The 72,089-nt window shown below is 46.4% G+C and overlaps 2 protein-coding genes and 1 pseudogene across 4 annotated transcripts; 2 read left to right on the forward strand and 1 right to left on the reverse strand.

The window, feature by feature from the left end:
• Positions 1-19,738: 19,738 nt before the first annotated feature.
• On the forward strand, positions 19,739-22,644 carry LOC100382116 (putative cytochrome P450 superfamily protein). Its single transcript, NM_001174877.1, has 2 exons — positions 19,739-20,641; positions 21,849-22,644. The coding sequence occupies exons 1-2, from the start codon at positions 19,751-19,753 to the stop codon at positions 22,464-22,466; spliced, it is 1,509 nt and encodes a 502-aa protein (NP_001168348.1). The 5' UTR covers positions 19,739-19,750; the 3' UTR covers positions 22,467-22,644.
• Positions 22,645-23,473: 829 nt separating this feature from the next.
• Positions 23,474-27,502, reverse strand: LOC100192082 (Aspartokinase pseudogene; annotated as a pseudogene). Of its 2 annotated transcripts, none has more exons than NR_159697.1 (9): positions 27,245-27,380; positions 26,519-27,073; positions 26,383-26,423; positions 25,917-26,111; positions 25,422-25,501; positions 25,208-25,313; positions 24,623-24,719; positions 24,473-24,501; positions 23,474-23,924 (listed from the first exon to the last, which is right to left on the reverse strand). The product of NR_159697.1 is annotated as an Aspartokinase pseudogene, transcript variant 2 (transcript). The 2 variants fall into 2 exon arrangements; NR_159696.1 differs by having other exon boundaries at positions 23,478-23,924; positions 25,208-25,322; positions 25,917-26,423; ... (1 more) ...; positions 26,671-27,073; positions 27,245-27,502.
• A 14,905-nt stretch (positions 27,503-42,407) lies between these two features.
• LOC103626091 (AAA-ATPase At2g46620) lies at positions 42,408-44,487 on the forward strand. Its single transcript, XM_008646470.4, has one exon. The coding sequence runs from the start codon at positions 42,721-42,723 to the stop codon at positions 44,260-44,262; it is 1,542 nt and encodes a 513-aa protein (XP_008644692.1). The 5' UTR covers positions 42,408-42,720; the 3' UTR covers positions 44,263-44,487.
• Positions 44,488-72,089: the final 27,602 nt, after the last annotated feature.

Below are 72,089 nucleotides of genomic sequence, written 5' to 3' on the forward strand. Positions count from 1 at the left end.
AGGACTACGGATTTTGGAGTCACAAAATGCGTAGTCACTTGTTCTCTCTCCATCCTAGCATATGGGAGATTGTAGAAAGTGGAATGCACTTTGATAGTACGGATAGTCCCATGTTTATTAATGAACAAATTCATAAAAATGCACAAGCTACTACTGTGTTGCTAGCCTCTTTGTGCAGGGACGAGTACCATAAGGTGAGCGGCTTGGACAATGCCAAGCAGATCTGGGACACCCTCAAGATCTCTCATGAGGGGAATGATGTCACCTTGCTCACCAAGATGGAGTTGGTGGAGGGCGAGCTTGGACGGTTCGCAATGATAAGGGGCGAGGAGCCAACTCAAACATACAACCGGCTCAAGACCCTTATCAACAAAATAAGGAGCTACGGAAGCACGCGATGGACGGATCACGACGTCGTCCGCCTAATGCTAAGGTCCTTTACCATTCTTGATCCTCATTTGGTGAACAATATTCGTGAAAATCCTAGGTACACCAAGATGTCGCCCGAAGAAGTTCTGGGGAAGTTTGTAAGCGGGCGAATGATGATCAAGGAGGCAAGATATGTGGATGATGCGTTGAACGGTCCTATTCATGAGCCTCAACCCATTGCTCTCAAGGCAACGAGAAGCAAGGAGGCGCTACCAAGCAAGGTGGCGCAAGTTGAGGCGGCCGGGCTAAATAGTGAGGAGATGGCCCTCATCATTAAGCGCTTCAAGACGGCGCTTAAAGGTTGCAAGGAACAGCCAAGCAAGACCAAGACAAAGGAGAAGCGCTCGTACTTCAAATGTGGTAAGATTGGTCATTTCATTGCTAACTGTCCCGATAATGAAAGTGACCAGGAAAAGGGGAACAAAAGGGAGAAGAAGAAGCATTACAAGAAGGCCAAGGGCGAGGCACATATCGGAAAGGAGTGGGATTCGGATTGCTCCTCCTCCGACTCCGACAATGAAGGACTCGCCGCCACTGCCTTCAACAAGTCATCCCTCTTCCCCAACGAGCGTCACACTTGCCTCATGGCAAGGGAGAAGAAAGTAAGCACTCATGATACTAGTACTTATGCTTCTTCAAGTGAGGATGAGTCTAGTGATGATGATGAGATAGATTACTCATGCTTATTCAAGGGATTAGATAGATCTAAAATTAATAAGATTAATGAGTTGATTGATGCTTTGAATGACAAGAATAGATTACTAGAAAAACAAGAAGATCTTTTATATGAGGAGCATGATAAATTTGTTAGTGCACAAAATTCTCTTGCTCTAGAAATTAAAAGGAATGAAATGCTCTCTGGTGAATTATCTACTTGTCATGAAACCATTTCTACTTTACAAGGTGTCAACAATGATTTAAATGCTAAATTAGAAGTAGCAAATAAATCTAATTCTTGTGTAGAACATGTTATAATTTGTACTAGGTGTAAAGATTTTGACATTGATGCTTGTAGTGAACACCTAGTTTCAATTTCCAAGCTTAATGATGAATTGGCTAGTCTTAATGCTCAACTTAAGACTAGCAAGAATGATTTCGATAAGCTAAAATTTGCAAGGGATGCCTACACGATTGGTAGACACCCCTCAATTAAGGATGGACTTGGCTTCAAGAGGGAAGCCAAGAACTTAACAAGCCATAAGGCTCCCATCTCCGCCAAGGAGAAAGGGAAGGCCCCTATGGCAAGTAGTGCTAAAAAGAACCATGCTTTTATGTACCATGATAAGAGACAAACTAGAAATGCTTATAGGAGTTACAATGCTTATGATGATTTTGATTCTCATGACATGTTTGCTTCTAGTTCTTTCTATGTGCATGATAGAAATGTTGGTAGGAGAAGTGCTGTTCACAATATGCCTAGGAGAAATGTTGTTAATGTTCCTAGGAGAGTTAATGAACCTTCTACAATATATCATGCTTTGAGTGCCTCCTTTGCAATTTGTAGAAAGGATAGAAAGGTGATTGCTAGGAAATTAGGGGCAAAATGCAAGGGAGATAAAACTTGCATTTGGGTCCCTAAGACAATTGTGACTAACCTTGTAGGACCCAACAAGAGTTGGGTACCTAAGTCCCAAGCCTAAATTTGCCTTGCAGGTTTATGCATCCGGGGGTTCAAGCTGGATTATCGACAGCGGATGCACAAACCATATGACGGGGGAGAAGAAGATGTTCACCTCCTACGTCAAGAATAAGGATTCCCAAGATTCAATTATATTCAGTGATGGGAATCAAGGCAAGGTAAAAGGGTTAGGTAAAATTGCAATTTCTAATGAGCACTCTATCTCTAATGTGTTTTTAGTAGAGTCTCTTGGATATAATTTGCTATCGGTTAGTCAATTATGCAATATGGGTTATAACTGTCTATTTACAAATGTAGATGTGTCTGTCTTTAGAAGAAGTGATGGTTCATTAGCATTTAAGGGTGTACTAGACGGCAAACTTTATTTAGTTGATTTTGCAAAAGAGGAGGCCGGTCTAGATGCATGCTTAATCGCAAAGACTAGCATGGGCTGGCTGTGGCATCGCCGCTTAGCACATGTGGGGATGAAGAACCTTCACAAGCTTCTAAAGGGAGAACACATGATAGGTCTAACCAAAGTTACTTTCGAAAAAGATAGACCTTGTGCAGCATGTCAAGCAGGTAAACAGGTGGGAGGAGCACATCACAGCAAGAATGTGATGACCACATCAAAGCCCCTGGAACTGCTACATATGGACCTCTTCGGACCCGTCGCCTATCTAAGCATAGGAGGAAGTAAGTATGGTCTAGTTATTGTTGATGACTTTTCCCGCTTCACTTGGGTGTTCTTTTTGCAGAATAAGTCTGAAACCCAAGGGACCCTCAAGCGCTTCCTAAAAAGAGCTCAAAATGAGTTTGAGCTCAAAGTGAAGAAGATAAGGAGCGACAACGGGTCCGAGTTCAAGAACCTTCAAGTGGAGGAGTTTCTTGAGGAGGAAGGGATCAAGCACGAGTTCTCCGCTCCCTACACACCACAACAAAATGGTGTGGTAGAGAGGAAGAACAGGACACTCATCGATATGGCGAGAACGATGCTAGGAGAGTTCAAGACCCCCGAGTGCTTTTGGTCAGAAGCTGTGAACACGGCTTGCCACGCAATCAACAGGGTCTACCTTCATCGCCTCCTCAAGAAGACATCGTATGAGCTACTAACCGGTAACAAACCCAATGTATCGTACTTTCGTGTATTTGGGAGTAAATGCTACATTCTAGTGAAGAAGGGTAGAAATTCTAAGTTTGCTCCCAAAGCTGTAGAAGGGTTTTTGTTAGGTTATGACTCAAATACAAAGGCGTATAGAGTCTTCAACAAATCATCGGGTTTGGTTGAAGTCTCTAGCGACGTTGTATTTGATGAGACTAATGGCTCTCCAAGAGAGCAAGTTGTTGATCTTGATGATGTAGATGAAGAGGACGTACCAACGGCCGCTATACGCACCATGACAATTGGAGATGTACGACCTCGGGAACAATTGGAGCAAGATCAACCGTCTTCCTCAACTATGGTGCACCCCCCAACTCAAGACGATGAACAGGTTCATCAACAGGAGGCGTGTGATCAAGGGGGAGCACAAGATGATCATGTGATGGAGGAAGAAGCGCAACCAGCACCTCCAACCCAAGTTCGAGCGATGATTCAAAGGGATCATCCCGTCGATCAAATTCTGGGTGATATTAGCAAGGGAGTAACTACTCGATCTCGATTAGTTAATTTTTGTGAGCATTACTCCTTTGTCTCTTCTATTGAGCCTTTCAGGGTAGAAGAGGCCTTGCTAGATCCGGACTGGGTGTTGACCATGCAAGAGGAGCTCAACAACTTCAAGCGCAATGAAGTGTGGACACTGGTGCCTCGTCCCAAGCAAAATGTTGTGGGAACCAAATGGGTGTTCCGCAACAAACAAGACGAGCACGGAGTGGTGACGAGGAACAAGGCTCGACTTGTGGCAAAAGGTTATGTCCAAGTCGCAGGTTTGGACTTTGAGGAGACTTTTGCTCCTGTGGCTAGGCTAGAGTCCATTCGTATCTTGCTAGCATTTGCCGCTCACCATTCTTTCAGGTTGTTCCAAATGGATGTGAAGAGCGCTTTCCTCAACGGGCCAATAAAGGAGGAGGTGTACGTGGAGCAACCCCCTGGCTTCGAGGATGAACGGTACCCCGACCACGTGTGTAAGCTCTCTAAGGCGCTCTATGGACTTAAGCAAGCCCCATGAGCATGGTATGAATGCCTTAGAGATTTCTTAATTGCTAATGCTTTCAAGGTTGGGAAAGCCGATCCAACTCTTTTCACTAAGACATGTGATGGTGATTTGTTTGTGTGCAAAATTTATGTCGATGACATAATATTTGGTTCTACTAATAAAAAGTCTTGTGAAGAGTTTAGCAGGGTGATGACGCAGAAATTCGAGATGTCAATGATGGGCGAGTTGAACTACTTCCTTGGGTTCCAAGTGAAGCAACTCAAGGACGGCACCTTCATCTCTCAAACGAAGTACACGCAAGACCTGCTGAAGCGGTTTGGGATGAAGGACGCCAAGCCCGCAAAGACTCCGATGGGAACCGACGGACACACCGACCTCAACAAAGGAGGTAAGTCCGTTGATCAAAAAGCATACCGGTCAATGATAGGGTCATTACTTTACTTATGTGCTAGTAGACCGGATATTATGCTTAGCGTATGTATGTGTGCTAGATTTCAATCCGATCCTAAGGAGTGTCACTTAGTGGCAGTGAAGCGAATCCTTAGATATTTAGTTGCTACGCCTTGCTTCGGGCTCTGGTATCCAAAGGGGTCTACCTTTGACTTAATTGGATATTCAGATTCCGACTATGCTGGATGTAAGGTCGATAGGAAGAGTACATCGGGGACGTGCCAATTCTTAGGAAGGTCCCTGGTGTCATGGAACTCTAAGAAACAAACTTCCGTTGCCCTATCCACCGCTGAGGCCGAGTATGTTGCCGCAGGACAGTGTTGCGCGCAACTACTTTGGATGAGGCAAACCCTCAGGGACTTTGGCTACAATCTGAGCAAAGTCCCACTCCTATGTGATAATGAGAGTGCTATCCGCATGGCGGAAAATCCTGTTGAGCACAGCCGCACAAAGCACATAGACATCCGGCATCACTTTCTGAGAGACCACCAGCAAAAGGGAGATATCGAAGTGTTTCATGTTAGCACCGAGAACCAGCTAGCCGATATCTTTACCAAGCCTCTAGATGAGAAGACCTTTTGCAGGCTGCGAAGTGAGCTAAATGTCTTAGATTCGCGGAACTTGGATTGAATTGTAGCATACATGTGTTTATGCCTTTGATCATGTTCTTTATGCATTTTGTTGCTTATTGTGGTGCTCAAGTTGTACAAACACTCTCTGGACCTCACAAGTCCATTGCAAAGTGATGCACATGTTTAGGGGGAGATGTGTTACAACTTGACCCTTTGAGACTAACCATGTGCTTGAGTTTGCTTGTTTTAGTCTCAAAGGAGGTTTGAAAGGGAAAAGGTGAACTTGGACCATGACAGACTTCCACTGCACTCCGATGAGAGGGTAACTTATTCCAAGTTCATCTCATGTACTCTCATTGCCCTTGTATTCTTATTGAAGATTTTGGTGAGGCAATGGGGTTAAAGGGCCAAGATTGATCCCGTTTTGGTGCTTTATGCCAAAGGGGGAGAAAATAAAGGCCAAAGCAATAAATGGATCAGCTACCACTTGAGAAAGAAATTTTGAAAAATAGTAAAATAGAGCTTTTTGTTTTGTCAAAACTCTTGCATTGTCTCTTTTGTCAAAAGTTGGCCTCTTGTGGGGAGAAGTGTTGATTATGGGAAATAGGTGGAATGACTCTCTTTATGCTTCAACATGTGTGTTTGACTTAGAGATAGAGATTTGAGTTTGATTTGCAAAAACAAACCAAGTGGTGGCAAAGGATGATCCATATATGCCAAAAATTGAATCAAAATAAATTTGAGTTTTATTTGAAGTAATATTGCACTTGTTCTAGTTGCTTTATGTTGTGTTGGCATAAATCACCAAAAAGGGGGAGATTGAAAGGGAAATGTGCCCTTGGGCCATTTCTAAGTATTTTGGTGATTGAGTGCAAACACAAGTGCTTAAATGTGAATTTATGCTCATGGATGAACAAAGTGCAAATCAAGAGTAAAGGTATGTTTCTAAGCCTTAGTACATTGGTTTTGTGTACTAATATACTTGTCTAAGTGTTAGAAACAGAAAGAAGAAGAAAAGAAAAGAGGTGAAAAAGGCTTGGCTGTGTACAGCCAAGACTCAGCTCAGTCTGGCACACCGGACTGTCCGGTGGTGCACCGGACAGTGTCCGGTGCGCAAGGCTGACTCGGCGTGAAGTGACCGCTCTCGGGAATTCGCCGACGGCGTACGGCTAAAATTCACCGGACTGTCCGGTGTGCACCGGACTGTCCGGTGAGCCAACGGTCGGCCGCGAAATCTGCGCGCGACACGTGGCCGGGCAAACGGTCGAAAGGGGGCATCGGACTGTCCGGTGTGCACCGGACATGTCCGGTGCGCCAACGGCTCCCAGATCTGCAACGGTCGGCCGCGCCATTTTAGGAAGGAAATCGGGCACCGGACAGTGTCCGGTGTGCACTGGACTGTCCGGTGCACCCGACGACAGAAGGCAAGATTGGCCTTCCAGATTTGCTCTCAACGGCTCCTAGCTGCCTTGGGGCTATAAAAGGGACCCCTAGGCGCATGGAGGAGAACACCAAGCAACCTTAGAGCATTGTTGATCATCCACACTCAGTCTTTGCGCATTCGTTTGTCATTCTCAGTGATTCGAGCTCCGTTCTAGTGAGAACTTTGAGATAGTCTTTTGAGCTCGATTCTTGGCCGTGTGTGTGCGCATTTCGCTGTGGAATTGTGTGTGTTGCTTCCCTCCCTTACTCCGTACTTCTTTGTGAACTTCAATTGTAAGGGCGAGAGACTCCAAGTTGTGGAGATTCCTCGCAAACGGGAAAAGATTAAAGTAAAGAAGAACACCGTGGTATTCAAGTTGATCATTGGATCACTTGAGAGGAGTTGAGTGCAACTCTCGTCCGTTGGGACGCCACAACGTGGAGTAGGCAAGTTTTGTACTTGGCCGAACCACGGGATAACCACCGTGCCATCTCTGTGATTGATTTCTTGTGGTTACTATGTTTTGACTCCTCTCTAGCCACTTGGCAATTATTGTGCTAACAATTAACCAAGTTTTTGTGGCTTAAGTTTTCAAGTTTCACAGGATCACCTATTCACCCCCCCTCTAGGTGCTCTCACTCTCTCTCGGCCCATTCCCCGCGCTGCGCCAGCCCACGCCCGCGCGCTCTCCCTGTCTTGCTGCTCGCCCGACCCCACCTACCAGCTGGCGCCCTCTCTCTCTCTCTCTCTCTCTCTCTCTCTCTCTCTCTCTCTCGCGCGCGCGCGCGTGCGGGTCCAAGCGACCGCTAACGGCCCGGCCGCGCCCGTCAGTCTCTCCCCCCATGTGGACGCACAACATCAGCGCATTCACCGCCTGCCACCGCCCTCCCTCCTCCCAGCCATTACTCGCACTAGGGAAGTTTGGCATCGTTTCGTGCCTACCCGTTGTGCCCGAGCGCTTATAAAAGGGTCGCCCCGAGCTCCTTCATCCCTCGCACCGGACCTCGGCCACTCTCCTCGCTCCCATGAGCCCAATCAAGTCGGCTGTGATATCCTGGCCCCTGGGATGGTGATATCCTGGTCCACGGTTTAATAGAATTAATAGAGTATCTATACCAATAAGGTGCATCTTCTTTTTTGGAAGTCTATCTCGAAAGAACCTCCAAGTTAAGCGTGCTTGGCTTGGAGCAATTTGGGATGGGTGACTGACCGGGGAGTTTCCTCGGGTGCGCATGAGTGAGGACAAAGTGCGCACAAAAGATTCGTGTTGGTCTGTGGAGGACAATATATGATCCTAGCAAGCTGTCAGGAGTAAGTACCACTGGTCTAGGGATTGGACGGGGTGTTACAAGTGGTATCAGAGCCGACCCTCGAGGTTTCACGAGCGTGTGTGGGTTAGGGGTTCGGGTATATGGCGCATGGCGCATGTGGGCCTAGAGTGGTCACATGGCATGACATATGACGACACTACACACAGAGACGTGGCTAAGAGGGGAGGTTCCTGGATTGGGGTTGACCTACGAGGATGTCGGCCTTCTAAGGGGGGTGGATTGTGATATCCTAGCCCCTGGGATGGTGATATCCTGACACAAGGCTTAATAGAATTAATAGAGTATCTATACCAATAACGTGCATCTTCTTTTTTGGAAGCCTATCTCAAAAAACCCTCCAAGTTAAGCATGCTTGGCTTGGAGCAATTTGGGATGGGTGATCGACCGGGAAGTTTTCTCGGGTGCGCATGAGTGAGGACAAAGTGCGCACAAAAGATTCGTGTTGGTCTGTGGGGACAATATATGATCCTAGCGAGCTACCAGGAGTAAGTACCGCCGATCCAGGGATTGGACGGGGTGTTACACCAGTGCCACTGTCTCTCCCCCTCTCTGATGAGTTCTCGCCCTCCCTCTCTAGCCACCTAGAGGACAATCCAGTAAGCATATAAGCTTCACTGCATCACCAGGAACACAGAGCACCACTACCCCAACCCAAAGCACCACTACCCCAACCCAGACCACCACTGGACCCTATAAGGTGCCCCCACTGTGGAGCTCCACCACCTCGCCAAGGTCAGCCCCCTCCAGACCGCCACTGGCAAAATCAACCCCACCACCGTGCTCGCCTGCTCTTGCCCGTGCTAGCACACCTTCCCGACCTCCGGGAACCGGACCACTAGTGGAGAGTTGCCGTTGAACCCGCCAGCGGCCGGTTCTCCCCCTCAGCCGGACGGTTCACCCCCCTAACATCGTCTCCTCCCTCCCTCTCTCTGGCATGTGGGCCCATGCCCACAGCATCATCCACGCGCGCCCACATCGTTTTCCCCTTCGTGGGCCGACTAGGCCGGCTCGCCCGCGCTCGCCCACGCTCGAGTGGGCCAAAATCCCTCCCCCGGCCCACCAGAGCAGGAAATCATTCCCCTTTTCTTTTTCCCTTTCCCTTATATATATGTATATATGTTGATATTTTATGCACCAAAAATAGTCCAAACACTTTCCAAGTCACATAAAATAATGAAAATAGGAACTTGACACACTCCACTTAACAAAGCAAATGTTTGATGTACTGTTTATTGCTTGTTTTGCTAGAGGACGCAGTGACCGGTGTTCCAGAACCTTCAGCCCCGAAAGAAGGGCAGGAGCCCGACCTCCTGGAAATAGAACTTTCGTGCCACGAAAGCTTCGACGAGGGCAAGTTCATTCTACCCTTGATGCATAAAATACCTACTCTTTCTACCACTACCTAAGCCTGGGTTATGGGATGGTTATTATGCATTTGCGAGATGAGTGTCAGCCTGTATTAAGAGTGCTTTTTGCTACAAAAATAAAAGTGGGTTGGGTTATGTTTTCAAAAGAAAAGTGTTTTTCAAAATGGGTATGATGAAGGGTTATCACCCTTATCACCTTTGAGTGGGATGATCAGGGACTCCCTGGTTTGGGGAGGGCCTTAAGGTGTTGGCTCAGCCGGGTTAGGTGTGAGTGGGATGATCAGGGACTCGTATAAGGACAAGTTTGTCATCCTTCACTACTTGTACTCTTAACAAGTACAACCACTAGAGACTGTATGGGTAGTCACTTGATCTAAACTTGCACGGTCCGAACCCTTAGGTTATGGTGGCTAGGGAGCACCGGAAGAACGAGGGGGATTAATTCCGTCCTGGTTTGGGCGAGAAGGTGGCCTTATTCCTTTCGAAATAACCAACAAGGTAAGGTCATGCAAGGAAGGAAAGAGCTTAGGTGTCGGGTCTCATGGAAGCGATACCATATAGCCGGACTAGTGGGTAAAGTGTACACCTCTACGCAGAGTTTGAAACTATTCGAATAGTCCGTGTCCACTAGTATGGATGAGTCTAGTGTGGTATGACAATTAATGTTTTATTTTCAAAAAGGAAGGGGAAATATGTGAATGTTTTTGGAAAGAAAATGATGCCACGGAATCAGGAAGTTCAGTGGTGGTTGAGTAAAATACCAAGATGACGCCTTTTCTAAAGAAAAATAAAGAGCGACTTATAGCTCCACCATACCAAGCATGTACCACATAGGTCCCTCTCTTTTTACGGGCTAGAATGGGCTTGCGGAATACGTAAGAATTAACCCAGCTTTATTTATGTTTTTCAGCGGCTGAAGACTTCTTTTCTACTCTGTTCGACTAGAAGGGGGATGTATCTGCACCCAGTCTGCCTATGGCTTGGGGTGCTTCTCGCTCCGCTTTTTCCCAAGATCTCTAGAGCTTGCTTTTGGTATTGTAATAATTATTGTGTAAGACTCTGAACTATCTGATGAAATAAATGTGTTTACTAGCCTCCTGGGACTAGTAATTGTATCACATTTGGGTCCCAAAGTATTGGGACGCTTCATGTGGTATCAAAGCCATAAGACTGGTTGTAGATCATAGCCCTAACCTAAAAAGATTTTCTAAAAATTAACTTCTTAGAAGAGTCTTCCCTTCTTTACCCAATATTAACAAAACTATTCTTCTCTTGACTACCAGTTGGAGGGTGCTTTTGTCCTTAAAACGTCTTATTGCTTGGAGGTAGAAGGGTTTCCTTACCTTCTTCGAGTTGTGCGCTTCGCCTAGGAGTTTGCAAGAAACCGGAGGAGTACCAGGAGAATGGAGTTGAGAAATCCTCCATGGAAATCTACTAAAAGTTTCCTAGAGAGGGGGTGGATAGACGAAATCTGAAATTTATAACTTAATCCACAAACTACAAGCTGGGGTTAGCATTAAAGCGAATATAAAGTCCGAGAGAGGGGAAAACAAATCAACCAAATAAAGCGGATGACACGGTGATTTGTTTTACTGAGCTTCGGTTCCAAAGAACCTAGTCCCTGTTGAGGTGGTCACAAAGACTGGGTCTCTTTCAACCCTTTTCCTCTCTCAAACAATCACTTAGACCAAATGAGCTTTCTTCCTTGATTTCCCGGGTCACTTAGACCCTGCAAGGACCACCACACAATTGGTGTCTCTTGCTTCACTTACAAGGCTTTGAGAGTAAGAATGAGAGAAAGAAGAAAGCCAACCAAGCAATAAGAGCAACAAAGAAACACAAGACGATCTTCTCACAAGTCCTAAAATACTAGAGTTGATTTGTGGACTTTGATTTGATCAGACTATCAGAGGCTTTGATTTGTGTCTTGGAGTGTAGTGTATTGCTCTTGTATTGAATGCACTGTTGTGAATGCTTGGATTGGTTGGAGTGGAGGTGGTTGTGGGGTATTTATAGCCCCCAACCACCAATTCAACTGTTGGGGCAGGCTACTGTCGATGGGCGCACTGGACAGTTCGGTGCGTCAGCCACGTCATCCAACAGTTAGGGTTCTGACGGTTTCAACCGTTGGAGCTTTGTCTTCATGTGGCACCGGACAGTCCGGTGCCGCACCAGACAGGTATTGTGCATTGTCCGGTGCGCCTCTGGTGGCTGCTCTGACTTCTGCGCGAACTGTTCGCGCACTGTTCATGTTGCAGGCGACCGTTGCAGCCGACCGTTGCGCTGGCTAGCCGTTGCTCCGCTGGTGCACCGGACAGTCCGGTGGCACACCGGACAGTCCGGTGAATTATAGCGGAGCACCTCTTCTGAAACCCGAAGGTGGCAAGTTTGAAGTCGTACGGCCCTGGGCACCGGACAATGTCCGGTGCGCCAGATCAGGGTTCTCTTCGGTTTCTTTTGCTCCTTTGATTTGAACCCTAACTTTGATCTTTTTATTGATTTGTGTTGAACCTTTGGCACCTGTAGAATATATAATCTAGAGCAAACTAGTTAGTCCAATTATTTGTGTTGGACATTCAACCACCAAAATTATTTATAGGAAAAGGTTAAACCCTATTTCCCTTTCAATCTCCCCCTTTTTGGTGATTGATGCCAACACAAACCAAAGCAAATATATAAGTGAAGAATTGAACTAGTTTGCATAAGATAAGTGCAAAGGTTGCTTGGAATTAACCAATTTATATTTTTATTAGATATGCACGGTTGCTTTCTTTTATTTAATATTTTGGACCACATTTGCACCACTTGTTTTATTTTTGCAAATTCTTTTGGAAAATATTTTCAAAGTCTTTTTGCAAATAGTCAAAGGTATATGAATATGATTTCGAGAAGCGTTTTCAAGATTTGAATTTTCTCCCCCTATTTCAAATGCTTTTCCTTTGACTTAAACAAAACTCCCCTTGAATAAAATCCTCCTCTTAGTTTTCAAGAGGGTTTTAGATACCAATTTTGAAAGTAGACATACCAAAAAATATCAATTGAAAGAGATCAAATTTATTTGATACCAATTTGAAAAATTCTTGAAAATTTTGAATTTGGTGGTGGTGCGGTCCTTTTGCTTCGGGCTTAATATTTCTCCCTCTTTGGCATTAATCGCCAAAAATGAAGTCTTTTGAGAGCCCTTCTTACTTTCTCCTCCATTGTTAAATAAAATATCAGTGAAGATTATACCAATCGAAGAGTGGTGTGGAGTGACAGCGAAGGGTAAATGATACCGATAGAGTGGAGTGGAAGCCTTGTCTTCGCCGAAGACTCCATTTCTCTTTCAATCTACGACTTAGCATAGAGATACACTTGAAAACACATTAGTCGTAGACATAAAAGAGATATGATCAAAGGTATATAAGTGAGCTATGTGTGTAATGTTTTAATCAAAATTCCGAGAATCAAGAATGTTTAGCTCATTCCTAAGTTTGGTAAAGGTTTTCTCATCTAAAGGCTTAATAAATATATCAGCTAATTGTTCTTTGATGCTAACATAAGCTATCTCGATATCCCCCCTTTGTTGTTGATCCCTCAAAAAGTGATACCGAATGTCTATGTGCTTAGTGCGGCTGTGTTCAACGGGGTTATCCACCATGTGGATTGCACTCTCATTGTCACATAGGAGAGGGACTTTGCTCAATTTGTAGCCATAGTACCTGAGGGTTTGCCTCATCCAAAGTAATTGCACGCAACAATGACCTGCGGCAATATACTCGGCTTCGGCGGTAGAAAGAGCTACTAAATTTTGTTTCTTTGAAGCCCAAGACACCAGGGATCTTCCCAAAAAGTGGCAAGTCCCTGATGTGCTCTTCCTATCAATTTTACACCCTACCTAATCAGCATCTAAATATCCTATTAAATCAAAAGTGGATCCCTTGGGGTACCAAAGTCCAAACTTAGGTGTGTAAACTAAATATCTCATGATTCTTTTCATGGCCCTAGGTGAACTTCCTTAGGATCGGCTTGGAACCTTGCACACATGCATAATGAAATCATAATATCCGGTCGAGATGCACATAAATAGAGTAAACATCCTATCATCGACCAGTATACCTTTTGATCTACGGATTTACCCCCCGTGTCGAGGTCGAGATGCCCATTAGTTCCCATGGGTGTTTTGATGAGCTTGGCATCCTTCATTCCAAACTTGGTAAGTATGTCTTGAATGTACTTTGTTTGGCTGATGAAGGTGCCTTCTTGGAGTTGCTTGACTTGAAATCCTAAGAAGTACTTCAACTCCCCCATCATAGACATCTCAAATTTTTGAATCATGATCCTACTAAACTCTTCACAAGTAGATTTGTTAGTAGACCCAAATATGATATCATCAACATAAATTTGGCATACAAACAAATCCTTTGCAATTGTTTTAGTAAAGAGAGTAGGATCGGCTTTTCCGACTTTGAAGCCATTAGTGATAAGAAAATCTCTTAGGCATTCATACCATGCTCTTGGGGCTTGCTTGAGCCCATAAAGCGCCTTTGAGAGTTTATAAACATGGTTAGGGTACTCACTATCTTCAAAGCCGGGAGGTTGCTCAACATAGACCTCTTCCTTGATTGGTCCATTGAGGAAGGCACTTTTCACGTCCAATTGAAAAAGCTTAAAGCCATGGTGAGTAGCATAGATAAGTAATATACGAATTGACTCAAGCCTAGCTACGGGTGCATAGGTTTCACCAAAATCCAAACCTTCGACTTGTGAATATCCCTTGGCTACAAGTCGGGCTTTGTTCCTTGTCACCACACCATGCTCATCTTGCTTGTTGCGGAATACCCACTTGGTTCCTACAACATTTTGGTTAGGACGTGGAACAAGATGCCAAATCTCATTCCTCGTGAAGTTGTTGAGCTCCTCTTGTATTGCCAACACCCAATCCAAGTCTCTTAGTGCATCCTCCACCCTGTATGGCTCAATAGAGGACACAAAAGAGTAATGTTCACAAAAATGAGCGACTCGAGATCGAGTTGTTACCCCCTTATGAATGTCACCGAGAATTGAGTTCACGGGGTGATCTCTTTGAATCGCTTGGTGGACTCTTGGGTGTGGCGGTCTTGGACCCTGAATTTCTTGATCATCTTCCTTGTCTTGATCAACTTCATCTCCCCCTTGATCATTGTCCTCCTCTTGAGGTGACTCATCCTCTTGATATTCATCTTCATTGTCTTAAGCCTGATCCTCATCTTGAGTTGGTGGAGATGCTTGCATGGAAGATGATGGTTGATCTTGTGCTTGTGGAGGCTCTTCGGATTCCTTAGGACACACATCCCCAATGGACATGTTCCTTAGCGCGACGCACGGAGCCTCTTCATCATCTAGCTCATCAAGATCAACTTGCTCCACTTGGGAGCCATTAGTCTCATCAAACACAATGTCACAAGAAACCTCAACTAATCCAGTGGATTTGTTGAAGACTCTATATGCCCTTGTGTTTGAGTCATAACCAAGTAAAAAGCCTTCTACAGCTTTAGGAGCAAATTTAGATTTTCTACCTCTTTTAACAAAAATAAAGCATTTGCTACCAAAGACTCTAAAATATGAAATATTGGGCTTTTTATCGGTGAGGAGTTCGTATGATGTCTTCTTGAGGATTCGATGAAGATATAACCTGTTGATGGAGTAGCAATCAATGTTGATTGCTTCCTGAAAGTCGCCTAGAGGGGGTGAATAGGGCGAAACCAAAATATACAAAGTTAATCACAACTACAAGCCGGGTTAGCGTTAGAAATAATAATGAGTCCGAGAGAAAGGGCGCAAAACAAATCTCCTTGGCGCTCTTTAACCCTTGCACCTTATTATACTCTTATCGACATAGAGAGACGAGGAGTATAGTAGTTGTTTGGGAGTTAAAGTGCCGGATTTGGGCAACCTCGTCCGAGTCATAATCTTCGTCCCCCATATTATGTACATGTGCTCCAAACTCAACAATGTCACAAATACTTGCGTGGAGTGAGGTTAGGTGATGCCTCATTTTATCACTCCACATACAATAATCGTCACCATCAAAACATGGTGGTTTGCCTAATGGAACGGAAAGTAGAGGAGCACGCTTAGAAATACAGGGATAACGAAGTGGCATCTTACTATACTTCTTGCGCTCGTGGCGCTTAGAAGTGACGGACGCCGCATCGGAGCCGGATGTGGAGGGCGATGAAGAGTCGGTCTCGTAGTAGACCACTTTCTTCATCTTCTTCTTGTCGCCACTCCGATGCGAGTTGACATGGGGAGGTGATTCCTCCTTGCCATTGGCGCCAGACTATCTTGATGGAGCCTTCCCGTGGCTTGTGGCCTTCTCGCCGATTTCTATCTCCCTCTTGGCGGATGCTCCAGACATCACTTCAAGTTGTTAGACTCTAATGAAGTACTGGGCTCTGATACCAATTGAAAGTCGCCTAGAGGGGGGGTGAATAGGCGGAATATGAAATTTACAACTTTAAACATACACACAAGCTGGGGTTAGCGTTAGAACAAATATCAAGTCCGGAAGAGAGGGAAAACAAATCAACCAACAAATAAAGCGGATGAACATGGTGATTTGTTTTACTGAGGTTCGGTTCTAAAGAACCTAGTCCCCGTTGAGGTGACCGGGTCTCTTTCAACCCTTTCCCTCCTTCAAACGGTCACTTAGACCGAATGAGCTTTCTTCTTTACTTCTCATGGGTCACTTAGACCCCGCAAGGACCACCACACAATTGGTGTCTCTTGCCTTGCTTACAAAGAACTTGAGAGTAACAAGGAAAAGAAAAGAAAGCCAACCAAGCAAACAAGAGCAACAAGAAACACAAGTGATCCTCTCACAAGCCCTAATGTGCTAGAGTTGAATTCAGGACTTTGAGTGGATCGATCGCTTTGATCTATGTCTTCGAGTGAAGTCTATTGCTCTTGTATTGAATGCAATGTGTGGAATGCTTGGATGGTTGGAGTGGTGGTGGTTGGGGGGTATTTATAGCCCTCAACCACCAATTGACCGTTGGGGCAGGTTGCTGTCGATGGGCGCACCGGACAGTCCGGTGCGCTAGCCACGTCACCCAACCTTTAGGGTTCGGGAGCTTCTGGCTGTTGGAGGCTTTGTCTTCTAGTGGCACCGGACAGTCTGGTGCCGCACCGGACAGGCACTGTTCAGTGTCCAGTGCGCCTCTGACGGGCGGCTCTGACTCTACGCGCACTGTTCTTCACTGTTCATATGATTCTCCAGCTTTTGCAGTCGACCGTTGCGCGAAGGAGTCGTTGCTCCGCAGGTGCACCGGACAGTCCGGTGAATTATATCGGAGTGCGCCCTAAGAAACCCGAGAGTCAAGAGTTTGAGACTGTACGGTCCTGGTGCACTGGACACTATCCGGTGGCACACCGGACAGTCCGTTGCGCCAGACCAGGGCACTCTTGGTTTCTTTGCTCCTTTGTTTTTGAACCGTTTCTTCAATCTTTTATTTGTTTGTGTTGAACCTTTATGCACCTGTAGAATATATAATCTAGAGCAAACTAGTTAGTCCAATTATTTGTGTTGGGCATTCAACCACCAAAATTATTTATAGGAAAAGGTTAAACCCTATTTCCCTTTCAGCCTTTACAAACAATTGCCCTAAGGTATAGCTACCAGTTAGGTTTCTCCAAGGAAATAAACACAATGGCTCTCCCAAAAGGGGGTGACTAACAAAAGCAAACAAAAGAACCCCAGCCCCAACCTCGGCAGAGCAAGCACTGTGCCCCCATACCCCATTCATGGCACGATGGCAAAGCAAACTACACCCCATGTTTCTCTAATTAATTAGCTAAAGCGCCCCATTCCACCCTTACGGTTGCACTATTTTCCGGGTGGTCATAAAAAACGATCCTTATGGAGAAGCACACGGTGCAAAGTTCGAGCCTCCTAGGTGAAGTACTTGGGAAACCGCTCAAGCCTCCACATAATCAAGATTATAAAAACACAAAGTATCGTATCATAGATTATCTCATCATGGTCATTGATTAAAGTAGAACACTAGCATAAAGCTAACTATAATAGCCCAACCCAAAGGTAATCAAGGACAAGATGAACATGAAGTTTGTCAATCCTTAGATTTGAATCAAGTTATGCGGGAATACAAATTCTCATGTGAATAGGACATAATAGGTCTAATGACACTTGCCTTCACAAAACAGTTGCTGCTAAGGAACTTCTCTAGCTACTCCTTCGAGAAACATATGGATTGCTCGTTTTTATGCGATGCAAACATACAACCAATGCATTTATAAATAAAAAAAGTACACCATACAAAATAAGAGGTCATTAAGTTGTGCAAGAATGAATTAATTAACATGAGCGACTATAGCGAAGCGATTTAATGACACACGCGGATGGTGTGTGACAACGCACGAACAGCGCGTGAACGACACGCGAACAGCGTGCGTGACACGTGCGAAAAAGCATGCTGACAGCGCGTGAACGACGCGCGACCGAGGCAATAGGACGCAGGCTATAGCGTGCGACGCGAACGTCCATGCGGCTCGCCACACGTGGAGCGGAGGGGGAGTTTGGCCACGAGGGCCGGATGGGGACGAGTCGTGGCCTGGTCGAGAGAGGCCAGGACCGGCTGGGCACGAGCCATGACCTGACCGGGAGAGGCCACAGCCGACTGGGCAAAGCCATGGCCTGGTCGAGAGGGGCCACGCGTGGGCTAGACAGCTGGCCAGGTGCGGCTGGGGCTGGCCGTGGCTGGCTGGGACTGGGACGGGGGCGGCCGCGGCTGGTTGGGAGGCTTTGTTTTTTTTCTTTTCTTCCTACTACTTGAATTCAAATTCGCAGATCAAATAAATACACATCAAGCAAAAATACAATAGAAGCTTCGACATGATGCAATATTTCATAACCCCATAGAGTTTAATCAAAATACATCTCTCTACTTTTGAGAAGAAGAATAGGGAGAAGAGACAAGGGAGAAAAGAATGTACCAAATGAATTTCCGTTAATATTTTAAAAAGAAATTTTATAGCGTTAGGGCCGAAACCATAGGGAGGAGCCGTATAAAACAAACCGCATTAGCACTCTGTAAAACAATAGGTACTAGGGATAACCTGATTTTGCGCACGCGTCTGATTCACTAATCATTTTTAATTAAAACTTATATGGCCTATAATCTAGAAAGTTTTGAATATGTGATTACACATTTATAAATCTAGAAGTACAAAGTTTTCAAATATATTTTAGAACTTAAATTGCAAAGTTTTTTAATATGTAATTATAAGTTTTGGATCTAGAAGTGCAAAGTTTTACAATGTGCTTCAGAACTAGAGTTTAAGTTTTTTTTATCATGTGATTATTATAAGTCCGAAATCTAGAAATATAAACTTTCGAATATAAATATAGCATTCTATATTTATAGATAAATTGGAAGATTATAATATTTATAGATAAATTAAACCACATGCAAGTAGGTCTATAAGAAAGAAAGACGAATTGAAACACACTTGATGGCCTCTTACAGTTACGATGATTCGATGCACATACCGAATAACACGGGTTACAATGAGAAAACCGTGCGTTGCTAATCCGTCTCCCGTACCCACGGATAGCAATGGGTACCGAAACCCGATGGGTAAAAACCTTATTAGGGTACGGGTATGGCGGATTTTGATACTCATAGATATTTTATTGGGTCATTTGTTATGCCCATCAGGTACGGTGGGTGTGGGTATGTTCTCTGTTGCCCATACCCGCTACTCGATGGGAAACCCGCTAATATATGACACGTGAGTCCGGATTTGTATGTCTCATATAAAATGAATGCTATGTTTTATCCATAGTTTTATAGAATCAATGCTATGTTTTGTGTGATTTGAAGGCATAATATTGACATTTAATGTTAAATATTGTTGAACCTGTGATAAAATTATGTTGCGCTCGACACATTTGTTATGCTGGTACTTATTTTTACGATTCAAATAATCATGTCTATTGTAATGTTAATGGGTATGGGTACCCGATGGGTACCCGCTACCTATGGTGGGTATGAGTATGACATTATTTTGTATCAATGATGGGTAGTGGATATGCATATGGGTTAATTTTTTTAGTGTTATGAATATAGCTTTATGTGCCCACTGAGTATCTTATCCACCGCCATCCCTACCCGTAAGGTTGGTGGCACGTTTACGTATTCTCTTCTCACCCGTCCTAGCGGCGACCGGTGAGTCAAACATAACACGCGGCAGTGGCACGACTTGCATCGCCCGTGCGGCGCCGCGCCATGCAAAAATCCAATTTGTGAACGTGGCGGGTATGTCCTTTATATAAAAGACGAAACACACGCATCGGCCCCATCATCTATTGAACTCCACTCACAGACAGCAGCCACAGCGGAGCTTAATTAGCAATCATTGACTATGGGTGCGCTCTTGCCATGGCTGGCATGGTTGCTCGTCTCCCTCGTCGGCGTCTACCTCCTCGGCCATCTCGTGCAGGCCCGTCGTCGTCGTGGTCTACCGCCGGGACCCCACCCGCTGCCCATCATCGGCAGCCTCCACCTGCTCGGTAACCAACCGCACCGCTCCCTCGCCAGGCTCGCCAAGACCCACGGCCCGCTCGTGTCGCTCCGCCTGGGCTCGGTGACCACGGTGGTCGCCTCCTCCCCGGCCGCCGCCCGGGAGATCCTGCAGCGGCACGACGCCGCCTTCAGCAACAGGTCCGTGCCGGACGCCCCGGGCGCCCACGCCAGGAACTCCACGGTGTGGCTGCCCAACGCGCCGCGCTGGCGCGCGCTGCGGAAGATCATGGGCACGCAGCTGTTCGCGCCGCACAGGCTGGACGCGCTCCAGCACCTCCGGCGCGACAAGGCGCGGGAGCTCGTGGACCACGTGCGGCGGCTGGCGCGCAGGGGCGAGCCCGTGAACGTCGGCCGCGTCGCCTTCACCACCAGCCTCAACCTCGTCTCGCGCACCATCTTCTCCCGCGACCTGGCCAGCCTCGAGGACGACGGCGCGTCCAGGAAGTTCCAGGAGGTGGTGACGGACATCATGGAGGCCGTGGGCAGCCCCAACGTCTCCGACTTCTTCCCGGCGCTCGCCGTTGCCGACCTGCAGGGCTGCCGGCGGCGGCTGGCGCGGCTGTTCGCGCGGCTGCACCGGATCTTCGACGAAGAGATCGACGCGAGGCTGCGTGGCCGCGACGCTGGCGAGCCCAAGAAGAACGACTTCCTCGACCTGCTGCTGGACGCCGCAGAGGACGATGACAACACGGCCGGCCTGGATCGCGACACGCTCCGTTCACTCTTCACGGTGAGCCGCAGAAACTTTCCACTAGCTACGACTATTGTATATTCACTGAATTTCTTTCTCTTCATACTCTGCGCGCGACTTTAACGCTGCTGCACACGAAACAGATACGGCTTTCACACAAACTCACAAAAAGGAACGTCATCTTCATATACTAGTAAAAATTGGCGTTTCGTGTTGGATTACTCTCGAGAGACGTGACCTTTATGCATACTTTACAAGAATTTTGTAACTTGGTATTCAAATTGAATACCAATGCTGGTGCTGCCGAGTGCTGTGCCTGCGCAGTGCGCAGCCTGTGCTGTGCTGCTGCCTGGTGCTGGTGCGTGACAGCGTGGTGCCTGGGCGCCTGGCTGCCTGCTTGGTGCTTGGTGCTTGGCTGCTTGATGCCGAGTGCCGAGTGTAGGACGCCAGGAGCAAGACTGCAGGACAGCAGGAGCCCAGCCCAGGTCCGTGTGCCGAGCGCAGATGTGCAGTCGTGCAGAGGACAGACAGGCAGTAGAAACTATCGGGTACTTTGAGTATACCCGAACCCAAACCTGATAGTTTGGGTATCCGAAATTTTAGATACCCGAAAAATTTGGATCGAGTTTGGGTTGACCTCCTAGTTACTCGAAAATCGAAATATATAAAACTCGAACTACCCGACCTGAATTTCGGGTATACTGGAACGCACAGTCCTAGTTAATATATATTACTAAAATCTAAAAAAACATCATTAAAAATTTATTAAGACAAATATACACATTTCCAAGAATATATATATATTTATCTAAATAACAATATATCAAATATGTTCAGATTTTGTAGTATATTGAACGTGCATGCAATGCGAACCTATATGTAATTCAGCTTAAGAGATTGCATAGAACCATATAACTGTAGGCTTTGCTGTTTCCAAGCATGCACCACGTAAATTAAATGTTTCAGAACTCAGAAGTGAGTTTCGATCGTTAAACTAGGTACACAGAACAATGGGTTTAGGAATTTCATGGATTTCTATATATATATCACAGAAGGCCGCTGTATTTTTTTGTAAACTAAACATGAAGGCCGGCTTTGTAGCTCGTTAAAAAAAATTAACATCTTGCTTATGTTTTTTTTGTATATATATGGCCTTCATGTATAGTTTACAAAAAATATCAGTTACTGTGTCATTAACGTCTTTGTAGCTCGTTAAAAAAAACTTAACATCTTGCTTATGTTTTAGGACTTGTTTTCTGCTGGGAGTGACACAAGCTCCAGCTCAGTGGAATGGGCAATGGTGGAGCTGCTTCGAAGCCCGGGTTCAATGGCTAAAGCATGCGACGAGCTTGCAACAGTCATCGGCCCAAGAAAAGACATCGAGGAATCTGATATTGGGCGGCTGCCCTACCTCCAAGCCGTGGTGAAAGAGACCTTCAGGCTGCATCCTGCTGCCCCGCTGTTGCTACCGCGGCGTGCCCAGGCCGACGTGAAGATGATGGGCTACGTGATTCCCGAAGGTTCTCGAGTGTTCGTAAACGTATGGGCGATGGGTCGAGACGAGGAGACGTGGCCTGAGCCTGAGAAGTTTTTGCCCGAGAGGTTCCTGGGGAAGAAGACGCAGCAGGCGGTTGATCTCAGGGGCGGGGACTTCGATCTCATCCCGTTCGGTGGAGGACGCCGGATCTGCCCTGGGATGCCGCTGGCGATCAGGATGGTGCATCTGCTGCTTGCGTCGCTCTTGAATCAGTTTGCATGGAGGCTTCCGGCTGAGCTAGAGAGGAATGGAGTTGACATGGCTGAGAATTTCGGCATCACGTTGACCAAGGCCGTGCCTCTTTGTGCTATAGCCACAGAGATCTGAGTCGGCAAGCTATTCTATTCTAGTTAACTATTCTATGGTCGATATATGTACATGTATCCTTATCAAATTTCGAAATAAACTTAGCAAATAGGTTAGAGGATGTTTGGTTTGAAGAATCAATCTATTCTACATGGAGTGATGCATCATGATTCATGAATCCATTCTACATATTTGGTGTAATGAACTCGTTACTCGTATTCACTACACAAGGAACAGAGTACTTTGCCGTCGGAACACAGGAGTTCAGCTTTTGGACTTACGGACTTACCAAACAACATAAAGAAAGAAAAGAAAAGCAGCACAAGGATCTCATTTGGTTTTCTGCTCGGTAGACTTCGCTCGCTTCTTCTGAATAGAAATTAAAATAGATGCAGATACACTACCTACCACGGTGCTAGACGACGTGTGGTCCTGCACGCTAGTGCTAATGGAATCGATGCTAGTGGTGGATCCAGAAATGTATACTTGAGCTTTCGGTGTGTAATAATAAGCATGGTATTTCGTTCGTGTGTACACATTTTTTTTCCTATCGATTTTTATCGACATGTGGCCTTTTTTTGCGGTGCTGTGTGTGGCCCTAGCCCAGGAACAGGCGCTCGATTACATGCGCGCGCCGCCGACCAAAGCTATATTCTCGAGGGAAAATGTACATACGTGCTGGTAAACGATCGACGGCGCTAGACAATGTACATGCATGTCTGATTTCTGAACTACCTTTGCTATCGGTCAGAGCCCACCTTATGAACATGGTCTTGATAAAAAACATGTACCCCATTGACCAAAGAGTCAATCCTTATCTATCGGTTTCTTTTTCTGCTTATGTATATTTGATTCTTTTTACCCCTTTCGGGAGTGACGGATCTAGAATTTTATCTAATGGTATGCCGTTCAAAATTTGTATACGTAACTCCAGTAAATTTATTTTGTATCTATATAGTAACTAGTATAGTGCCCGTGCGTTGCGACGGTACACAAATTATTCGATAAAATATTAATACACAATGATTAAATGAAATAACAACATATATTATCATCAACCTTAATATCTCAGAAATTCTTTGCTAACAACTAATATAGTGTTATTCCACAATTTAGCATAAAACATAAATACAAAAAAGATGCAAAGTACATGACTGTCTTTTCTTTAACCCCAAGCTAAAAAAATCCAATACCACTTGGACACAAGAATAAATAACTATAACCATTCGTTATCTATACAATAAAGATGTCACTTTTATAAGGAGGAGCTCGTGTCGTCGGCGTGTTGGGTTGCTGGCGCGGAAGTAGGAGCAGGTGTAAGGATGGCTCCAACGCATGCGGTTCTTGCGGCGGTGGACAAGACGGCCCATCTCGGCGCCCGGTGTCCGTCAGTGCTCGATTTCCAGCTATGGCGATGCCGGCATTGCAGCCCCTCTATTGAATCTAGGATGAGATTCCTATGCCACAAGCGAATTGGACCTGCAAATTGGGAAATCAATTTGTGATCTCGTTACTGAATTAAAAACAGAAAGAACAAACAGACAAAGAAATCAAATAAAACGCATAGAGGAATCTCACGCCATGGAAACCTAGAATCCGCTAAAACGTTAGATTACACCCGCATGTATTGCAGGCACATTCACCTCCTAATTCACCCATGGAAACAGAAACCAACACAAATGAACTGGCTACCAAAAAAACTCCATCTAGCCTCCGTGCAGATGGCCTTAATATCAGCGCCCGAAAACTCATTCGGTCATAACAAACTCTTTCAAGTTCACATCGTTGGCTAATGTCATTTTTATGTATGAATCTGCACAATATTACTGTTTACAGATGCTATAGTACATGGCTACAATATTTGGATAAATTATTTATTGACAGGAAAATTATTCCAATTATAAAGAACCTCAGTTTAGGCCAAACACATGAACCCGACCATGTTCAATGGTAAACCACAATGAATTAATGGTGAGAAGTAGACCAATCTAAACCTTGGATGAAATCTGAGCGATAGGAAAACTTACATGCTGAAGCATCGTTGGCACTTGACATCCTGCAACAAAAAAATAAGATTTTGACAACTAATACATGGGGATAGTGAAAAGTGGAACAGAAAACAACCTAGCTTACACCCACCACAGAAACGGGAGAATGTTAGGGATAATAACAAGTACCATGAAGGAGTTGGGGGGACTGGACGAGGCACTTCTTGTGCTTGAGCTTCTTAAGCTCTGCCGGCGGGTTGGGAAGGTCGATGTAACATATTGAGCTCTGTAAACTGAAGGCAGCATGAGTGCTAGGAACATAAAGACATTTGTTTATAGAATTTCCTGTGTCTGTATAGAAAAGGGAAAATTATTGTGTGGGGTGGGGGGTTTGGGGGCAAAAGAACATGCAACAGAATCATCAAAGCTTTTGTGTTCCTAGCACTCATGCAGCCTTCAGTTTGTTCCATCTAGAAAAGTTCTCTAATTTAAAGCATTTTTACTTAGAAAATCAGAAACAAACAGCACTGAACAAAATCAATGAATTTTGTAAAAAGAAAAGGATCGAGCTAGATACCCTATCCTACCATACCAGACTCGACTACTTATTAGCTCAGAAAAAATACTACACAATTTTTGGCGTCCTATACTCCTCTCTAAATTTTGATGGATGAATTTAATGTTTAACAAAAAAACATAAATTAATGGAAAAGGGTCATAGGTTGTACATTATCCAGAATGAGCTTAAAAATCTGATGCATAGTTGGTTCCAACCTGAATACACACACATCTGAATATGCCTCATTCAGAGGTGGATGGGTTGACATAAGATCGTTGAACTTGCTTTTGATGCTCTTTGCGTGTTTCCTTCTCATCTACACTGGCAGAGCTAAATCAATAAATGATATTTTGTTAATTGATTGATTTCATGTGAATACACTGAATTTATACAACGAAAAATGATAAGAACTCAACGATCGCGCCTTACTCCTCCGTTGTTGCTGCTCTGACGCCTGCATCGCTCCCCAGCTTTTGCCACTCTGCCTGACTGACTGGTTGATTGGGTACCTAAATTCATACATGACGAAGAAAGTAATCCCGTTTTCAGTTCCCTATAAATGTGATCCCATTTAATTTCAAGTTCACATAGAAAAAAAGAGCAAAATAGGCACCCTAGTGGGGGTAGAACAAAACGAGCAAAGGTACCGTGGATTGAAAATTTGGAACAGAAGGGAAACACTGCAGTTGCAAATGTACCAAATACCACAACGGATAGCAGCTAGGATGGGCTACGATTTAATTCATCTTTTGTGGTTTTCCATAACCATAAGAACCTGCCTAGTCTCTCTTACTACCACTATGACTGGTACGCAGAAAGGCAATAGGCTGCTTTTTGTTGTTGTTGTAGCAGCAGCAGCAAAGTTAGAGCATCAGTGTGTTGGATATATACATATTTGTAGGGGCATCAGTGTGTTTATTGTACCTTCGTGTTGTTCTAGGTGTTGCCGATGGTGAGGGGCCCATGGTCGGAGAGGATCTGGACGAGTCGACCGGAGATGGTGACAGCCTCCTCCTTAGGCACCTTCGGGTTGATCTGCCTCATGTCCACAGACCGCTTCCTAGATAATGCCGCCACAACACCTCCTACGCTACCCCTGCGTGTTGGGGAGAAGGGTCCCTAGGGAGAGGAGGAAGGAGGAGGGGTCGAGAGTGGAGGCGCAGATTGCGGTGAGGAGTAAATGTGTTTCGCACATCCAAGGGGAAAACTTTCGCACATCCAAGAGAATACATACATACATCCACCAGGAATTGTTATTCAGACTAAGGGGAGAGAAAACTTTGGCACATCCAAGAGAACGACATCCCATTGTATAACAGAAGCATTCATGATAGAGCAAGAGGAACAACTGAGGCGTTCCAAGAGCAGAGTGGAGCAAACAACAACATACCTGAAACAATCGACTTATCTAAACCGAGCTCATCAATTGTCCTGGCAACAACAAAACAACGCATGGTCAGGTCCAGATGCTGGAGAAACACGATCAATCAGAGGCGGCCAAAAGGCAAATTGAGACCGAGACACACCTAAGATGTAGCTCCCTGATGACAGCGAGCTCAGGGATTTCAGATGCCCCTCCTCCGCCGCAGCTCACCGCCTTCTCTTCGGCCTACACAGACAACGAATCAGGCACACGCGCATCTAGCCTTGTTAGCTAGTAAGCGAAAGAATCGAGCACCCTGACTCAGGCGCTGAGAGCTAGAAATGGAAGGTCCTAGGAGGAGGTTATTGGTGGTCTTCCCCATGGCGGAGAGGACGGCGACAGGCATCTCGTCGAGGAAGCTAAGGATGAGGCCGGCCACCTCCCGCATCCGCTCGGCTGACGCGAGCGACGAGCCGCCGAACTTCATGACGAAGGTGAACCCCGCCTGGGCATTCCTTGCCCCCGCCGCAGCCGCGGGGGGCTCCTCCGTCCTGAGGAAGGGCGCTGCGGTGGACCCCGTCTGGCAGCGAACCGCCAGGCCCCTCCTCCGCCTCAAGCATTGTGGCCCCGGGTTCACGCTCGCGGGGGCCGGGCGCCGCTCCCTCCTGAGCTTGGAGGCGGCGACGGGCGCGTCCAGAGAGAGACTCCCTCGCGACCCCTGGGAAGCACAGCGCCACCGCCATCTCAGGACGAGGTCGGCTTGCGGTGGGTTCTCCGGTGCGGGAGCAGGTGCGCGTGACATGGAACGGGGAGCGCAGAGTAGGAGGTGGCGCGGACGCGCGGATTTGGGGACTGCCTACACTGAGCAATAGGGAGAGGAGGCGCATACCTTCCATCCGCGTGATTTGGGGCGTAGGGGCGCGGACCTGCCATGGATGGAAGGGGGCGACGCCATGGAAGGGGGAGTCGCGTGATTTGCGGGCGCGGCTGGCTGCCATCGATGGAAGGGGCGACGCTATGTATGCGGCTGCAATGGAGGACGCGAGGACATGGAAGCGGGAGTCGCGTGATTTGTGGGCGCGGCGGCTGTGCTCGGCTGCGGCCGGGAGGACGGGGGGGGGGGCTGCGGGCGCGGGGTGGGGAATCGCGGGCGGAGGAATCGCGCGATGGCAGAACCGTGCGGCTGTGGACGCCTATACTAAAGACATAAGGACTAGTAGAGATTATAGAATTTACATCGTGATTCGTTATATATACACTAAGTAACACGATATGACTTAAATTCAATGATTAAGTTAAATCATCCATTAGATGCAATATAAATTCAAATACAACCATAAAGGAGTGTTCTTTTCTTCTTACACATACTAGTGAGTTGTCCGTGCTAACGCTACGGCCTAATTTGATAAAACACTAATTAAATACTTGGTATATTATAATTGGCCATCGTGCTTCTCTCATGGTGCTCGATTTGTCTTGGTGCTAACTGCAATTCACCTCCCAAAGCTTTTATCAAGCCATTACTCATAAGTCTTTACACATGCTCACTTAAACAGTTCCCGGCTACTATTGCAGAAGGGTTTTATCATGAGACTATATTCCTGATTAGTTCTGCATGCAATTTGGGCAAAGCATGGGCTAAATATAATGTTGGAACTTCGAAAATGGTGACAAAATAACTTTTAAACTTGTCATTTTAATCCACATTCAGTCACCATGAAAGAACTGAGTAGAGGTTAAAACATCTTTAGATAGGCATATCTACATCAGATGAGGCTAACATAATATAGTTGCTATTAACCTAGCCACCTAAATCTACAGAACTTTGTGCATATATATTACATAGCACGGCAACATTCATTAAACATGTTGCATTCTCTCTTGAATCTGTTAGTTGAGGTTCAGGCTTCACAGTTAGGCCACTTTCATAGTCGTCTTCATCCTCTTTGCAGCTTGCATAAAGCCGACAATGACCTGCAACTCATCCAATTGCTTCGGCTTAGGCAAAGCAAGTTAGAATTAACACAACAAAACAGACTGTCAGGTCCTAATAACATCATAATGATGCAAGTTACTGGAGTCGATCAGAAGTTAAATTTGTTTTATCAACCTGGGCTGTGAAGTGCCTCTGAACAGCATCAAGTAACTGCTCTCTATATGGATTAGGACATGCATCCTGTTTACTAAATGCCGACAATTAGAACAACGAAGCATAATTGGATACTTGCGGTTGATAGTAGAGCCTTATCTAAGAATTTGAGCTCTACTTACGAGATTGTAGTGGCGCCAATATCTCCACAATGCAGTCAGTTCTAGCTTGTTGAGTTTCAACTTTCTGCAGTGTTGCTAGTGGGGCCGAACGACCCAACCGTAGAGACCTCAGCATCGGTGTCTCTACAGTGACCCATACGCCAGAGGGTATGGGGCAATACACCGTGCTAGATGTACATCTAAGCATGATGAAAGATGACGTTAAGAGGATGACGGAAGACGAAGTTATACTGAAAACAACCTTAAACCACGCTTTGAGCTGACTCAACAGGACCCACTAAACCCCGCCACTTCTAAATCGGAGTAGCAGCAGGAATGCGGACGTAACAACACGCATGAAGAAGAAGGAAGTCCAGCCCAAATAGTTGGGCCTCCGTTTTCGGTTTTCCTATGCACCTGTCTGGTGGGCTTGGCTCGTCGATTTGGGCTACAAACAACTAAAAAGAGCCGAAAAGTCTGCATCGGCAATCGCCGGCCAATAACAACAGCGTTGCACTCATCAGTCATCAACTCGTCGTCATGAGTCATGACTGACCAAAAGGAGACAGAGCAAAGACAGGTCGACGAGAGTGTGAGAACACAGGAGCTCAGCTTTTGGACTTACGGACTTAGTACCAAACAACAGAAAGAAAGAAAAGAAAAAAGAGAAAGAAAAGCAGCACAAGGATGGATCTCATCTGGATTTCTGCTCGTGGTCCTGGAGAGACTTGACGTTAGGTAAGCCAGAAACGAGATTTGGGCGGCAGCCACCTAGAGCTAGAGGCTCCCCGCAAAGCCCTCTCGGCTCTCGCACTGACGAGTCTTGGCATTCCCCTGATGTCACGTTCAGGTGACCATGTCTGGATAAACACTAGAGGAGGCAGCGACGCGACATTGGCCGGCCGACGCCAACGCAGAGAGCTGCCTTTACAGGCCAGTAACGACGCCCCTTGGTTGCATCGGCGTCACCTCACTGACCAATCTCGTTGAGCGGCGCGGCGGCCTTTGTGCAGTTAGGTCTCATGCATGACGCATTGACGCAGCTCAGCTCCTCCTCGACCCCCCAATTGATCACCTGGCCAACCGTGTCATCAGTCATCGTGGCCAGTATTTTGGCCTGCTCTTCCGATTTCCTGATGACGAATTTGCCGGTTCCTTAACCCCTAAGGTTCGCTCGCTTCTTCTGAAGAGAAAAATAGATGCAGAGACACAGACACTACCTACCACGGTTTCGTCACCGAACATTTACTGTCGGTTCTTCACACACACAGCCACACAGGTCATGCATGGTAATCCGCGGTTTCTGGGTTTCCTAAAACGCGAATATGTTCTTAGCAAAGCTTATGCGATCGATCTTTCTTTCTAAAGTAAAAGCTCGTCGTCGCCTCCAGCTGCCAAGAGTGTTCCTTTAAAGCTGCTCTGCGCGTTCAGCTGGTAGCAGCGCGCATGGGTTCTCATTCGTAACCTGGGATTTGCTCTTTAAACAGCCGTTGAGCAAGTCTCAGGTTACAAAGGGAGAGAGAGAAAAAAAAACATGGGTTTCTGTGTATCCGATCGAATGCAATTCCAGCTGCAAAGCTTGCTCTGTTTCGCTGGAGACACCTGACCTGATGAAAGCTAGCCTAGACTACGTGTGTGTGGTCCTGCACGCCAGTGCTAATGGAATCGATGCTAGTGACGGATCCAGAAATATATTCGTCAACAGCCTGAGCTTTTTTACTTCAAAAAAAAAACAGCCTGAGCTTTCGGTGTGTAATAATAATCATGGTATTATTTGATTTCGTTCGTGTACACATTATTTTCCTATCGAATTTTATCAGCATCTATCGTTTTGCGGTGTTGGCGTGTTGTGTTGCTCTAGCCCAGGAACAGGTGCTCGACTCGCACACGCACCGCCGATCAAATCTATATTCTTGAGGGAAAATGTACGTGTTTACAAGAGCGTGGTAGGAAGAGAAGTATCACTGCTAAGTGAGTCTTCATCTAATGTTGGAGGTGTGTATTGGATCTTACACTTTCCATCCACATTTAACAATACTAATTGCACATATACATTTAACAATAATTCATCCATGAACAATTAGGCATTCACATTTAATAATGACTAAACCATAACACATTTAACAGTAACAAATTCATAAAAAATAAGCCATCGCATATGTAACAATGCTAACATATAACATATATAAATCCGAAACATACTATCGAAACTAAATTTTGAAACCCTAAACACCACAAATCTAAATTCGAGCAATAAAATACGTAGTATGGAACTAAATATGGGTACTAAATCCGGTTTACCAGAATGAAAACATGGTTTACAGTACAGGCTCCAACCGCGGTGAACCGCCGGCTCCTGGCGATAAATCAACGGATTAACGGGCTTTACTAACGAGTCCATATATTGTTCTATTTCTTAATGGGCTAAACTAAATTAGATTTAGATGTCTTGTATACTAGATTACTAAGTAGAACATGTAGTTTTTTTTATCATATTTTTATTATTTTTTTATAAATCTTTCTTAAAAATAGATTTGAAGTGAATTTTGTAAAAATAAAAAAAATAAAAACACAGTGGTAAACCTATACCGCCGAACGGCGATTTTGGTAAACCGAGCAGTTTTAGCGTCGGTTTTCGTCGGTTTTGTAATCCTTGATGACGACACGAGCTTTATAGCAATATAATAGCCATGAGAGTTTGCTCCAAGGATGCAAACCATGACGAGTTACAGAGGCTAAGAAACAGGAAACCTCCTGAGTCTTGTGGGCATAACTTACAAGGCTAAGCAAAACAACGCCAATTTTTTCCTTTGAAACACACGCCAGCAAAAGGCTCGGCTGATTTGTTTCGCTCCCATGCGAAAGGCCGCAAAGTCAAGTCATCAAGCATGTCATGTGTGTGCGAGTCGTTTGATGAGTTCGTGGGTGTGTGTTCCCCCGCGGCGTGGAGGAATTTGGCGTGCATTCGTGTTGACCGATCGGGAAACACGCGGCATGCATACATACTCCTGTATGTACTGACCGCCTAGTAGTAGAGCTATCTGATTCCAATCTACTGCCTACTGGTACAGTGCCCAGAGCTCAGCACTGGTTAGCAGGGAGTACGAAGGAACGAACAGTCGAAACGACGACCGAACGGCTCCGCCGGCTGCCGATCGAGCAGGACAGGACGGGCAGCCATCGAGAAGCAGAGAGTCTCCACCATACCGCTGGCCTAACATGTCCCTCGACGATTCGGCCGTCCAGCGCCAGTCCCTCCGTCTCGTGTCTCGTTCGTCCGTTGGCTGCGGGCATCGAAAGCGACCGGGAAACCCCCGACGCGGACGCGACGCGGGATCCGGGCGGTCCGCATGCTCGGACCACGTTTCGGGCCTTTGCTTCGCCCGCGCGACGCCGTGCAGCCAAGCCAGCCACGCTGATGCTCCCGTGTCAGCAACCCAGCAGCGTCCCACCCGCCCCCGCGAAAGCGAAGCTGCGCGCGCGCCCACTTCTCCGGACCAGGCACAGGCAGGCACGCACGGCCGCGCAGGGCTCGTGCGTGCCTGCGCGCGTCTGCGACGCAGCTGCTTCCTGCGCTTGACCAAGGCAAGGCAGGCGATCTCATGACTGACGTACAACAAACAACGACCGGCCGGATAACGCTGTTCCGTGTCCTTGAAGCCACGGGAGACAGCTAACACACCAACAGCTAGGCGTGAGTGCGTGACCGTGCCGCTTTCATAGCGTAGCGTGCGTGCTCTATGTCTCCTCCGACCGAACCAAGCTTATGTTATCAGACCGGTGGCTGACCCGTCGGCGACTTTTTTTTTTACAGCTGAGGTGGCAGCGGACGTTGACCACGTCGCTTTTGAGGGTTTCCGGGTTCGGCCGGCGTAGTAGATGTAGATGGGATGGGGCGATGGGCGGTAAGACTGGAGCTGCTGCGGTTGGGTTACCGGAGCTCAACAACCGGTACGGTACGTCTTGGGTGTTGTTGCGCTCTATTGCAGTGCTCAGTGGCAAAATGGAGAAGACAGAGACAAATGATAGGGATGGTTTCTTTATTGCATGCAGGGTAGTATATATACAAGTGTTCCCAAGGGGTGTGTCCCTTGGGAATAACTGTCCATGGATGGATTAGATCACATGTACAAATATTTTGTAACACTCCCCCTTTATCAATCCTAATCCATTTGATCATCTGCAATCTGTCATCAAATTCTTGATCTCCTCAAAACCCTGTGGGAAAAAAAAGGAGTACACAATGTCTTTTGGATAATGAGAATAATCTCACATAGTCTCCAAAAGAAAAATATGCTTGTAATCATCATGTATAAAAACCCCTGTGGGGAAAATCAATGATGAAGCATATAGCTTTGTTGATATTACCTCGTTAAAAACTTTGGATGAGAAAACCTTAGCAAGGCAAAACTCATACAAAGAAAAGAGTGTAATATGATGGTTCAATACAGGTTATATATCATGGGGAATTACTCCCCCTGAACCTTGCAAGCACTTAAGTCTTCTCATACCAATCCCCTCAACACATTTCTGAAATGTAGAGTATGGTAGAGACTTTGTGAATAGATCTGCAAGATTATCACAAGACTTTGTTTGCAAGATGTTTATATCCCCTTTTTCCTGAAGTTCATGGGGATAAAATAGTTTAGGAGAAATATGCTTATTGATATTGCTCTTGATATAACCCGTATCCATCTGAACAACACAAGCTGAATTATCTTCATAGATAATTGTTGGTGAGTCAAGAGAACCAACACCACAAGTTGTGAGTATATGATTCACCATTCTACGAAGCCATACACATTCACGTGATGCTTCAAATAATGCAATTATTTCAGAATGGTTGGTGGACGTGGTCACCAAAGTCTGCTTAGACGATTTCCACGAGATGGCAGTTCCACCTTGTAAGAATACGAATCCTGTTTGCGATCGGCCATTGTGGGGATCAGATAAATAGCCAGCATCTGTATACCCAATGAAACTAGGATCATTACTTCTCTTGTAAAAGAGTCCTAGATCCTTTGTGCCATTTAGGTATCGGAAAATATTCTTAATGCCAACCCAGTGTCTTTTTGTTGGAGCAGAACTGTGCCTTGCTAACAAATTTACTGCAAAAGCAATATCCGGCCGGGTATTGTTAGCAAGATACATCAATGCACCAATAGCACTGAGATATGGGAACTCCGGTCCCAATGTCTGTTCTTCATCATCCCGTGGTCTGAACGGATCTTTCTTTAAATCCAAAGATCTGACCACCATAGGAGTCTTTGAAGGATAAGACATATGCATATTGAATTTTTCCAATACCTTTTGGGTATATGTACTTTGATGTACAAGGATTCCAGAAGGTAAATGCTCAAGTTGTAGACCTAAGCAAAATTTGGTTTTACCCAAATCCTTCATCTCAAATTCCGTCGTTAAATGATGACGTGCTTCATCAATATCAAGTTTATTTCCTATGATGTTAAGGTCATCAACATAAACTGATATGATACAGAATCCCACTTTGGATCTTTTGATGAAGACGCACGGGCAATCATCATTTTTCGTGTATCCCTTACGTAAAAGGAATTCACTCAATCGGTTGTACCACATTCTGCCCGATTGTTTTAAGCCATATAATGACTTCTGCAACTTTACACAATACATGTTGCGCTTTGCCTTTGGATTCGGTACATCTATTCCATCAGGAACTTTCATGTATATATCAGAATCCAGTGACCCATAGAGATATGCGGTCACTACGTCCATCAACTGCAAAGATAGACGATTTTGCACCGCCAAAGATATTAAATATCGGAATGTTATTGCACTCATGACTGGTGAATAAGTTTCGTTGAAATCAACGCCGGGTCTTTGCGTAAACCCTTGTGCTACTAGCCTTGCTTTGTATCTCACTACCTCACCATTTTCATTTCGTTTCCGAATGAAAACCCACTTATATCCCACAGGGAAGATATCACGTGGTGTAGGTATTACAGCAGAGAAAACTTCTCTTTTGTAAAGCGAGGCTAACTCCGCTTCGATTGCTGCCTTCCATTTGATCCAATCCGAGCGCTTACTGCACTCTGCCATGGTCTTTGGATCTAGATCATTTTGAAGGTCCTCAGCAATCTGCTCGGAGAAGTATATGTCGACATTGGTAGCTTTTCTATCATATGTTTCACCAGTCTCAACATAGTTGATGGCAATTTCATCATTCCTTAGAGACTCATCAGAATTTCCCAAATTGATGTGTCTAGGATTTTCCGATGTCCCAGCCTCGGTTATGTGCACATCCGAGCTGGGTTGTGGATCATCACAATCCACATGATACATTGTATCATATTGGTGTCCTTTTGCATTCACTATTGTTCTTTGCTTCTTAGCAACAGAACAGCGCTTATTTACCATACTTCTCCTCTCTAGGAGTTGAGTGGCCTTATTCGGTACTTCCACTCTTTCTGGTGCATTCCTAGCAGGAATGAATGATTTAGTGACACCTTTGTAATTAGTGAATGCATCTGGCAGTTCATTTGCAAGTCTTTGCAAATGTATAATTTTCTGAACTTGCAGTTCAGTTTCTGAAGTACGTGGATCAGAACCTGGAACACATTGAGTATTCCAATTTATTTCCTGGCATTCTTTTTGGTACTTAAATTCTCCCCCTAATGCCGGGAAATGTTCCTCATCAAAAATAGAGTCAGCAAAACGGGCTGTAAATAGATCCCCTGTTAAGGGTTCTAAATACTTAATGATCGACGGAGATTGAAATCCCACATAGATCCCCACTTTCCTGTGTGGGCCCATAGCTGTTCTCTGAGGTGGTGAGATTGGAATGTATACACAACATCCAAATTTGCGCAAATGGGAAATACTTGGAGGATTTCCACGTACCATTTGTATTGGGGATGTTGAATGGTATGCAGTTGGTCGTAATTGTATAAGGTCAGCAGCGTGCAGGACTGCATGACCCCAACACGACGAAGGCAATTTGCAATTCATCAATAATGGCCTTGCTATGAGTTTAATCCTCTTGATTAGTGACTCAGCCAAACCATTCTGGGTGTGGACATACGGTACCGAGTGCTGTACTTGAATCCCCAGCGCCATACAATAATCATTGAATGCCTGAGATTTGAATTCAGCAGCATTGTCCATACGGATTGAACTAATCCGATGTTCAGGAAAATTTGCCTTTAACTTGATAATTTGAGACATTATCTTGGCAAATGCATGGTTGCGTGTTGATAGTAAACACACATGTGACCATCTAGTAGATGCGTCAATCAGTACCATGAAATACCTGAATGGCCCAGAAGTTGGCATAATGGGCCCACAAATATCTCCTTGAATCCTTTCAAGGAATTTAAGCGGTTCAGCTTTAATTTTGAGATATGATGGTCTCAAAATAAGTTTCCCAGTTGCACATGCGGTGCAAACAAAATCCTGAGATTTGGGAAAACTTGTTGTGGGCAGATTATGGCCAATTGAATTGCCTGTAATTTTCCTCATCATCCCTACGCCAGGATGACCAAGTCGATCATGCCAAATTTGGAATGCATCAACATCTTGGAAAATTACCTTGTATGCAACATGTGCATTGCTTTTAATATATGTATAGTACAACCCTGGCGTGAGTGATGGAATTTTCTCGCATATGCGCTTGCCATATTTATTCGGCTTGGTCAAGAAGAGAAACTCTTCTTGATTTTCATCATGGGTTTCAATATGAAATCCATTTTGCCGGATATCTCTAAAACTTAGGAGGGTACGTGTAGAATCAGGATACAATAATGCATCCTCGATCACAATTTCAGTACCCATGGGGAGTGTAATAGTTGCTCGACCAGAGCCAACTATCACAGCATCGCGTCCGGCGATGGTCAAAACTTTCCCATCTCTTTTCTTAAGAGTCTGAAAGTATTTGATCTCCCTAAGTATAGAGTTTGTGGTACAACTGTCCACAAGGCATAATTCCTCTTCCGTCGAGTTGTCATCATTATGCATCTATACATAAATAAAAATTCTGAATAAGAATTTGTGTGATTCAACTTAGTACTATACATAACATGATATTTAAATATCACAATGTCGAAACAATATTACAATAATGGTATGGCGACTCATCCAATGAGTTCGCACTACACACAGGACCCAACACTGGTCTTGTAGAGTGTGTTACATCTCAACACATGAGATTGTATACCTCTACTTATTACAACAACATTATAAAGACAGTATAGAACAACCACACAAGCCACAGTGATCATGATCAAATCTCCAAGCATGAGAGATTTATGCCAAATCTCCAAATGGATCCTTTGACATATACTCAATGATCATATCATCAGATTCATCTTCTTGCAGAAGTGGAGGCTTGTTGTCAACCCCATTGAGGTGCTCTTTAGCAAGAGTGTTCTTCAGGTCACCAGAAGCCAGTGAAGAACTTCCAACCTCAATTGGTGCTTCAGTAGAATTGAAATGAGCCTCAAAACCAGGCTTATCAGACTTTGGCTTCTTTAGGGATTGTTGATACAACAGAACAAGGTGCTTAGGGCAAGTGCAGTCCCTAGCAAAATGGCCCTCAGTACCACATTTAAGGCAAGCTCTGTTGCCCTTGGATGGTAGAGGCTTGCCATTTCCTTTTCCTTTTCCTTTACCTTTCTTGTGGAATTTGTTCTTCTTGAATTTGTGAGGTCCAGGAGGATTCTTGAAGTTTTTCTTGAATCCTTTCTTATTCTCAGTCTTATGCACATTGAAATGTACCTCAGGCAGAGGGGCAGACCCAGAAGGGCGCTGCTGAGCATTCTTTAGAAGAAGCTCATGATGCTTTTCTGCTTGGGTCAATGTGTGCATGAGTTGAGAATATCTCTGGAAATTACTAGAGCGATACTGCTGATGCAATATCCTGTCCTCTGGAAGCATGGTAGATAGAGTCTTCTCTATCTTGTCTGCTTCAGAGGGCTCTTTCTCACAAAATTTCAATTTAGAACAAATGCTATGAAGAGCATGGTTATATTCTGCAACAGATTTAAAATCTTGCAGACGAAGGTGGTTCCACTCATGGTTGGCTGACGGCCATATGAGCTCCTTTTGCTGTTCATAACGCTCTTTGAGAGATTTCCACAAGTTATGAGGGCATCTCTCCATAAGGTACTCTTGCTTAAGGTCCTTATGGATGTAAAGCCTCAGAAGGAAAAGTGTTGTGTTCTTTTTAACCTCATTCACTGGATCAGTACCAGTGATGGGTGCTGCAATTGCATCAATGATCCCACGAGAAGCAAAAGTTATTTCAATATCTGAAGCCCAAGTTGGGTAGTTATGCCCATCAAGGGCGAGTTCCTCGAACTCTTTGGTTGACATGTTCCTACAGTCATTACCATGGACATCCATTAATTTACGCATAAATTAATAGTCACAATGGTGATGTTGTAAGCTCAATATGCAAAATTACATATGTAACGAGTTTCTTGAAGGTTCCAAACCTTCCCATAGAATAAATACTTTGAATTTTAGTAAGCATAGTATAGATAATCCTCAAATTAATGAGGTAGATCTAGTAGTGGGCAAGAAACTTGCTGCCTAAAAGCACGGTCTCTGGGCTGATAAATTCACGGATGAACAAACCGCAGCCAATGCTTAGGTCTCCACTACCCATGCTCTACTAATTATCAAAGTAAAATTCACTAACTCTTGCATGTGATATGAGTTGCCTGAAGGTTCCAAACCTTCCAATTGAATAAATACTTTGAATTTTAGTAAGCATAGGATAGATAATCCTCAAATTAATGAGGTAGATCTAGTAGTGGGCAAGAAACTTGCTGCCTAAAAGCACGGTCTCTAGGCAGATAAGTTCATAAATGAACAAACCGCAGCCAATGCTTAGGTCTCCACTACCCATGCTTTACTAATTATCAAAGTAAAATTCAATAACTCCATATCCTGTTATTTTGGATAGCACGTATTGGTAATCATCCCGAGGGATGTAGACCTCATAGAGATAGGCATTCCAAATGCTGCCACGAGCACGGTCTCTGGGCTACTAAATTCTATAAAGAATTTAGTACAGCCAATGCTTACGACTCTATCTCCCTATGCTCTTAATCCAAAATAATGTAATTTCATTTTTGCATAAGTTTTATTAAGTCTGAACTTAATAAATGCTATATTTATATGCAAACATAAATGCATGCGCAAATCATAGCAAGTAGAGATATGCGAATTATTAATGTAAAACAAACAATAATTCACGAACTAAAATCTGCTATATTTACAATAAAACAGATATGTCTTTACAATATATGCAGTCTAAATCACGAATTTAGACGCCTAAGATAACTTTGAACTGAAAATGCATATAAAACATAGTCTTATACAGAAATTCAGAATTTAAAATGGTAAAACAGGCTATATTAGGCCTCTAAAAGTAGCCCAGGCGGCCTGCCAGGCGAGCCAGGCAGCGGCCAGAGGCCTGCACGCCGGCCCAGCCCAGCTGGCCTGCCCAGGCGGCCCAACAGAGGCCCAAAAGCCTTTTATATTGGGGCGGCTAGGGTTTCAAACCCTAACCGCCCCCAGCCGCCGTCGCCCAAGGGGCTTCCCAGCCGCCAACCGCGAGGGGAGTAGGTCTCGCGTGGGGGGGCACCGCCAGGGAGCTTGAGGCTCCCAACCACCATGGCCGTCGCGCGCCAGGGCCTTCCCTGGCCGCTGCCAGGAAGCCGCCAGCCGCGAGTGAGGAAAGGGGCCTGCGAGCCCCCCGTGCCGGACTCGGCCAGGCCGAGTCGCGCGCCGCCAGTGCACGGTGGGAGCCGGGCCGAGCCGCGCCTGGTGCGCGCCGACGCCGGGTTCGCGCGCCGGCGGCCAGCCGTGCCCGCGCAGTCGCGCCGAGCGCGCGTCGGGTGACCGCGCCGAGCGCGCAGGAGGCCGCGCCGGGTGCCGAGCGCCGGGTGGCCGCGTCGAGTGCCGCCTTGGCTGCGCCGGGCGCCGAGCGCCGGTGGGCCGCTCCTTGCCGAGCGCGTTCGGAGGTGGCCCGCGAGTCGCGCGCCCCCGCCGGGGCTTGTCCCGCGCCCGCGTCGCCACTCCCCACCACCTCCCCTCCAAACGGCCGACGTGGCGGCCGGGTCGAGGGCCATTAGGCCCTCCGATTGGAGGAGGAAGATGAGGCCACCCCATTTGGGTGATGGCCGGTGAAGATGATGCGGCCTCTCGGGGCATCAACTGCGCGAGCAGGCTGCCCACGACGGGCAGCGATGGTCCCGACGACCACGGGCGCCGGTGGAGATGGCGAACGACGAGCAACTGCCGCTGCAGTGGGCGGAGGCGGTGGTGGTGCCTCCAAATCGACATCCATTGGGGCCGATGCAGACGATCCCGCATCAAACACCGGCGCCGGTGGCGACGGGGATGCAGTGGGGAGTCCACACTCCACCACTGGCAGCGGAACCACCGCTGTCCATCCATGGAGAACGCAGAAGTGCACATTTTGCACTTGCACACGGCGTTCAGGGATCGCGTGCACCGGTGGAAGCGCTGCGGCTTGCCCAACGGTGAATGCTTCCAACATCGCATCATCAACAATGTGAAGAACTTCGCGCATACGGCGTATGCGCATGGAAACGGTATGCTCCATACCTTGCTGTTGATGTGTAGATCGATCTTGCTGTTCTTGTCAAGAACAGCGTGTTCTTCTTCTCCTCTGATTTTCCCTTGAGGCAGTGCTGATAACGTATTGCGCTCTATTGCAGTGCTCAGTGGTAAAATGGAGAAGACAGAGACAAATGATAGAGATGGTTTCTTTATTGCATGCAGGGTAGTATATATACAAGTGTTCCCAAGGGATGTGTCCCTTGTGAATAACTGTCCATGGATGGATTAGATCACATGTACAAATATTTTGTAACAGGTGTGATGGGCGTGCTGAGCCTGAGCTAAAGAATGCTCAAAGGCAACCTGCATGCTGCTGCCTCATCGTGACTAGGAAACCCACCACATGTACCGCAATGCATTTATTTTGATTTTTTTTATGTAGTGTGACTGACTATTATTGCCATATGGTTCAGAATTCAGATATGGAATACTACCCGGTTGGCTGCGCGAGGTTAGTACTGTTCAAACCATGCTTCCTTTAATTTGCCATAAAATATGTGTGCACTTAAGTCCATGTGGGTCCTCGAACAAAAATGTCTCTACAACGAGTAGGTGGTACTCCCTCCGTTCCCTATCTTAATATTACGGAGATATATTCTAAATTATTGTTTTTTTTCAACTTTGACCGACAAAAACAAAATATTCATAAATATTTGTTAAATAAAAATAAAACTATTATATTTATTAGTAAAACATCTACCACTATATATATTTTTTGTATTTTGAAAATAATTATTGTTATAAATATCGTTGGTCAAAATTTAAAAACATTAGTTTTGGATAAACCTTCCTGTCCTTGAGATAACGAGAGAGGGGGTGATAGCAGTTAATTTACCAAACTTTTTATTTTTGCCGAGAGACTGTTACTATATAGCACGTGAGGCCAGTGGAGGCCTGGAGGGGATGACGACGCGATCAACACAAAACACAAAGAAAGCGAACTTGATCGAAGATTCGCTCTCTCTCTCTCTCTTGACGTACGGGGAGGTTGACGTCTGTTTGGATGCTCATTGTATTATTTTCGGTATCCAGCCTATGCCGTATACAATATAAATCTGAATAATGGAATCGGATCAGGATCAATTTCCATTTTTATTTATTTTTGAACTATAATTAATATCAGGCTCAAACAAATTACATTAAAGAAACATTTAGAGGTTGTTTGGTTTGTTGACCCACTTGCCACAATTTGTCAGGCTTAAGGTTAGTCAAGTTTGACCAAGTTAGTCATGTGTTTGGTTTAGAGCTACAGTTGTGTCAATATTTTTCTCCTACTACGTAGGTCTCACTTATTGATGATTGTAAAAGTGTGACAATATTTTTCTTATGCGCGGCAAACTATATGATGCAGAATTTGACAACTTATTAGACAAAAGTATGGCATATAAAATATGATGCGTTGCTTTTGGCTGCATCAGGTATAAATTTGTCTTACATTACTGTACAGCAGATGACCGCAAAAGTGAAGCCCTTTGGGCGTTGCAAGAGACGAGAAGACGGACGTGGATAACACCAGAGCTAATCTCGTGAGATTAAAGATTACGATTTACAACTGGTGCGATGCGGCGCCGGTGCCGTTCTGAGCCCCGCGTAGCACAATATGCTTTGGAAAAATTGACAGGTCAGGGCACACGATGCGGTGCGGTGCGGCGCGTCCTCTAATCAATCAGTTTATTCAGGGGAGGGGGAGTGAAGTGCGTATCTTCTTTGTTAAACGCCCTTCAAAAAAGGACTGTTTGGGCAGGTCAGGTGCGGATTCTGTTGGAGTTATTAGAATCTCCAAACCCATGATTTTGTATCCCAGCTTTTAATCTGGCGAATCTCCGGTAACAGCTACGTACGAGTATTTGGCTTGGCTATACTGTATGTATGCCACACGGCACGTTTTCCCAATCACAGTTAACCACACGGCACGTCCAATCCATAGGAGTCCGGAGGCCGTACCAAAGTTGCGAATCAAAATATACCGATAAACTCGAATTCATCTCTTAACACACGCAAATCGTTATCCTAAGAACTGACGAGATTTCTGTGGCATTGGCGTTCGGCTGCTCCAACCACCAAACGCCTCCACCACTCCTGTACCGGTGCGCCCGGACAAGAACTCGCGCCGGCCGGATCGACGACTCCAAACGATTCTAAACCACTGGAAACGCGTGCCGATGCCGACCGACGAAACCACACGAACCTACCCACCTCTGGCTGCGTCGCGGCCTCGTGGGGCGCCTGCACGACGCGTCCGCCGCTCCCCGCCTTCTTTTGACCCGCGCACGCCACGCCAAACCAAGCCGCACCCGATCCCCGACCCCGAGTCCGCACGAGTTCCCCTTTCCTTCCCCGTCTCGACTCTCGAGAGACGCCGTCGCGGGCCTGGCCGCCCATAAAACCCACCCCCCTGCCCCCATCCAACAATCTCCTCTGCTCGCCGAAACACACGAACCGACGTGACCAGATCAAAAGCAAGGAGGGAGGCAGCAACTGCCAACGGCGATGATGGGGCAGGACGGCGTCGGCGGAGGGGTGATCGGGGCCCTGCTCTACGCCGCGCTGGCGGTGCTGGCGCTGCGTCTGGTGCTGTCGTACAAGTCGGCGGCGCACGCGGTGCGGCGGGCGTGGCGGTGGGCGGACGAGTGGGCGCAGGCGTACCAGTACTACGAGGTGCCGCGCCTCGCCGTCGACGGCGCGGAGAACCCGCTGTTCCGGAAGGCGGCGGCGTACGTGGCGTCGCTGCCGTCGCTCGAGGACGCGGACGCCGCCTGCGTGCTGTCGTCGGCGGCCAAGAGCAACGACTTCGCGCTGCAGCTGGGGCCGGGCCACACCGCGCGGGACGCGTTCCTCGGCGCGCGCCTCGCGTGGACCAACGCCGGCGGCGACGGCCGCCTCGTGCTCCGCGTGCGCCGCCACGACCGCACCCGCGTGCTGCGGCCCTACCTGCAGCACCTCGAGTCCGTCGCCGACGAGATGGAGGCGCGCCGCCGCGAGCTGCGGGTCCACGCCAACGCCGGCGGTGGCGCGCCGCGGTGGGCGTCCGCGCCCTTCACGCACCCGGCCACGCTCGACACGGTGGCCATGGACCCCGACCTCAAGGCCCGCGTCCGCGCCGACCTGGAGAGCTTCCTCAAGGGCCGCGCGTACTACCACCGCCTCGGCCGCGTCTGGCGCAGGAGCTACCTGCTGTACGGCGCTCCCGGCACGGGCAAGTCCACGTTCGCCGCCGCGATGGCGAGGTTCCTGGGGTACGACGTCTACGACGTGGACCTGTCCCGCGGCGGCTGCGACGACCTCCGCGCCCTGCTCCTGGACACCGCCCCGCGGTCGCTCATCCTCGTGGAGGACCTCGACCGCTACCTGCGCGGCGGGGACGGCGAGACGGCGGCGGCGAGGACCGCGCGCGTGCTCGGCTTCATGGACGGGCTCTCCTCGTCATGCGGCGAGGAGCGCGTGATGGTGTTCACCATGAGCGGGGGCAAGGACGGCGTGGACCCGGCCGTGCTGCGGCCCGGCCGGCTCGACGTCCACATCCACTTCACCATGTGCGACTTCGAGGGATTCAAGGCTCTGGCGAGCAACTACCTGGGGCTCAAGGACCACAAGCTGTACCCGCAGGTGGAGGAGGGGTTCCACGCCGGCGCCCGCCTCAGCCCCGCCGAGCTCGGCGAGATCATGCTCGCCAACCGCGGGTCCGCGAGCCGCGCGCTCCGCACCGTCATCAGCGCGCTGCAGCACGTGGCCCCGTCACCGCCTCCGCAGCGGACCGTCACCGCGGCGCGGCCGCCGAGGCTGACATCGAGATGGTCCGGGCACCTCGACGAGGCCAGCGTCGCGACCGCGACGTCCGAGGCCAGCGCGGCGGGGCAGTCGCCGCGGGGCGGGGGAGGTTTCGCCAAGGACGCGCCGATCAGGGAGATCAAGAAGCTCTACGGTCTGATCAAGTACAGGAGCCGCAAGGACGCCGGCGTCGTGCCGGTGGATGACAGCGCGGCATCGCCGGACGGGCGGGACAGCGACGTTAGCCCCGAGAAGGACCGGTGATTAGTTATCTGTGTTTTCTTTTTTTTTTTCGTTTTCACTTTTGATAATGGGTTCTAAAGTAGTAGTACAAATTACTGTTTATTCGAAACGTGGGTGGATGTACATTCTGCACTGTAAATCTTTGTAGCACTAGAGGCTTTCTCATTACTCGAGAAAAAAACGTGTTCATCTGAAAGGCATCCATTGTGCGGCAGTGAACAAAGCTTAGACAAAGTTCAATGGTAACCGCTTCTTCGCAGTTTGGCACGCAAAATCGCGGTCAATGAGCCCAATTGACATTCTGGTGACACCTTATGCGAAATACTCAGGTGCAATAGAATAGCAAATTCTCAACAACGACTAACAACCAGGACTCTGTATGTTTGTTAGTTTGAAGTTGAAGTAGTCAAAGATCTTATTCTTGTTTGCCAAAAGAACAGAAATCTGACATTAGTTTCCAAACACCGTGATTTGCGCGCTTTGTACCAATCTCTGTCACCGAGCTAGCACTGCCACTAATCCTGTCCTGGACCACCGTCGCTGGTCCGTCCTAGTCCCCTCGCGGGAGCCGGCGGCTTGGGGACAATCGTCGCCGATTCCTTTGCCCACCATACTGCGATTTGATGAAGCGCCGGGCTGGCTGCGGTTGCCACATCGCCATAACACCGCTTTCAGGTGTTAGCTCGCGTCTGTTTCGGCTCTGCCTTGCGCTTAACTGTCTTTTCGTTTGGTTCCTATAGTATTTTTGTCCTTATAAATTACAGCTGCAGCAATCAAACAGCCCACTTTAATTCGAAACAAACAACCGACTTTTAAATAGTATTGTACAATATATACTTCATCTGTCCTATAATATAATGTATAACCATTTTTATTTTTGTCCTATAATATAAGACATGTTATCTTTAAACACACGTACATCGATGCAATAGCATAGATAAAATTAAATATATTTATTGGCTTTTGAACTAGAGTAGAGTTAGTTACGTCTTATACAGTGAGAGGGAGTAATATATACTGTATAGTACATATACTGTACAGTAGCAAAGGACACGCGTGGTTACGAGGTGCTAGACAATGAGATGAAGCAAAGACGCCCATTATTATTGCACTTAGAGGCTGGCGATGATGATTAGGGGCATGGTTCTGCGAGCTAATGATGTGCCTGCTGCAAGCTAATGATGTGCCTGCCAGCCACTGCTAGCCCTGCAGTCTTAATTTTGCGCGCGCGCGCGCACACACACAGACTCCTCTACAGCCTATCTGTGCCGTTTGGCGCTTAGCAGAGCACAGCTAGTTCCAAGGTGTGGAACAGCCGCCGCCGCCGCGCAGGCACAGGCACAGCCGCACAGCAAAGATGTCCATGTCCTATCGCTGTTCCAGCCTTGCAAGATGAACTGGAGGACAGTGGACGCGGTTCTCTGCTTCACAGGATGGGCGCCTCGTCGTCCTTCATCGGTGCGGTGCGGCCGCATTACTCCTACCAATCCGAACTCACACCAGATTTTATTCAATATTTAAAGTATATTATATGCTAAATAATATTATAGTAAAAATTATTAATAATTATAAATTTCTAAATAAGATGAGCCTGTCAAATTTAAGACTAAAAAGTCGAATAAATTATAAATTAGAACGGAGAGAATATACGTGAATATAAAAAAAGTATACAAACATGATAGGAATACATACACAAAACAAGAGTGAAAACATAAAAAAAGTTATCGAAATATGTGTTTTGACCGGTTACACGAAATTGTCCATGTAGTTTTTTCTACTGAACTGAAGATAAAGAAGAGTTTCTTTTGTATTCAGTCAACGGATTCTTTTTTTCCCCTGATGCAACGATGATGCACCAAAGGTCCCACCGGCATCTTCAAGAGACTCTTTATTTTTTACTTTTTATTTGACTATCTATTTATTTTTTTTATAAAAATTACACTACATACGTAGCATCTCACTTCAACAAACTATTTATTAGTTTGACACTCAAGGTGGCTAGCCAAATTTGGCTAGTGAAGGAGCCAATTTGAAGATTCGAATAGTTTGGCGAGTCAGACAGCTAATCTGTTAGAGAGTTATTTTAATGTTGAGTAGCTAAAATTTGGCTTGACGAGCCATTTGCCTAATCTCTTGGAGATGCTCTCAGCCACAAAGGCCAGTCGTGACTCGTGGTGGAGAGCTCAACGTTATGGCCCTGCAAGTTTGAGGTTTACAATCAGGTATGGAGTAGGTGAGAATGCATGATAATCGTTGATCCACCAGATGGTGTTAAACTAGTGACTGTAAATAGATTTTTAAGAAAAACGATAGGCGCGGATAAAAATATTAAAATTCATATGGTATAATTGGTAGCGAAAGGTTTCAAACAAGTTCAAGGTGTTGACTATAATAAAACCTTTTTGCCCATCAATATGGCGAAGTCTATTCACATCCTCCTAGCAATTTCTATCCATTCTTATTATGAAATCTAGCATATGATGTCAAAGCAACTTTCTTGAGTGGAAACCTATGTGAGGATGTGTACGTGACATAGCCTCAAGGTTTCATTGAGCCTAAAATTGTTGGTAAATATGCAAACTTTAGAAGTCTATTTATGGATTGAAGTGATCATCATGAAGTTAGAATATTTATTTTGATGAAGAAGTCAAAATGTTTTAGAGGCATCATACATTTAAACATTAAGATTTGTAGAGAAAGATAAAAAAGGCTAATTGAAGTAAGCGAAAGCATGTACACTGACAAGGTATTGAAATAGTTTAATATGTATATTTTTTTGCTAATGTCACATGACACATGACATTATCCGAAGCAATACTTAGTGTCCTTTAACATATAATAGGCGAAAAAGGATGAGTGGAATTTGAAAGGAAAATGTGCCCTTGGGCAATTTCTATTATGTTTTGGTGATTAAGTGCCCAACACATTTGAATAAGTTCTTATGTACTAAATGAAGTGAGAAGTGCAAATCCAAGAGAAGGTATGTTTCTAGACTTAGTACATAGTTTTTAAGTACTAATATGTTTTATCTAAGTGCTAGAAACAGTGAGAAGAAAAGAACCAAGAAGACTTGGCTCGGTGCAGCCAAATCTCAGTTCGATCACCGGACAGTGTCCCGTGGTGCACCGGACAGTGTCCGGTGCGCCAGGCTGGCTTCCGGTGAACAGGCCACTCTCGGGAAAAATCGGCGGCGTACGTCTATAATTCATCGGACTGTCCGGTGGTGCACTGGACTGTCCCGTGAGCCAACGGTCGCTAGCGCAACGGTCGGTCGCGCAATCCGCGGGCGACGCGTGGCCCGTGCCAACGGTCGGCAGGGGGCACCGGACTGTTCGGTGTGCACCGGACAGTGTCCGGTGCGCCATCTGACCCAGAGATTCAACGGTCGTCTACGCCAGAATAGGAAGGAGATCGGCACCGGACCATCTACAGTGACTGTCTGGTGGCGCACCGGACTGTCCGGTGCGCCACCCGATAGAAGGCAAGGATAGCCTTCCTTGTTGGCCTCCAACGGCTCCTAGCTGCCTTAGGGCTATAAAAGGGACCCCCTAGGCGCATGGAGGAGTCACCCAAGCTTACTAAAAAACATTCTAAGACTCCAAGACTCCAACTTCACGCATTTGATTCTTTGAGATAGTGACTTTAGCTCTATTTAAGTTGTAAACTCCGTGGGTTGTGTTTTGAGCTCAAGTTGTGACTTTGTGTGCGTGATTGTGCTGTGATTTGAGTCTTGTGTGTGTTGCTCTCCCCTCCCTTACTTCTGTGCTTCTTTTGTGATCATCACTGTAAGGGTGAGAGGCTCCAAGTTGTGGAGATTCCTCGCAAACGAGAGAAAGACTAAGAAAGGAAAAACTGTAGTATTCAAGTTGATCATCGGATCACTTGAAAGGGGTTGAGTGCAACCCTCGTCCATTGGGACGCCACAACGTGGAGGTAGACAAGTATTACTTGGCCAAACCACAAGATAAAAATCATGTGTCTCTTGTGTGCTTTCTCTTTGATTATCTGTGTTCATGAAAGGGAAATGTGCCCTTGGGCCATTTCTAAGTATTTTGGTGATTGTGTGCCAACACAAGTGGTCATGTGTTAATCTATGCCAAATGATGGACAAAGTGAAAATCAACATAAAGGTATGTTTCTAAGTCTTATTACTTTGTTTTAAGGACTAATGTATTGTGTCTAAGTACTGGACACAAGAGAAATCAATTTGGAAAAGAGATGGCTTTGTTCAGCCAAAGACAGTTCAGTCTGGGAGCACCGGACTGTCCGGTGGTTCACCGAACAGTGTCCGGTGCGCCAGGCTGGCTCTGGTGAAAAGGCCGCTCTCGGGAATTCGTCGGCGGCGTACGGCTAAAATTCACCGGACTGTCCGGTGTGCACCGGACTGTCCGGTGAGCCAACGGTCAGCTGGACCAACGGTCGGTCGAGGAATCCACGTGTGACGCGTGGCCGAGCCAACGGTCAGAAGGGGGCACCGGACTGTCCGGTGTGCACCGGACAGTGTCCGGTGCGCCAGTCGACAGAAGACAAGAATTGCCTTCCTGGAATGCTCTCAACGGCTCCTAGCTGCCTTGGGGCTATAAAAGGGACCCCTAGGCGCATGGAGGAGAAGACCAAGCATTCTCTAAGCATTCCTAAGCACCAAGACTCCAATTCCGCGCATTTGATTCTTTGTGATAGCTACTAGAGCTCCATTTGAGTAGAGAACTCTTCGGGTTGTGTTGTGAGCTCGAGTTGTGACTTGTGTGCGTGTTTGTGCTCTGATTTTGTGTCTTGTGTGCGTTGCTTATCCCATCCTTACTTTTGTGCTTCTTTGTGAACAACAAATTGTAAGGGCGAGAGGCTCCAAGTTATGGAGATTCCTCGCAAGCGGGATATAGTGAAACAAAGCAAAACACTGTGGTATTCAAGTGGGTCTTTGGACCGCTTGAGAGGGGTTGAGTGCAACCCTCGTCCGTTGGGACGCCACAACGTGGAGTAGGCAAGTGTTGGACTTGGCCGAACCACGGGATAAACCACTGTGCCTATCTGTGTTGATCTTCTTGTGGTTATTGTGTTTTGCACGAACTCCTCTCTAGCCACTTGGATTTATTGTGCTAACTCCTAATCAAGTTTTGTGGCATTAAGTTTCAAGTTTTTACAGGATCACCTATTCACCCCCCCTCTACGTGCTCTCAATTGGTATCAAAGGCGTTCTCTTCAAGAAAGGGACTAATCGCCCGAAGGGATGGATCCTAAGGGAAAGGGGATGGTGATCAACACAAGGAGAAGGAGTCCTTCATCAATGAGCCGAAAGACGACAAGCCCACTGACTCTGGCTCAAGTCATAAGAAGAAGGACGGGAAGAAGAAGAGGCGCATCAAGAAGATCGTCTACTACGACGACAGCGACGAGTCCTCTTCTTCCCAAAAGGACAACGACGACAACGACTACAAGAAAAAGAAGACGATTAACTCGAACTTTTCTTTTGATTACTCTCGTATGCTGCATAGTTCAAATGCACATTTGCTTTCCATTCCTCTTGGCAAACCTCCACACTTTGATGGAGAGGACTACGGATTTTGGAGTCACAAAATGTGTAGTCACTTGTTCTCTCTCCATCCAAGTATATGGGAGATAGTAGAAAATGGAATGCAATTTGATAGCACAGATAGTCCCTTATTCATCAACGAGCAGATTCACAAAAATGCACAAGCTACTACTGTGTTGTTAGCCTCATTATGCAGGGATGAATACCATAAGGTGAGCGGCTTGGATAACGCCAAGCAGATTTGGGACACCCTCAGGATCTCTCATGAGGGAAATGACGTCACCATGCTCACCAAGATGGAGTTGGTGGAAGGCGAACTTGGGAGATTCGCAATGATCAGAGGAGAGGAGCCAACCCAAACGTACAACCGGCTCAAGACCCTCGTCAACAAAATAAGGAGCTATGGAAGCACATGATGGACGGACCACGACGTCGTCCGCCTAATGCTAAGGTCTTTCACTGTCCTTGATCCACATCTTGTAAACAATATTCTTGAGAATCCTAGGTACACCAAGATGTCACCCGAAGAAATACTTGGAAAGTTCGTAAGCGGGCGGATGATGATCAAGGAGGCAAGATACGTCGATGAGGCGTTGAATGGTCCAATTCATGAGCCTCAAGCCATTGCTCTCAAGGCAACAAATAGCAAGGAGGCGCTACCTAGCAAGGTGGCACAAGTTGAGGCGGCAGGGCTCAATGAGGAAGAAATGGCCCTCATCATCAAGCGCTTCAAGACGGCGCTAAAGGGTCGCAAGGAGCATCCCAAAAGGAGCAAGACGAAGGGAAAGCGCTCCTACTTCAAGTGTGGTAAGATTGGTCACTTTATTGCTAACTGTCCCGATAATGATAGTGACCAGGAACAAGGGAAGAATGGGAAAAGAGAGAACAAGAAGGTTTATAAGAAGGCTAAAGGCGAGGCACACCTTGGAAAGGAGTGGGATTCGGATTGCTCTTCGTCCGACTCCGACGACGAAGGACTCGCCGCCACCGCCTTCAACAAATCGTCTCTCTTCCCCAACGAGCATCACACCTGCCTCATGGCAAAGGAGAAGAAGGTAAGTACTCGAAATGCTACTACATATGCCTCTTCAAGTGATGACGAATCTAGCGATGATGAAGTAGACTATGCTAGTTTATTCAAAGGATTAGATAGGACTAAAATTGATAAGATCAATGAATTAATTGATGCTTTGAATGAGAAAAATAGACTTTTAGAAAAGCAAGAAGATCTCTTATATGAAGAGCATGATAAATTTGTAAGTGCACAAGATTCTCTTGCTTTAGAAGTTAAAAGAAATGAAATGCTTTCATGTGAATTGTCTACATGCCATGAATCTATTTCTAGCTTAAAGAGTATCAATGATGACTTGAATGCTAAACTAGAAATAGCTAATAAATCAACCTCTTGTGTAGAACATGTTGTGGTTTGCAATAGGTGTAAAGATTTTAATGTTGATGCTTGTAGTGAACACCTAGTCTCCATTTCTAAATTAAAGTATGAAGTGGCTAGTCTTAATGCTCAACTTAAGACTAGCAAAAGTGAATTTGATAAACTAAAATTTGCAAGGGATGCCTACACGATTGGTAGACACCCCTCAATTAAGGATGGACTTGGCTTAAAGAGGGAAGCCAAGAACCTAACAAGTCATAAGGCTCCCATCTCCGCCAAGGAAAAAGGGAAGGCCCCTATGGCTAATAGTGCTCAAAAGAACCATGCTTTCATATACCATGATAGGAGATATTCTAGGAATGTTCATTATGATAGAAGTTACAATGATGTTGTTTCACATGCCATGATTGCTTCAAGTCCTTCTATTATGCATGATAGAAGTTTGGCTAGGAAAAATGCCATTCATCATGTACCTAGGAAAACAAGTAATGAACCTTCTACAATTTATCATGCTTGCAATGCTTCCTTTGCTATTTGTAGAAAGGACAAGAAAGTGGTTGCTAGAAAATTAGGGGCAAAATGCAAGGGAGATAAAACTTGCATTTGGGTCCCTAAGGCTATTGTTACTAACCTTGTAGGACCCAACAAGAGTTGGGTACCTAAGACCCAAGCCTAATTTGCCTTGCAGGTTTATGCATCCGGGGGATCAAGCTGGATTATCGACAGCGGATGCACAAACCACATGACAGGGGAGAAGAAGATGTTCACCTCCTATGTCAAGAACAAAGATTCCCAAGACTTAATCATATTCAGTGACGGGAATCAAGGCAAGGTTAAAGGACTAGGAAAAAAAGCTATTTCTTCCGAGCATTCTATCTCTAATGTGTTTTTAGTTGAATCACTCGGGTATAATTTATTGTCCGTTAGTCAATTATGTAATATGGGATATAATTGCTTATTCACAAATGTAGATGTGTCTGTCTTTAGAAGGAGTGATGGTTCATTAGCTTTTAAGGGTGTACTAGACGACAAACTCTATTTAGTTGATTTTGCAAAAGAGGAGGTCGGTCTAGATGCATGCTTAATTGCTAAGACTAGCATGGGCTGGCTGTGGCATCGCCGTTTAGCACATGTGGGGATGAAGAACCTTCACAAACTTCTAAAGGGAGAACATGTGATAGGTCTAACAAATGTAACCTTCGAAAAAGATAGACCTTGTGCAGCTTGTCAAGCAGGTAAACAAGTGGGAAGTGCTCATCACATCAAGAATGTGATGACCACATCAAGACCTCTGGAGTTACTTCATATGGACCTCTTCGGACCCGTCGCCTACCTAAGCATAGGAGGAAGTAAGTATGGTCTTGTTATAGTTGATGATTTTTCCCGCTTCACTTGGGTATTCTTTTTGCAGGATAAATCTGAAACCCAAGGGACCCTCAAGCGCTTCCTAAAGAGAGCTCAAAATGAGTTTGAGCTCAAGGTGAAGAAGATAAGGAGCGACAACGGGTCCGAGTTCAAGAACCTTCAAGTGGAGGAGTATCTTGAGGAGGAAGAAATCAAGCACGAGTTCTCCGCTCCCTACACACCACAAAAAATGGTGTAGTAGAGAGGAAGAACAGGACTCTCATTGACATGGCAAGGACGATGCTTGGAGAGTTCAAGACCCCCGAGCGGTTTTGGTCGGAAGCCGTGAACACGGCTTGCCACACCATAAACCGAGTCTACCTTCATCGCCTCGTCAAGAAGACTTCGTATGAGCTTCTAACCGGTAACAAACCCAATGTTTCATACTTTCGTGTATTTGGGAGTAAATGCTACATTCTAGTGAAGAAAGGTAGGAATTCTAAATTTGCTCCCAAAGCAGTAGAAGGGTTTTTGTTAGGTTATGACTCAAATACAAAGGCGTATAGGGTCTTCAACAAATCATCAAGTTTGGTTGAAGTCTCTAGCGACGTTGTATTTGATGAGACTAATGGCTCTCCAAGAGAGCAAGTTGTTGATCTTGATAATGTAGATGAAGAAGACGTTCCAACGGCCGCAATACGCACCATGGCGATTGGAGATGTGCGACCACAGGAACACCAAGAGCAAGATCAGCCTTCTTCCTCAACGACGGTGCACCCCCAACCCAAGATGATGAACAGGTACCTCAAGAGGAGGCGTGTGATCAAGGGGGAGCACAAGATGTCCAAGTTGAAGAGGAAGAAGCACCACAGGCCCCTCCAACTCAAGTTCGAGCGATGATTCAAAGGAACCATCCCGTCGACCAGATTTTGGGTGATATTAGCAAGGGAGTAACTACTCGCTCTAGATTAGTTAATTTTTGTGAGCATTACTCTTTTGTCTCTTCTATTGAGCCTTTCAAGGTAGAAGAGGCCTTGCTAGATCTGGACTGGGTGTTGGCCATGCAGGAAGAGCTCAAAAAGTTCAAGCGTAATGAAGTTTGGACACTGGTGCCGTGGCCCAAGCAAAATGTTGTGAGAACCAAGTGGGTGTTCCGCAACAAACAGGACGAGCACAGAGTGGTGACAAGGAACAAGGGTAGACTTGTGGCAAAAGGTTATGCCCAAGTCGCAGGTTTGGACTTTGAGGAGACTTTTGCTCCTGTGGCTAGGCTAGAGTCAATTCGCATATTGTTAGCCTATGCCGCTCACCATTCTTTCAGGTTGTTCCAAATGGATGTGAAGAGCGCTTTCCTCAACGGGCCAATCAAGGAGGAGGTGTACGTAGAGCAACCCCTGGCTTTGAGGACGAACGGTACCCCGACCACGTGTGTAAGCTCTCTAAGGCGCTCTATGGACTTAAGCAAGCCCCAAGAGCATGGTATGAATGCCTTAGAGACTTTTTAATTGCTAATGCTTTCAAGGTTGGGAAAGCTGATCCAACTTTATTCACTAAGACTTGTGACGGTGACTTATTCGTGTGCCAAATTTATGTCAATGACATAATATTTGGCTCTACTAATCAAAAGTCTTGTGAAGAGTTTAGCAGGGTGATGACTCAAAAATTTGAGATGTGGATGATGGGCGAGTTGAACTACTTCCTCGGGTTCCAAATGAAGCAACTCAAGGAAGGCACCTTCATCTCCCAAACGAAGTACACGTAAGACTTGCTAAAACGGTTTGGGATGAAGGACGCCAAGCCCGCAAAGACTCCAATGGGAACCGACGGACATGTCGACCTCAACAAAGGAGGTAAGTCCGTTGATCAAAAAGCATACCAGTCTATGATAGGGTCTTTACTTTATTTATGTGCTAGTAGACCGGATATAATGCTAAGCGTATGCATGTGTGCCAGATTTCAATCCGATCCAAGGGAGTGCCACTTAGTGGCCATTAAGCGAATTCTGAGATATTTAGTCGCTACGCCTTGCTTCGGGATCTGGTATTCAAAGGGGTCTACCTTTGACTTGATTGGATATTCAGACTCTGACTATGCTGGATGTAAGGTCGATAGGAAGAGTACATCGGGGACGTGCCAATTCTTAGGAAGGTCCCTGGTGTCGTGGAGTTCTAAGAAACAAACTTCCGTTGCCCTATCCACCGCTGAGGTCGAGTATGTTGCCGCAGGATAGTGTTGCGCGCAACTACTTTGGATGAGGCAAACCCTCAGGGACTTTGGCTACAATCTGAGCAAAGTCCCACTCCTATGTGATAATGAGAGTGCTATCCGCATGGCGGATAATCCTGTTGAACACAGCCGCACAAAGCACATAGACATCCGACATCACTTTTTGAGAGACCACCAACAAAAGGGAGATATCGAAGTGTTTTATGTTAGCACCGAGAACCAGCTAGCCGATATCTTTACCAAGCCTCTAGATGAGAAGACCTTTTGCAGGTTGCGTAGTGAGCTAAATGTCTTAGATTCGCGGAACTTGGATTGATTTATAGCATACATATGTTTTATGCCTTGATCATGTTCCTTATGCATTTTGTTGTTTATGTATGGTGCTCAAGTTGTACAAGCACTCCCCGGACCTCACAAGTCCATTTGCGAGTGATGCACATATTTAGGGGGAGTTGTGCTACAACTTGATCCGTTGAGACTAACCATGTGCTTGAGTGTTCTTAATTTAGTCTCAAAAGTGGATTGAAAGGGAAAGGTGGACTTGGACCATGCAAGACTTCCACTGCACTCCGATGAGAGGGTAACTTATTCCAAGTTCATCTCCATGCTCTTATTGCCTTTTTACTCTTAATTGAAGATTTTGGTGAGGCAATGGGGTTCCAGGGCCAAAAATGATCTCATTTTGGTGCTTGATGCCAAAGGGGGGGAAATTAAGGCCAAAGCAATAAACGGATCAGCTACCACTTGAGAATTTTGAAAATAGTAGAATAGAGCTTTTGGTTTGACAAAACTCTCTTATTGTCTCTCTTGTCAAAAGTTGGCCTCTTGTGGGGAGAATGGTTGATTATGGGAAAAAGGGGGAGTTTTTGAAATCTTTGATCAATTTCTCTTGGAACAACTCTCTTTATGTCTCAACAAGTGTGTTTGACTTAGAGATAGGAAATTGAGGTTGATTTGCAAAAACAAAACCAAGTGGTGGCAAAGAATGATCCAAATATGCCTAATTTGGTTCAAATCAAATCTGTGTTCTTATTTGCATTGATGTTGCACATCTTTGTATTGCTTTTGTTGTGTTGGCATAAATCACCAAAAAGGGGGAGATTGAAAGGGAAATGTGCCCTTGGGCCATTTCTAAGTATTTTGGTGATTGTGTGCCAACACAAGTGGTCATGTGTTAATCTATGCCAAATGATGGACAAAGTGAAAATCAACATAAAGGTATGTTTCTAAGTCTTAGTACTTTGTTTTAAGGACTAATGTATTGTGTCTAAGTACTGGAAACAGGAGAAATCAATTTGGAAAAGAGATGGCTTTGTTCAGCCAAAGACAGTTCAGTCTGGGAGCATCGGACTGTCCGGTGGTGCACCGGACAGTGTCCGGTGGTTCACCGGACAGTGTCCGGTGCGCCAGGCTGGCTCTGGTGAAAAGGTCGCTCTCGGGAATTCATCGGCGGCGTACGGCTAAAATTCACCGGACTGTCCGGTGTGCATCGGACTGTCCGGTGAGCCAACGGTCAGCTGGACCGACGGTCGGCCGAGGAATCCGCGTGTGACGCGTGGCCGAGCCAACGGTCAGAAGGGGGCACCGGACTGTCCGGTGTGCACCGGACAGTGTCCGGTGTGCACCGGACAGTGTCCGGTGCGCCAGTCGACAGAAGGCAAGAATTGCCTTCCTGGAATGCTCTCAACGGCTCCTAGCTGCCTTGGGGCTATAAAAGGGACCCCTAGGCGCATGGAGGAGAAGACCAAGCATTCTCTAAGCATTCCTAAGCACCAAGACTCCAATTCCGCGCATTTGATTCTTTGTGATAGCAACTAGAGCTCCATTTGAGTAGAGAACTCTTCGGGTTGTGTTATGAGCTCGAGTTGTGACTTGTGTGCGTGTTTGTGCTCTGATTTTGTGTCTTGTGTGTGTTGCTTATCCCATCCTTACTTCTGTGCTTCTTTGTGAACAACAAATTGTAAGGGCGAGAGGCTCCAAGTTGTGGAGATTCCTCGCAAGCGGGATATAGTGAAACAAAGCAAAACACCGTGGTATTCAAGTGGGTCTTTGGACCGCTTGAGAGGGGTTGAGTGCAACCCTCATCCGTTGGGACGCCACAACGTGGAGTAGGCAAGTGTTGGACTTGCCTGAACCACGGGATAAACCACTGTGCCTATCTGTGTTGATCTTCTTGTGGTTATTGTGTTTTGCACGAACTTGTAACGCCCTGAATTTGGGGGTAGAATTTTTTCTTCTTTTCTTTCACCAAATTCAGGCGTTACCCTTTTCTTTTTCTCATTCCCTCGCTAAACCTTGATCTTTTCCAAAGTTAGCGGGATTCGGCTTGGAATTCCCGTGTAAAGGAAAACCCTAAATTACTTTATGTTGTTTGATGCACCATGCCGAACCATGCATTCTTTCGATTGCTTAAAAATGTAAGTGCATTCATCTAGGAAGATCAGATTTCGAAAAGGAGAAAAATCTTTTCTTTCTTTTTCTTTTTCTTTTTCTTTCTCTCTCTCCTTTTTTTTCTCTCTCTCCCGCGCCGTGGGCCGCCCCGGCCGGCCCAGCCGCCCCCCGCGCGCCCCCTTTGGGCCCATTGGCCCAGCCGCCCCTCCCTTTTTCCCCCCAATTCCCCCTAATCCCTCTCCCTCCCTCTCATTCTCTCTTCCCCACCCCAATCGCCGCCCCCTGCCCTAGCCGCCGCCCCCTGCAGCTCGGCCGCCCCGTCCCCGTCCCCGGTGAGCCCTCCCCCCTCTTCTCCCTTCCCTCTCCCCTCCCTCTCCCCGGTCAGGCCGCCGCCCTCCCCAACCGCCCCTGCCCGCGCGCCCAGCCGCCGCTCGGCCGCCCCCCGTGCCCGCCCGGCTCGGCCGCCCCTGTGGCCGCCCGGCCTCGGCCGCCCCGACCCTGGCCCAACCGCCCAGCCCCCCCCCCCCCCCCCCGCCGGTTCGGCCGCCCAGCCCGGCCGCCCCCTGCGCGCCCAGCTCGGCCGCCCCCTGCCCCGCGCCCGCGCCCTGCCCAGCCGCCCCTGCCCCAGGCCGGTTCAACCGCCCCCTGGCCGGTTCAACCGCCCCCCTTTTTTTATTTTTATTTTATTTTCTTTCATTACTGGTATATATTTTATTTTAGGTAGGTTAATCATTGTTCATGTTATTGAAATAGGAAACTTAATTTAGAATTTCATTACGCTAGTTAATTCATATAATCAATTGTTTATCCAGTTCAATGTTGATCAACTAAAAATGACTAGGTTTCCATTAGTGCATATAACTGAATTCTTTTGTTAGAACCAATTGTAACTAATCATTAGTGCATAAGCTTTAACCCCCCCCCCCCCCCCCCCCGTGAGACCCTTTCCTGTTTCTTTCTAACCATAATGAATGCGATATCGAATGTCATACTTGATGCATATTCACTTTATTTGTTCCCTTGTATGATGTACTGTTTGCTTCCCAATTTGAATGGATGTATGTATGAATGCTTGCAATCGCATAGAGAACGATCCGGTCGAAGAGCCCGAGGAACTCGCAGGAGAAGCCCCTGAGCAGCAATCGGTTGGTGGAGGCAAGTGTCCTTTGACCTATCTCTGTCCTATTCATTACTTAATTCACCTCCCGCATTACACCTTTATACCTAAGGATTGACTAGTTTTTGTTATCCATGTCCTTGTTTACCTATTTGGGTTGGATTATTACTGTTTAGCTTTATGCTATTGCTCAACTCTAATCAATGAACATGATGAGATTATCTATGATACGCTGTTTTCCCCTCTCTTATTATGATGTTGTGCTTGTGGTCTTCAAGGGGGCTCGAGCGGTTTCTCGAGTGCCTCTCCGTAAGGACCTGTTCTATGGATGACCGCCCGGGAAAACAGTGCAACCATGAGGGTAGAATGGGGTGCCCTTAGCTGAATAATTGGAGGATCCGGGGTGTAGTTCGCTTCGCCGTCGTGCCGTCAATGGGGCTCGGTGTATGCGGCTCGCTCTGCCAAGGTTGATTTGTCCCCTGGGGAGGAGTGCGGTACATTTAGGAAACCTAACGGGCGGCTACAGCCCCGAGGAATCTTTGTAAAGGCTACATAGTGAGACCCTGCCTATTCACCTTGGTAGTGTTTAAGGGTTTGATCGGCCCGAGGCAAGAGGGAATCACGGCTTATGGGTAAAGTGCACAACCTCTGCAGAGTGTTTGAAAAACTGATATATCAGCCGTGCTCACGGTTATGAGCGGCCAAGGGAGCTCCAGTGATTAGTGGTGCTTGATCAGAGACATTGTGGTACAGGTGGCAATGAGATTGATGGTTTTGGTTATGACTATGATGCTGGTAAGTGGTACTCTTTCCGTTTGGAAAGGAGTACGTTTGGGTTAATAACTTGGGTTAATGCTAAAACTTGGCTTTCTACTAGTAAGTAATAATCTGACCAACTAAAAGCAACTGCTTGACTTATCCCCACATAAAGCTAGTCCACTACAGCCAAACAGGATACTTGCTGAGTATGTTGATGTGTACTCACCCTTGCTCTACACACCAACCCCCCCCCCCCAGGTTGTCAGCATTGCAACCACTGCTCAGGCGAAGATGAAGCTGTGGAAGGAGACTTCCAGGAGTTCCAAGACTACGACGAGTTCTAGGTGTGGGTTAGCGGCAACCCCCAGTCGGCTGCCTGTGAAGGCCGCAGTTATCTACGTTTCTTTTCCGCACTTTGATTTATTGTAAGAACTATATGGACGTCTCAGACGTACGATGTAATCGACTATTATTCCCCTTTTAATACTATTTTGAGCACTGTGTGATGATGTCCATGTTATGTAACTGCTGTGTACGTGAATAACTGATCCTGGCACGTACATGGTTCGCATTCGGTTTGCCTTCTAAAACCGGGTGTGACATAAGTGGTATCAAAGCCGTGCTGACTGTAGGACCGCTAACCTAGAGTAGAATGGTCGTTCTAAGGACTATAGACCTCTGTCCCTTCCTTGACTTTGATATCCCTTCAAAAAGTTGGTCATACCGACCAAACCTATGTTCTACTATATACTATACCTTGCTGAAAATCATGTTTTATTCTAATCCTTCATCTACTTATGATTCATCATTTGCTGGTCATATTAATTCTGTTCTCACCCTTTTGCTTGCGATGTCTCTTGTAGATGGCTCGACTTAGACACACTGCACGAAAGTCAGTCATCCCCTTCTTACCCTCCCGTCTTGCTGAGCGTCCGCTTCGCCGTCCCGTGGCCGGACAGTCCAGCCACTTGGAGAGACTACACCACCGCCTGCGTGAGGAGCAGGAGCGTCGACGACAGGAGCAGGAGCAGCAGGGCTCTTCTTTCTCGCTCCAGCAGGAGATAGAGTCTGTGAGGAGCTGCTCCCCTGTGCTTCCCCTGGAGGCGCCCCCTGCACCACCACTGGGCGTCCCAGCTTCTGGAGTAGCTGCTGGAGGAGACCCAGACGACGGAGATGGCGACGACAGCTCGAGCCACGACACCGACTTCTCTGCTAACCATGAGCTGGAAGGATGGTTTGCTCGATCCATCACTCGCGAAGCTGCTCGCGGGTATCACTTCCACGATGCGCTCGACACCCTGCTACGTCGGGCATTTGACCGGCATACTTGGTCCGTCGAGTATCGCTGTGTGGTCTACCAGCACTGTCGCGGGGTCTACCCGGACCGCTGGGAGGCAACTTGCTTGGTGCGCCGCCCGGAGAACAGTCTCCAGGGTGCGGAGGCCTGCTCAGAGCACTATTCCATTTCTAAGCAGGGCTCAGCTGAGGCAGCCATGCAAGATGCTGCACGGCGTGCGCTTTCGCACTACTGCTCGGTTTTCGGTGGGGTAGCTGACGGTCTTGACCTGAAGTATTACCCCCACCGTTCATCTGGCAGCACAGGAGGCGTGATTGTCTCACCTGTCGGTGAGGGCAATCCTAGGTTGAGCAGCACAGTCAACCTAGCCGCCGTGCTAAACACGGAGCTGGACCATGCACTAGACGAGCTGAGTAGGGCTCGTGCTGAGATCGCCCAGCTGCGGGCTGAGCGCGCGGAACGTCGTCACCTGGAGGATGGTTCCCCCGCTCCCGTCGGGACTCAGCACCTGTACCGCTCACCTCGGCGTGGACACCAGTCTTATGGCAATCCCGACTGCAGGACCAAGATAACTCTAGAACCATAGATCGTTAGAGTTGGATCTTGTAATTAATACAAAATATATATACATAGAAGCTTCAGTCTTAGCGTTAGTCTCGGTCTTAGTTAGTCTTAGTTAGACAGGGTAGTTTGCTATATCCTGTGCATTGATGTCTGTCATGATGAACTATGTTTGGTTTGGATCTTTGTAATGATTGTCACCAGAGTGTGGGTATCCCCTGCATTTTGGTTTACCTAATATGTTAATAAAGTTAGTTATATAGTTGGGAAACCCTTTATTCTACTTTCCTCTTTATCTGAGAAGCTGTGTGGTCTGTGTTGGAGATCAGTGAAGATGCTCATCTGTTCAGTGCTGTGGAAGAATTCTATACTCTTCACTTATGCTGCAAGATTTGCCAGATCAGTTCTGATGTGTGGTTGCATTCTGTAGATGTCAGAGAATAGGCGCAGAGGAGGAAGGCGTGCTCAGCAGGAGCGAGCCGCTCAACAGGATGAGGTGCCCCAGCAGCACCTGCCGCCCCCACCCCCGATGTCCATCGAGCAGATGTTTCTGATGCAGACTCAGGCAGTTCAAGCCATCAGTCAGACTTTGGCCGCCATTCAGCAGCAGCAGCAGCAACAGCAGCAGGCCCCACCTCAGCCTCAGCCTCAGATGCCCAGAGACAAGCGTGCTGAATTCATGAGAGGTCATCCACCAACGTTTGCTCATTCTTCTGACCCCATGGATGCTGAAGATTGGCTGCGCACTGTGGAGCGAGAGTTGCATACCGCTCAGTGCGATGACAGGGAGAAGGTTCTGTATGGTCCCCGTCTGTTGAGAGGAGCAGCCCAGTCATGGTGGGAGTCTTACCTCGCCACCCATGCCCACCCTGACGCCATCACCTGGGAAGAGTTCAGAGGAAGTTTTCGTCAGTACCATGTCCCTGCAGGTCTAATGACAGTGAAGAAAGAGGAGTTCCTGGCTCTCAAGCAAGGGCCATTGTCTGTCAGTGAGTATCGAGACAGGTTTCTGCAATTGTCTCGCTATGCTCCTGAAGATGTTAACACCGACGCCAAGCGACAGTACCGTTTCCTGAGAGGCTTGGTTGACCCTCTGCAGTATCAGCTGATGAATCACACCTTCCCGACATTCCAGCACCTGATTGACAGAGCAATCATGACAGAGAGGAAGCGTAAGGAGATGGAGGATCGTAAGCGCAAGATCAGTGGACCCCAGCCTGGAAGCAGCAACCGTCCTCGTTTCTCAGGCAATCAACCTCAGCAGTTCAGGCAGAACCAGCGTCCACCTCAGCAGCATCCGCAGTTTCAAAGACAGTATCCTCAGCACCAGTACCAGAACCGTCAGAGCAATCAGTCAGGAGGTCAGTTTCAGAAGCAGAATCAGCATGCATCTCGTTTTCCTGCCCCAGCAACCCAGCAGAACAGTCAGGCAGCACCAGCTCAGGTTGGAAACAGAGCATGTTTCCACTGTGGAGAGCAAGGCCACTGGGTGATGCAATGTCCGAAGAAGGCAGCCCAGCAGCAGTCAGGCCCCAATGCCCCAGCAAAGCAGAATGTGCCTCAGCCTGGAGCAGGCAATCGCTCTCAGCCGCGCTATAATCATGGGAGACTGAACCACTTGGAGGCTGAAGCAGTTCAGGAGACCCCCGGCATGATAGTAGGTACGTTCCCAGTCGACTCCCATATTGCAGAAGTGTTATTTGATACTGGAGCAACGCATTCTTTCATTACTGCATCATGGGTAGAAGCACATAATCTTCCAATTACTACCATGTCAACCCCCATTCAAATTGACTCAGCCGGTGGTAGAATTCGAGCCGATAGCATTTGTTTGAATATAAGTGTGGAAATAAGGGGGATAGCGTTTCCCGCCAACCTTATAGTAATGGGTACTCAGGGAATAGATGTCATCCTAGGGATGAATTGGCTAGATAAGTATCAGGCAGTTATCAGTTGTGATGAAAGGACAATCAAGTTGGTGTCCCCACTAGGAGAGGAAGTGGTGACCGAGTTAGTCCCGCCTGAGCCAAAGAAAGGAAGTTGTTATCAGATAGCTGTTGATAGCAGTGAAGCAGACCCAATCGAGAGGATCAAGGTTGTGTCCGAGTTCCCAGATGTGTTTCCAAAGGACTTACCGGGTATGCCACCAGAGCGGAAAGTTGAGTTTGCCATAGAGCTTCTTCCCGGAACCGCCCCCATCTTTAAGAGAGCTTACAGAATATCCGGACCAGAGTTGGTTGAGCTTAAGAAGCAAATTGATGAGCTGTCAGAGAAAGGTTACATCCGGCCAAGCACCTCGCCTTGGTCCGCCCCTGTCTTGTTCGTGGAAAAGAAAGATGGCACCAAGAGAATGTGTATCGATTACCGAGCTTTGAATGAGGTCACGATCAAGAACAAGTATCCTTTGCCCAGAATAGAAGATCTGTTCGACCAGTTGAGAGGAGCCAGTGTGTTCTCCAAGATTGATCTGAGGTCAGGTTATCATCAGCTCAGGATCCGACCTTCGGACATTCCGAAGACGGCATTCATTTCCAAGTATGGGTTGTATGAGTTCACAGTGATGTCTTTTGGTTTGACCAATGCGCCAGCGTTCTTTATGAACTTGATGAATAGTGTATTCATGGATTATCTTGATAAGTTTGTGGTGGTATTCATTGATGACATTCTGGTTTATTCTCAAAGCAAAGAAGAGCACGCAGATCATTTGAGGATGGTATTGCAGAGATTGCGAGAGCACCAGTTGTATGCAAAGTTGAGCAAGTGTGAATTCTGGATCAATGAAGTCCTGTTCTTGGGTCATATAATCAACAAAGAAGGTTTGGCTGTTGAAAGTCGCCTAGAGGGGGGTGAATAGGGCGAAACTGAAATTTACAAATATAAATACAACTACAAGCCGGGTTAGCGTTAGAAATATAAATGAGTCCGCGGAAGAGGGCGCAAAACAAATCGCAAGCAAATGAAGAGTGTGACACACGGATTTGTTTTACCGAGGTTCGGTTCTTGCAAACCTACTCCCCGTTGAGGAGGCCACAAAGGCCGGGTCTCTTTCAACCCTTCCCTCTCTCAAACGATCCCTCGGACCGAGTGAGCTTCTCTTCTCAAATCACTTGGGAATCAAACTTCCCGCAAGGGCCACCACACAATTGGTGCCTCTTGCCTCAATTACAAGTGAGTGTTTGATCACAAGAAAGAATCAAGAAAGAAGAAAGCAATCCAAGCGCAAGAGCTCGAAAGAACACAAGCAAATCTCTCTCTAATCACTAGGGCGTTGTGTGGAATTTGGAGAGGATTTGATCTCTTTGGTGTGTCTAGAATTGAATGCTAGAGCTCTTGTAGTAGTTGGGAAGTAGAGAACTTGGATACAATGAATGGTGGGGTGGTTGGGGTATTTATAGCCCCAACCACCAACTTGACCGTTGGTGGAGGCCGTCTGTTTGATGGCGCACCGGACAGTCCGGTGCACACCGGACATGTCCGGTGCCCCCGCCACGTCATCAGTGCCGTTGGATTCTGACCGTTGGAGCTCCTGACTTCTGGGCCCGCCTGGATGTCCGGTGCACACCGGACATGTACTGTTCCTTGTCCGGTGCGCCAGAAGGGGCGCGCCTGCCTTCTGCGCGCGCAGAGCGCGCATTAAATGCGCTGCAGGTAGTCGTTGGCGCCGAAGTAGCCGTTGCTCCGTGGTTCACCGGACAGTCCGGTGCACACCGGACATGTCCGGTGAATTATAGCGGAGCGGCTGCGATGCGTTCCCGAGGATGGCGAGTTCCGAAGACCGCGCTTCCTTGGAGCACCGGACACTGTCCGGTGTACACCGGACAGTCCGGTGAATTATAGCGCGCTGGCCTGCGAAATTCCCGAAGGTGGCGAGTTCGTGTTGGGATCCTCTGGTGCACCGGACACTGTCCGGTGGCGCACCGGACACTGTCCGGTGTACACCGGACAGTCCGGTGCCTCCAGACCAGAGGTGCCTTCGGATGCCCTTTGCTCCTTTGTTGAATCCAAAACTTGATCTTTTTATTGGCTGAGTGTGAACCTTTTACACCTGTATAATCTATACACTTGGGCAAACTAGTTAGTCCGATAATTTGTGTTGGACAATTCAACCACCAAAATTATTTAGGAACTAGGTGTAAGCCTAATTCCCTTTCAATCTCCCCCTTTTGGTGATTGATGCCAACACAAACCAAAGCAAGTATAGAGATGTATAATTGAACTAGTTTGCATAATGTAAGTGCAAAGGTTGCTTGGAATTGAGCCAATATAAATACTCACAAGATATGCATGGATTGTTTCTTTCTTATTTATCATTTTGGACCACGTTTGCACCACATGTTTTGTTTTTGCAAACTCTTTTGTAAATCCTTTTCAAAGTTCTTTTGCAAATGGTCAAAGGTAAATGAATAAGATTTTGCAAAGCATTTTTAAGATTTGAAATTTTCTCCCCCTGTTTCAAATGCTTTTCCTTTGACTAAACAAAACTCCCCCTAAAAGAGATCTTCCTCTTAGTGTTCAAGAGGGTTTTGATATATCATTTTTGAAATACTACTTGCTCTTCCTTTTGAACACAATAGGATACAAATTGAAAAATACTCTTGGAAAACACTAAGTTTTTGAAAATAGGTGGTGGTGCGGTCCTTTTGCTTTGGGCTCATACTCTCTCCCCCTTTGGCATGAATCGCCAAAAACGGAATCATTAGAGCCCTCGAAGTGCTTTTCTTCCCCTTTGGTCATAAATAAGTGAGTTAAGAGTATACCAAAGACGAAGTCCTTTTGCTTTGGGCTGACTCTCTCCCCCAAAGACGAAGTCCTTTTGCTTTGAATTCTCCCCCTAGAGATGGAGAGAAGCTTGGAGCGACGGCGAAGGATGAGTTACGGAGTGGAAGCCTTTGTCTTTGCCGAAGACTCCAATTCCCTTTCAATATACCTATGACTTGGTTTGAAATAGACTTGAAAACACATTAGTTATAGCATATAAAAGAGATATGATCAAAAGTATATAAATGAGCTATGTGTGCAATCTAGCAAAAGAAGTTGCGTGAATCAAGAATATTGAGCTCATGCCTAAGTTTGGTAAAAGTTTGTTCATCAAGAGGTTTGGTAAAGATATCGGCTAATTGATCTTTAGTGTTAATGTAAGAAATCTCGATATCCCCCTTTTGTTGGTGATTCCTAAGAAAATGATACCGAATGGCTATGTGTTTAGTGCGGCTGTGCTCGACAGGATTGTCGGCCATCTTGATTGCACTCTCATTATCACATAGCAAAGGGACTTTGGTTAATTTGTAACCGTAGTCCCGCAGGGTTTGCCTCATCCAAAGCAATTGCGCGCAACAATGGCCTGCGGCAATGTACTCGGCTTCGGCGGTAGAAAGAGCGACCGAATTTTGCTTCTTTGAAGCCCAAGACACCAAGGATCTTCCCAAGAACTGGCAAGTCCCCGATGTGCTCTTTCTATTGATTTTACACCCCGCCCAATCGGCATTCGAATAACCAATCAAATCAAATGTGGATCCCCTAGGGTACCAAAGCCCAAACTTAGGAGTATAAGCCAAATATCTCAAGATTCGTTTTACGGCCGTAAGGTGTGATTCCTTAGGGTCGGCTTGAAATCTTGCACACATGCATACGGAAAGCATAATGTCCGGTCGAGATGCACATAAATAGAGTAATGAACCTATCATCGACCGGTATACCTTTTGATCCACGGACTTACCTCCCGTGTCGAGGTCGAGATGCCCATTAGTTCCCATGGGTGTCTTGATGGGCTTGGCATCCTTCATTCCAAACTTGCTTAGAATATCTTGAGTATACTTCGTTTGGCTTAGGAAGGTGCCCTCTTGGAGTTGCTTCACTTGAAATCCTACTTCAACTCCCCCATCATAGACATCTCGAACTTTTGTGTCATGATCCTACTAAATTCCTCACATGTAGATTCGTTAGTAGACCCAAAAATAATATCATCAACATAAATTTGGCATACAAACAAATCATTGACAAGAGTTTTAGTGAACAAAGTAGGATCGGCCTTTCCGACTTTGAAGCCATTTGCAATAAGGAAATCCCTAAGGCATTCATACCATGCTCTTGGGGCTTGCTTGAGCCCATAAAGCGCCTTAGAGAGCCTATAGACATGGTTAGGATACTCACTATCTTCAAAGCCGGGAGGTTGCTCAACATAGACCTCCTCCTTGATCGGTCCGTTGAGGAAGGCACTCTTCACGTCCATTTGGTAGAGCTTGAAGCCATGGTAAGTAGCATAGGCCAATAATATACGAATTGACTCAAGCCTAGCTACGGGTGCATAGGTTTCACCAAAATCCAAACCTTCGATTTGTGAATACCCCTTGGCCACGAGTCGAGCTTTGTTCCTTGTCACCACACCATGCTCGTCTTGTTTGTTGCGGAAGACCCACTTGGTTCCCCCTTATGAATGTCGCTGAGGATGGTGTCGACGGGGTGATCTCGTTGTATTGCTTGGTGGACTCTTGGGTGTGGCGGCCTTGATTCTTCATCCTCCTTGTCTTCAACATTTGCATCTCCCCCTTGATCGTTGTCGTCATCTTGAGGTGGCTCATTTGATTGATCTTCTTCTTCATCAACTTGAGCCTCTTCCTCATTTTGAGTTGGTGGAGATGCTTGCGTGGAGGAGGATGGTTGATCTTGTGCATTTGGAGGCTCTTTGGATTCCTTAGGACACACATCCCCAATGGACATGTTCCTTAGCGCGATGCACGGAGCCTGTTCATCACCTATCTCATCAAGATCAACTTGCTCTACTTGAGAGCCGTTAGTCTCATCAAACACAACGTCACATGAGACTTCAACTAGTCCAGTGGACTTGTTAAAGACCCTATATGCCCTTGTGTTTGAGTCATAACCAAGTAAAAAGCCTTCCACAGTCTTAGGAGCAAATTTAGATTTTCTACCTCTTTTAACAAGAATAAAACATTTGCTACCAAAGACTCTAAAGTATGAAATGTTGGGCTTTTTACCGGTTAGGAGTTCGTAGGATGTCTTCTTGAGGATTCGGTGTAGATACAACCGGTTGATGGCGTAGCAAGCGGTGTTGACCGCCTCGGCCCAAAACCGATCCGAAGTCTTGTACTCATCAAGCATGGTTCTTGCCATGTCCAATAGAGTTCGATTCTTCCTCTCCACTACACCATTTTGTTGAGGGGTGTATGGAGAAGAGAACTCATGCTTGATGCCCTCTTCCTCAAGAAAGCCTTCAATTTGAGAGTTCTTGAACTCCGTCCCGTTGTTGCTTCTTATTTTCTTGATCCTTAAGCCGAACTCATTTTGAGCTCGTCTTAAGAATCCCTTTAAGGTTTCTTGGGTTTGAGATTTTTCCTGTAAAAAGAATACCCAAGTGAAGCGAGAATAATCATCCACAATAACTAGACAGTACTTACTCCCGCCGATGCTTATGTAAGCAATCGGGCCGAATAGATCCATGTGTAGGAGCTCCAGTGGCCTGTCGGTCGACATGATGTTCTTGTGTGGATGATGGGCTCCAACTTGCTTCCCTGCCTGGCATGCGCTACAAATCCTGTCTTTCTCAAAATGAACATTTGTTAATCCTAATATGTGTTCTCCCTTTAGAAGCTTATGAAGATTCTTCATTCCAACATGGGCTAGTCGGCGATGCTAGAGCCAACCCATGTTAGTCTTAGCAATTAAGCAAGTGTCGAGTTCAGCTCTATCAAAATCTACCAAGTATAGCTGACCCTCTAACACTCCCTTAAATGCTATTGAATCATCACTTCTTCTAAAGACAGTGACACCTACATCAGTGAATAGACAGTTGTAGCCCATTTGACATAATTGTGAAACGGAAAGCAAATTGTAATCTAAAGAGTCTACAAGAAAAACATTAGAAATAGAATGGTCAGGAGATATAGCAATTTTACCAAGACCTTTGACCAAACCTTGATTTCCATCCCCAAATGTGATAGCTCGTTGGGAATCTTGGTTTTTCTCGTAGGAGGAGAACATCTTCTTCTCCCCTGTCATGTGGTTTGTGCACCCGCTGTCGAGTATCCAACTTGAGCCCCCGGATGCATAAACCTACAAAACAAGTTTAGTTCTTGACTTTAGGTACCCAAATGGTTTTGGGTCCTTTGGCATTAGACACAAGAACTTTGGGTACCCAAACACAAGTCTTTGACCCCTTGTGCTTGCCCCCAACATATTTGGCAACTACCTTGCCGGATTTGTTAGTCAAAACATAAGATGCATCAAAAGTTTTAAAAGAGATATTATGATCATTTGATGCACTAGGAATTTTCTTCTTAGGCAACTTAGCACGGGTTGGTTGCCTAGAACTAGATGTCTCACTCTTATACATAAAAGCATGGTTAGAACTAGAGTGAGACTTCCTAGAATGAATTTTCCTAATTTTGTCCTCGGGATAACCGGCAGGGTATAAAATGTAACCCTCATTATCCTGAGGCATGGGAGCCTTGCCCTTAACAAAATTTGACAATCTTTTAGGAGGGGCACTAATTTTGACATTGTCTCCCCTTTGGAAGCCAATACCATCCTTAATGCTAGGGCGTCTCCCATTATAAAGCATGCTACGAGCAAATTTAAATTTTTCATTTTCTAAGTTGTGCTCGGCAATTTTAGCATCTAGTTTAGCTATATGATCATTTTGTTGCTTAATTAAAATCATGTGATCATGAATAGTATCAACATCAATATCTCTACATCTAGTACAAATAGTGACATGCTCAATGGTAGATGTAGAGTGTTTGCACGAATTAAGTTCAACAATCTTAGCATGGAGTATATCATTCTTATCTCTAAGATTGGAAATTGTAACTTTGCAAACATCAAAATCTTTTGCCTTAGTAATTAATTTTTCATTTTCACTCCTAATGCTAGCAAGAGAAATGTTTAATTCTTCAATTCTAGCAAGCAAATCATCATTATTATTTCTAGGATTGGGAATTGAAACATTACAAACATGTGAATCAACCTTAGCATTTAAACTAGCATTTTCATTCCTAAGGTTGTCAATCATCTCACGACAAGTGCTTAGCTCACTAGATAATTTTTCACATTTCTCAATTTCTAGAGCATAAGCATTTTTAACCTTAACATGTTTCTTATTTTCCTTGATTAGGAAGTCCTCTTGGGAGTCCAAGAGATCATCCTTTTCATGGATGGCACTAATTAGCTCATTTAATTTTTCCTTTTGTTCCATGTTAAGGTTGGCAAAAAGGATACGCAAATTATCTTCCTCACCACTAGCATTATCATCACTAGAAGATTCATATTTAGTGGAGGAGTTAGATTTAACCTTCTTCTTTTTGCCGTCCTTTGCCATGAGGCACTTGTGGCCGACGTTGGGGAAGAGGAGTCCTTTGGTGACGGCGATGTTGGCGGCGTCCTCGTCGTCAGAGGAGTCGCTAGAGCTTTCGTCGGAGTCCCACTCCCGACAAACATGGGCATCGCCGCCCTTCTTCTTGTAGTACCTCTTCTTCTCTTTTCTTCTCCCCTTCTTGTCGTCGCCCCTGTCACTATCACTTGATAATGGACATTTAGCAATAAAGTGACCGGGCTTACCACACTTGTAGCAAACCTTCTTGGAGCGGGACTTGTAGTCTTTCCCTCTCCTTTGCTTGAGGATTTGGCGGAAGCTTTTGATGACGAGCGCCATTTCCTCATTGTCGAGTTTGGAGGCGTCTATTGGTTGTCGACTTGGTGTAGCCTCTTCCTTCTTCTCCTCCGTCGCTTTGAATGCGACGGGTTGAGCCTCGGATGTGGATGGATCATCAAGCTCGTTGATCTTCCTCGAGCCTTCGATCATGCATTCAAAACTTACAAAATTCCCGATAACTTCCTCGGGGGTCATTTTAGTATATCTAGGATTACCACGAATTAATTGAACTTGAGTGGGGTTAAGGAAAATAAGAGATCTTAGAATAACCTTAACCATCTCGTGGTCATCCCACTTTACGCTCCCGAGGTTGCGCACTTGATTCACCAAGGTCTTGAGCCGGTTGTACATGTGTTGTGGCTCCTCTCCTTTGTGAAGCCGGAACCGACCGAGCTCCCCCTCGATCGTTTCCCGCTTGGTGATCTTGGTGAGCTCGTCTCCCTCGTGCGCGGTTTTGAGCACATCCCAAACCTCCTTGGCGCTCTTCAACCCTTGTACTTTGTTATACTCCTCTCTACTTAGAGAGGCGAGGAGTATTGTTGTCGCTTGAGAGTTGAAGTGCTCGATTTGGGCCACCTCATCCTCATCATAATTTTCATCCCCTACTGACGGTACCTGTGCACCAAACTCAACAACATCCCATATACTTTTGTGGAGCGAGGTTAGATGAAATCGCATCAAATCACTCCACCTAGCATAATCTTCACCATCAAAAGTTGGTGGTTTGCCTAATGGGACGGAAAGTAAAGGTGTATGTTTTGAAATGCGAGGGTAGCGTAGGGGGATCTTACTATACTTCTTGCGCTCTTGGCGCTTAGAAGTGACGGAGGGCGCATCGGAGCCGGAGGTCGATGTTGATGAAGTGTCGGTCTCGTAGTAGACCACTTTCCTCATCCTCTTTTGCTTGTCGCCATTCCGATGCGGCTTGTGGGAAGAGGATTTTTCCTTCTTCTCTTTGTGGTGAGAAGAAGATTTCCTCTCCTTCCCTTTGTTGGAGGAGCTCTTCTTCTTCTCCCTCCTTTTGGTGCGGGACTCTTCCGATGAAGTGCTCCCGTGGCTTGTAGTGGGCTTTTCGCCGGTCTCCATCTCCTTCTTGGCGTGTTCTCCCGACATCACTTCGAGCGGTTAGGCTCTAATGAAGCACCGGGCTCCGATACCAATTGAAAGTCGCCTAGAGGGGGGGGTGAATAGGGTGAAACTGAAATTTACAAATATAAATACAACTACAAGTCGGGTTAGCGTTAGAAATATAAATGAGTCCGCGAAAGAGGGCGCAAAACAAATCGCAAGCAAATGAAGAGTGTGACACGCGGATTTGTTTTACCGAGGTTCGGTTCTTGCAAACCTACTCCCCGTTGAGGAGGCCACAAAGGCCGGGTCTCTTTCAACCCTTCCCTCTCTCAAACGATCCCTCGGACCGAGTGAGCTTCTCTTCTCAAATCACTTGGGAATCAAACTTCCCGCAAGGGCCACCACACAATTGGTGCCTCTTGCCTCAATTACAAGTGAGTGTTTGATCACAAGAAAGAATCAAGAAAGAAGAAAGCAATCCAAGCGCAAGAGCTC

The sequence above is a fragment of the Zea mays genome, chromosome 5, assembly GCF_902167145.1.
Source record: "Zea mays cultivar B73 chromosome 5, Zm-B73-REFERENCE-NAM-5.0, whole genome shotgun sequence".
NCBI classification, from domain to species: domain Eukaryota; kingdom Viridiplantae; phylum Streptophyta; class Magnoliopsida; order Poales; family Poaceae; genus Zea; species Zea mays.

Excerpts from the sequence above, each read along its gene's own strand:
- LOC100382116 (NM_001174877.1), top strand. The coding sequence starts at position 19,751 with ATGGGTGCGCTCTTGCCATGGCTGGCATGGTTGCTCGTCTCCCTCGTC. Across the intron at positions 20,642-21,848 it reads CGCTCCGTTCACTCTTCACG|GACTTGTTTTCTGCTGGGAG; the intron begins GTGAGCCGCAGA and ends CTTATGTTTTAG.
- LOC103626091 (XM_008646470.4), top strand. The coding sequence starts at position 42,721 with ATGATGGGGCAGGACGGCGTCGGCGGAGGGGTGATCGGGGCCCTGCTC.